Genomic DNA, 72,089 nt, shown 5'->3' with positions numbered 1-72,089 from the left:
ACTATTGAATGTCACCAGCCATTTTAGCACTCTATCGCTCCATACTGTGCAAACTTGAGTCAAGCATAAGACTAGTGGCCAGAAGTTGCTCTGAAAAATGCCAATTATTTGCAAACCTTTTGCAAAAGTTGTTGTCTCACCATGCAGCCCTTTCTTCTAAGTCTTATATAGAAGGGTCAACGTGAATTCCTGAGAGATCTTATTGAAAATGTCCTTTCATTGTGAAACTTCACTGTTTATTCCTGGCATTTATTTCGCAACCTTTAGCTGGTTGTTAATCAACCTTACTCTCCCATGACAACTTAGTTTCTTTAAGAGACTTTCACAGGAGACCTTATAAAAAGCTTTCTGTAAATCTATGCTGTATGAGCTGACTCACCTTACATACATGCTTCCTTCAGAATAAACTAGTACACTGGTGAAGTATGATCCCTCTTAAAAAAGCCATGCTCTTTCTTCCTGAATATAATGTTTATCTCTGTTATCTGCAGATTCTCTTCTTTATAACTGTAGTTACAAATTTACCTCACCCTGCAATTAGACTTACTGGTATTTAGGTTTCTGATCCACTCCTGGAGTGCCATTTGAGAATCTGGTGTCATGCTTGCCATCTGGTAGTCCTTCTGTGCCAGCGCTTATTTGACCAGAAGTTGCACACTGCTGCTGCTATCTCAGATATTTCACATCTTGGTCCTTTCAGACTCTTGGGTGAATACCAGCTGGACCTGACAGTTTGTTGCTGTTCAGTTTCTCATTCTCGTTCTGAGAAAACTGAAATTTTATTTTGAGCCAACTCTTTAGACTTTACCTCTGCCAAAAATGGCTCTGGTGTATGAATCTCATTAGAAGACAACAGTATAGTTAACCGCTATGGGTTTTTTTACTAGAGATTTCCTCTACATCTTTTTTTTGTCTGTTAACTCAACAGCTTCCTTGGCATGCTTTCAGTTTCCAGAATAAATTTTTTTTTTTTAATGTCTTTAGGTAATTTTTCCATTCTTTGTCTGCCTTATAGTGGTTTTGTTTCTAATTTCTCAAGAGTTCACTGGTGACTCTCCCTTGTATTTGGGCTTGATTCCTGTGTTAAAAACTACCTTGTCCTACAACTGATAACCATCCTTTGGCTGTTGAACCCAGCTGCTTTTGTGTGTGTGCGTGCATGTGTTGTCTTTACAGTTGTTCTTGGTCTGCCATACACATTTACTTGGTTTAGTAAATAACATATATCCATGATGATTGCAAGTGTTTTATATTTTGACCTGTTATTTCTGATTTCCCTCTAACAAGTTTCATTATTTTTATGTTGATCAATGCACCCACACCCTGATTAATTCTTTGAATGATATTTATGACTCATGCTGTAATCAAAACAATACAATTCAACGTCTCATCAAATTAACAAAAAGTACAGCTAAAGAAAATACCAATCAGCATCTGGGTGCAGCACAGATCACCATGGCACCAGCATCCTGGGCCCCTGGAGAATGTAATGACAATGGATCATTTCTCTCTCGCTAAGTCAACTCTCAGACCAATTTTTAAAAGTGTTTCAAATTAATTTGAATTCAGTTCCTGTTGTGCTAAATGTCATGCTCTCAAACAGGAGCATTACAAGGTTCTAAGTATGTAAATGTTAAGAGGCAAAAATCCTGATACTTTACGCCAAGGAACTGAATAATGTTTTGTAATGGCATGACATCTCCATCCAAGGAGTTCAGACTTCTATATTTTTGACAACTGAAACTCATATCAAGTCTCTGAAGAGCCTAGGCAGGGCCACCAAACACCTAGATCTTCTCCAGCACATCCTCTCCTCTGGTCTGGTCTGTCTCAGTATCAGCTCTGGGAGTGCTCTAGAGCCAGTACTCTGAAGAGATCAGAGAGAACTGGTGCTTCTGTCATGACACTGGGAAACAAGTGCATTGTGAGAAGCAAAGAAGAGCAAAATACTCTTGGGCTCAATTTTTGGACTCAGATAATTGCTTTTTTCAGCTGTTTGTACAACCTTCCATAAATTTTGTAGGTTTATGAAATTTTTCATGTGTCCTGCTAAACAATTTATGATATTCTTCTATGAATAATAGAAAAATACCTCCAAATTTTACAAGGAAGAAAGCAATAAATACACTAACTTTGTTTGGCAGCAGAACAGAGCACATGAGATACCAAGAACAGTATAACAGTGTAACTGTACCTCAAAGTCTTCTGCCCCCAGGGTATGGTATCTCCTTTTTAAAATGCAGACTAGTCAATAGACATTTTCAGACAAAAAAAAGTGCTATCACTCCCTCAAACCTAGAACCCATAGGAAATATCTTGGTGGTACACTTCTGTAGCATCCCTTGCTGACAAATATTTCTCATTGTCATTCTATCAAATAGAATCGTAGATTCATAGAATCGTTTAGGTTGGAAAAGACCTTTAAGATCATCAAGTCCAACCATTAACCTAACACTACCAAGACCACCACTAAACCGATTCAGGGTAGAGTAGTAATTTCATGTTTCCTGGCTTGGTGGCTGGATTATTTATAATGAAAGTAAAAACTAGGAATCATTAAGATTGGAAAGGACCTCTAAGATCATCAGTCCAGTCATCAACCCAACACCACCATGCCTACTAAACTATGTCCCAAAGTGCCACATCTACCCATTTTTTGAACACTTCCAGGGGTGGTGAATCCACCACCTCTCTAGGCAGCCAGTTTCAATGTTTGACTACCCTTTCCGTGAAGAAATTTTTCCTAATATCCAATCTAAACCTGCCCTGGCACAGCTTGTGCCCATTTCCTCTCGTCCTATCGTTAACTACTTGGGAGAAAACACAGTTGTTACAGCATGACCTGGTCTGATAAGAAAAAAGAGAAAGGGTTTTACAGACTCCTAAACATTGCTCTGAGGTCCTCATAGCACAAGAAATGTAGACCTCTCCAGGATTTAGGCTTTAATAATAAAATATATGAAGCTAAATTGTCTACCTTTAATCAGTTATGTGTGAAGATTGCCAGATGCAAACCCCATGTTTTTTCTCATAGAATCAATGTTTGGGTTGGAAGGGACCATTAAAGGTCATCTAGCCCAACCCCCCTGCAGTGAGCAGGGACAGCTTTAACTAGATCAGGTTGCTCAGAGCCCCATCCAGCCTGACCTGGAATGTTTCCAGGGATGGGGCATCAACCACCAAGATAGCAGATTTCTCTTTCAGTAATGAAGGAGCTAACAGTGTTGTACCCCACATGTCCTTAGTTCAAAAGTTTTAGGTTTTGTTGAATCATTTTTCACAGCGAATGAAGGCAAATTCAGAATTTGAATCTTCTTCCATACCGAAAGGCTGGAAAACAGCTCCACATGGGTTTCACCAGGCTGTCACAGTAGTTAGGCCCTTTCAAAAAATCATACATGCTTTTTCAGCCTAGTGGTCAGAAGCCGCATGGTTTTGGTGAGATGAACCATTGTGCTGCTTTGTCAGCATCGTATTTGGAGATTGTCTTTGTATGTGTCCTTGTAAATGTGTACATACATAGACAAAGACACGCACACATGCACACTTACATCGTATACAGACAGAGCGCTCTCGGAGCATTACAAGGCTCTTGTCTTAATAACTACATTATTGTTATTGGCTGTGCTGTGCATATTTCACATATATACTCAAGGAGAAGGAAGACTGTGAGAGAGTGAGGTTTTATGACAGTAGGAACAGCTAATATAGCTTCTGTTAGGACATAAAGATGGCATGAATTTAGACTCAAGGCCTATAATCTAATACACTGCAGCACTAAGAGAAAAAAATTCCGATGTTGAAGGTAGAGAGAATCTGAGGTACCGAGGAGACTGATTTTTGAGAGCTGCATGTTTCCTGGAGGGTGAAGTTACTTGAAGGTGCAGGATCTCCCTTTTCCAGCAAAGGAAAAAACCTCCCTAACTGACTTGTTCTGTCCCTCTGCCTTTTGGTGTGAAAGGACAGAGACAAGAAGAGATCGACTTTATTCCACAAGTGCAAGAGAGACCAGAGAGGCCTGACAGGTTTGTATTATCTGTTGTGAAAGAAGGGTGAAATGCCACTCTGCTCCCCATCTCCATTTCCCCCTCAGGAGGCCTGGCAAAGTATAGAGGGAGGAAGGACCTGTAAAGCTGTTTTCCCACCATTGCTGCAGGTAGGGTTAGAGGGATGAGGACCTCACAGGCAGGCTTGGGAAGTGGGAGAGGAGAAAACCTGGGGTGGTCATCAGGAAAGCAACAGGCTGAGCAAGAGGAGGCAGAAGTGATGTATGCCTGGGGAAGGCTGCCATGGCATAGTAAGATGACCTCCTTGCTGGGCTTTGAATTTTGAGTTTGGGAACAAGCTGGAATTTCCTCAGCAGCAGGCTACCTGTAACTCTGTGCAATTTGTTCTGAGCCATGGTTTCCAGCATGGGCTCCTGACTCATGGCCATCATCCTGGTCTTGCAGTTTGGAAGCTCTGCTTAACGCTGAGTTGTCACAAGTGATGCATACACATTGTGAGTGCATAGGATGGACCCAGGAATCATGAAAGATTCAGTCTTTCTATTAGGTGTCACAGGTTTTGGTGATTAGTAATACAGGGCACAACTATGAAAAAGTAAGTATTTGCCTTGAATCAAAGAGAAAAATTCCAAGCCAAGAAAAATTCCAGGTCAAAGAAATACAGTAGGAGTGCCAGCATATTCTGAGTTTGATTCAGGAGAAACCATAGGCACATATTTTGCTCAAAATTTGTCTGAACATAAGAAAATATTTTAATATGTTGGGAAAACCTTTGCCATTTGTTCCACTGATGAGTCAGTATTTCACTGTAAACTCTAATTATGAAAACATAGCTGTGTGATGTATATTCCTTTCTCCTAGATTGTGAGTCAGTCAGAGGGAGAGGTAGACAGACCACACAGTCACATCAGCAGAGAAGAATTCAACAAACACAACAACCAAACACATCTGTGCCTCTCTGAAACAAAAATGCCGGCAAATGTCATCAATTTGCACTGAACTCCCACCAGAAAACCCCCAGACATATGGAGGGCTAAAGGCTGCCGTCTTCACATTGCAGAGGACTGCTGCACTTCACAGTGGCACTGTGTTTTGCTGTGGTCAAGCAGGAAACCTGGCAAAGCTGGAGGGTTTTTTGCAGGATGGTGCTTGGGCTGTGGTGCCCTCACACCTCTCCAGAGCAAAGCCCAAAATGTTGTGTTAGGACAACTTTGGTTTCATTTTTCACCTCTTGTTAAGGGTTCCTGGGGGTGCTTTTTAAATAGTGGTGCAGTTTTCTGGACTTTAATTTTTTTTTCTTTAAAGTTGGATTTTTAAATAATAAATTCTTGTCAAATGCCTGCAGCTATTGAGTCATTTCAAAAGGCATCAAACTATTTGTCCAACACAACCCACCTTGAGAGTCTCTCCTTTTCAAGGTTTTAGAAGAACTATTCCTCTTAAGGAAGGCAGTGAGAAGAAACATGGTTTTGGCATTCTTTTCTCAATGCTGTATAGGTAACCTCTCCATGATTTCATGCACAATATTGTCCTGTAACATCAGCCTTGTATCTACAGTGACATTTTCTGGCTTTCTCATCATAAGCAAAGATTTAATTTATTTGATTTGTGACCTGGTACCCCAGGACACTTAAGCTTTCTTTGTCACATGACAAAACTATTCTTTCCCCACAGAACTTCTCCTTTCTTGATTGTGTGTTCTTAGAATATTAACATACAAAGAAGATTTGATAACTTTTTTCTCTCTTGAATGAACTGTTATAACAAACTCTGTCTATCATTACCCCTGAAGTCTCTCTGAGAAGCAGTTACATAAGTCTGTAAAGAAATTCATTACACATGTTGCATAAGAGATGAGGCTTAGAAGACTAAATGTGTGAACCTGTTGGGGGCAGCTGTAGTATTCTGGGACAGATGAAGAAAACTTTGTCCAATTAAATTTGTCAACATGAAAATAAAGCATAAGCATGTTAATATTTGCATAAACAGTTCTGTAATGGAAAATAACTTAGTTGATATAAAGTTGATAGTCATCAGGTAAATGCTAAGACTTTAAGGTATTGTTCATGTGATAACAGTTCCACTAAAAAGTATTAATGACTATTAGGGACAATAACACATATCTAAAAACATGTGAACACAAGCAATGAAACATAGGGTTTTGCAGACCTTTCTAGACCATCAGATTACAAACATAGGGTTTTGCAGACCTTTCTAGACCATCAGATTACACTCATAATTAGACTATGTGTTATACAGTTGCATAGGGCACTGAACACGGCCTAACCATGCCAAGATGTCAGTCTTCTGTGGACCAGTTTCCATGAATAAGCAGCAGTTCATGCAGGATTTCTGGTAGACTGGCTCTGATACAACAATCATAACCGATTCAGGTATCTTCATATGGCGCCGTGCCACATGGGTCAGACTGAAGGTTGCTTCTTAACAGTGTTGGTAAGAAAGAGTTTACAAACTTTAGACACAGTGCAGGTGCGAGGCCCTACAAAGAGGGCGCAGGCAGAGAGAACCACATAGCCATAGTCTCAAGTATCAGATACGACACTGATGATGTCTACAGCTGTGAGAAAGAAGGCATTGAGGAGAGCTTCAGTAGACAGACTGAGTAGGCTTTTTAGCCATGTTAGTTTAAGGTGATAGCTGGTTATTCACAGGAAGCCAGCAGAGAAACAGGACAAGAATTTAGCTGGGACCAAAAGGCATTGGGAGCAGAAAGTGGATCTGTGAGCTGTTGGTGCACAGGGGAGATGAGTTTGTGCTCATCTCAGGCTTGAGTTTAGTGAGATACAGTTTGGAGCAAGAAAACAAGAGAACATCAGATGAACCTCTGCAGGGAGGAAAGCTATCATCTTTCAAGGAAAACTGCATGTCACTACAGGCAATTTAATATTCCTTGTTTGATAATAAAGTAAGGTGTCTTTGTGCATCATTGCTTTTTCTGTGGAGACACTGCCTGGAAATGAGAACAGGAGTCAAAACAAACAAGTATTTGCTTCATTTACTGCAAAAAGGGTCCTTGCAATTTCCTACATGTGTTATTTCTGCATAGCAGATTTTGAATACCCTGACTCATATTTGGCTGGTATATGTATCTCAAGTGTTCAGGAAACTTGCCTCTTTTCTGTGATGGTGATTCTTAAGGGAATATTTTTCTCAATAATCTAGTTAATCTGATTTGATGATATTTTCTTGCAGACTAAGTACCTTGGATGCAGTTCTTGAGTGTTCTATCCTGTCAGAATGATGAATGTTAAGAAATGCTATTTTTTTTCTTGGATTGCTTGATCTTGAATTCTGGCCAGCTTAACTATTGTTCATGTATTTTACATGTTCACAGGGAGTCAGAGTCTTCTCAGTAGTGCCCACTGACAGGTCGAGAGGCAATGGGCAAAAATTAAAACATATGATATTCCATCTGAACATATAAACCCCACTTTTTTACTGTCAGGGTGGTCAGACACTAGCACAGGCTGCCCAGAGATTGTGGAGTCTCCATTTCACAGAGATACTCAAAACTGTACTGGATGTGGTCATGGGCAACCTGCTGTAGGTGACCCTGCTTGAGCAGGGGGGTTGGACTATATAATCTCAAGAAGTCCATTCCAGCTTAAGCCATCCTGTGAATCTGTGAGATTTCATCTGAAACCTTGCTACCATGCTGTAACATACGGACTTTTATGCTTATCCCCACATCTTTAGTGTCTCAGGAATAATGAGCAGCTTCTAGAGACATATGGTAATAGAACGTTGGGAAAACCGTGTCTGTATGGCTTACTTTTTGGGCTATTTCCTTTGGGCTGCTTTTGTCCACATCTTGGAGATTTGGAAGAGATACTGTCAGATAGTTTAAGTCCCACTGGTATCTAAGTTGCTTGGCCATCTCTCTATATATGGTAATTTTCCCTCCTAGGGGCTAGATCTCTTGTGATATCAGCAACTGGCCATGTAGGGTACTGAACCAGTTGTCATTTCACTGGTTTTGTTCAATTTTACGTCTAGTCCTATTCTTTCTTCTAGAAGATAGCAGAAGGTTCAGGTTATTTTCTGCCAGAGGTTTTGCTTTTGGAGCAACTCAAACGTTGATTTCACTTGGGCATATTTGCCTCTTTAGAACAAGGTACAAACTTTACCCCTTACTTTTAGTTAATATCTCATAAGTTTTTATTACTATTTAATTATCAACTCTAACAGCTTTTGTATTTGTTTTCAGTGAAAGGCATGTTCTGTTGCTACTTAGGAATGTGAAACTGGATATGTTTCCTTGCCTCGTCTTTCTTTCTTCTTTAAAATTTTTAGCTCCTGCATTTACCACCCTGCAGGAGCTGACTCATTGCTGGGCTTCTTTTGGTGCATGAGAGTTCACAGAGAGTGCATATTGCAGGCTTTCTTCCTACTCTCAAATTTCCTTACTCTCAAGCACTTTTTGAAAGTCAAGTTCTTGCCATTCCTATGTGTTACTCTAGACATAACCATTTGGTTCTGTATCCTCGGCTTGGAAGTCATATATTGGTTAGGTAGCCCTGTCTGAAGGACCATGGCCACCTCACAAAATTTAGAGCAGAGAAAAGACTGGGAACAATGGAGACCCTCACACAAAGTACTGACCTGCACAATTAAGTCTGACCAATGTCTGCATGTGCAGGGATTAGGACATTGCTTTCCCATGCTGTGAGTTTTAAGGGAGAAAGATGACAAGGAGAACATAGACAGAACTTCTTAGACAGAGGAGGTGCTGCCATGGCAGACCAAGGATTGCTGGGTAAGCAAAATGTCCACTCTGCCTTCCTACCACCTTCTGGGAAAGTTTGGCTTGTGTATATTATCTATAAAAAATGCAAGGCCATGCAGAGAAGACCATTGCTTACATCACTGATTTTCTCTTCTAGTGCAAATCACCCTGCAAGGTCCCCAGAACTAGGCTAAACTTTTTAGGGTTACACTTTGGCTCTGCAAAAATTTTTGTAGCTTGTAGTATCTAGTATTTTATTAAATACTACCATACTGCTATATCAGCCTTCCTAAATAATGTCTTAGATCTTTTGAATAAGTCTCCAGACTGAGAGCATAAGAGATAAATTAACATATTACCATGTCACCGTCCTCACTTTAAATCTACCAAGGACAGATTCAGCTGTCTTGAGACACTAGGCTGAGGTGCTTGAGCACAGTGCCCTGTCCCCACAAAATCCCTCCAGATAAGAGAGAAAAACATTCCTGGGGTGACTGGTACCTTCAGTGACACTCTAAGATGTTCTATGACTTGACCAGTAACAAGGTAAAAGTGTGAGCTGATTGCCAGATGTTGTTATATCTATTTTATACAGTACAGTTTCATACCTTTTTAAAAAAAAATTTTCAGTGAAACTTGAATTGGAAATTTCTCTGATTTACCTTGGACTTTTTAGCCCTTTGGAAATTGACTGCTACTCATCTGGAAAGTCCTGAATGCAGAATTAGGATTACAGCATGCAGGAACATGTTAAGAGAGGACAAGTGGAGCTATTCACATATATGAGAGTGCTTGACATCTGCTGTGCCTCTTTCTTCAGAAGACAAAGAATAAACAGGAGACATGGGTAAAGGGAACAAAAAGCCCTGATCTTGCAGGACTCTCAGTGGTTGCTATCACAGACATTACTATTCATGGGCACAGGCACAATTTACTACCCCACCCTGGCTGGCCACATGGACTGAGAGTCTTCATGAAGTTGGACTACATTGCCAACACAAATCATCCAATTCTGAAATCATGGCTCCAGTCTAAATATAATATATTGAAATGCTTCTAGAAATGTCATGAAATGATCCTGCTGCACAGTGCCTATGAGAATTGAGGACAAACCTCTGTTGATGCCTTCTACTCCTGTGCCTCCATGTTTTCTAAATATTATGCATGTGTTTGCTTTATTTTCTGTGCATAGGTTTTGTTGTGGGCATTTTGTGTGTTTTTTTGGGGTGGTTATTTTGTGGAGAAGTTGTGTGGCTGGTTTTTTTGGTTTTGGGTTTTTTTTTTTTAAATTAAGTAATGAAAAATGGATAATATAATTTGTTATTATTTCCATTTACTGTTCTGTTTACCCTAAGACACAACTTTTTTGCTTTACCTCATGAGTATAATGCACGCTTTTCAGCATGAGACTGCCTGAACACCGGGGCAGGTGGCCCAGACACTGCAAAACTTCTATCCTTGTGAATTTTCAAAACTCACCTGGGCTAAGTCTTGAGCAACCTGGTCTAACTTGCAAGCTAGTTGGACTGCATGGCCTCTAGAGGTCCCTTTTACCTTAGTCTTTCTCTGAGTCTGTGCTCTGAAGCTGTTCTCTGTAGTCATGAGCACTGCTCCAACACTGAAAGTCAAGTCTTACAATTCCAGGATCTGGTTCTTTAATTAAAAAAAATACCGCAAATACTGTGCGAATTAAAAAAAAAATAAAAAAATAAATTCCAGGTATTTTCTATAGTGTTTGTTCTTTGTAAATAGGAACTACAATTCTACATGTAAACTTGTTTTATCAGATAACATCAAGACAATAAATACCATCCTTAAATACCTGTATTTTCCAGTGTTTGATTTGCTCAGCAAATACCAGAATATTTAATGAAACTGTTATTAGTTATGACTCACTAGTTCATTCCAGTAGAAAAGTAATCCTAATATACAAAGCTGTATATGAATCGCTCCTTGTTTAGCTTCACATTTTGACTGGTCGTCTTCATGTCAGTTTCAGAAGTTTCCTGGAGGCTGTCCTTGGCTCGGGTTTTCATGTTTTGATCTCCTTAAATGAGCATTAACAGTTATAAATACTAAGCTTGCAAAAAATTTGTCTTACAGTAAGAAACAAACACAAACTGTGTGGAGGACATGTAATTATAATGCTTAGGATTAGCTTGTAAGGTTCGCAAACTTTAAACAGTATTTGCATGTTGATAATTCTAGTACAAATATTTTAACAAACCTTTGTGTAAAGGTGTTTCTGGAAATTTGGAATGTTTAAAGGCATGGCTAAAGATAGAACTCAATTTCTCAACATTGCAGGGTAAGACTGGACTGCACTGAAACACAAACTGTGATCTAGCACAACCTGAGACATAAAATGGGACACAGGAAGAATTTGAAAGCCTAAAGTCAAGACTGTGAAATGGAAAACACCTGCCACCTTACCCTTGAGGTACTTCAGCTCTGTTAGACCCTCATTTCTACTGAAGGCCATGCGCAAGCACTGGGACTGGTGCCTCTGTGCAGACCTCTCCTTTGTCCAGACTTAGCTGCACTTGGCAGCTGCAGACTGAACTCATGCTTAACCCTCATCTTGATCCAGAGACAAGATGTTCAGCCTGGCTGAACAGGGAGCTTTTGCTGGGACTCAGGGAAAAAAGGAGAGTTTACGACCTTCGGAAAAAGGGGCAAGCAACTGAAGAAGAGTACAGGGACCTTGTTAGATCATGCAGGGAGGAAATTAGAAAGGGAAAAGCCCAGCTAGAACTCAATCTGGCCATTGTTGTAAGAGACAATAAAAGATGTTTTTACAATACATTAATAACAAAAAGAGAGCCAAGGACAATCTCCATCCTTTATTTGATGCAGGGGGGAACATTGACACCAAGGATAAGGAAAAGGCTGAGTTACTTAATGCCTTCTTTGCCTCAGTCTTTAATAGCCAGACCAGTTATCCCCAGGGTGTTCAGCCCCCTGAGCTGGAAGACAGGGATGGGGAGAATAATGAAGCCCCCATAATCCAGCAGGAAGCAGTTAATGACCTGCTATGCCACCTGGACACTCACAAGTCTATTGGGCCGGATGGGATCCACCCAAGAGTATTGAGGGAGCTGGCAGAGGATCTCACCAAGCCACTCTCCATCATCTGTCAGCAGTCCTGGTTAACAGGGGAGGTTCCTGATTACTGGAAGCTTGCCAATGTGACACCCATCTACAAGAAGGGCCACAAAGAGGATTGGGGAAGCTACAGGCCTGTCAGACTGACCTTGGTGCCAGGGAAGATTATGGAGCGGTTCATATTGAGTGAGCTCAACAGGCATGTGCAGGTCAACCAGGGGATCAGGCCCAGCCAGCACGGGCTCATGAAAGGCAGGTCCTGCTTGACCAACCTGATCTCCTTCTATCACCTGGTGACCTGCCTGGTACATGAAGGAAAGGCTGTGGATGTCATCTAACTGGACTTTAGTAAAGCCTTTAACACCATCTCCTACATCATTCTCCTAGGGAAGCTGGCGGCTCATGGCTTGGATGGGCGTACTCTTCACTGGGTAATAACTGGATGGGTGGCCAAGCCCGGAGAGTTGGGGTGAATGGAGTTAAATCCAGCTGGCAGCCAGTCACAAGCAGTGTTCCTCAGGGCTCAGTTTTGAGGCCAGACTTGTTTAATATCTTTATCAATGACCTGGATGAGGGGATTGAGTGCACCCTCAGTAAGTTTGCAGATGACACCAAACTGGGTGGGAGTGTCTATCTGCTTGAGGGTAGGATGGCCCTGCAGAGGGACCTGGACAAGCTGGATCGATGGGCCGAGGCCAACTGTATGAGGTTTAACAAGGCCAAGTGCTGGGTTCTGTCACAACTTCTGTCACACTTCTGTCACAACAGGGCCATGCAATGCTACAGGCTTGGGGAAAAGTGGCTGGGAAGCTGCCTTCTGGAAAAGGACCTGGGGATGTTGGTCGACAGCCGGCTGAACATGAGCCAGCAGTGTGCCCAGGTGGCCAAGAAGGCCAACAGCATCCTGGCTTGTATCAGGAATAGTGTGGCCAGCAGGAGCAGGGAGGTGATTGTTCCCCTGTACTGGGCACTGGTGAGGCTGCACCTGGAATACTGTGTCCAGTTTTGGGCCCCTCAATACAAGAAAGACATTGAGGTGCTGGAGTGTGTCCAGAGAAGGGCAACGGAGCTGGTGAAGGGTCTGGAGAATAAGTCCTGTGAGGAGTGGGTGAGGAAACTGGGATTGTTTACCCTGGAGAAGAGGAGGCTGAGAGGAGACCTTATTGCTCTCTACAACTACCTGAAAGGAGGCTGTAGTGAGGTGGGTGTTGGTCTCTTCTCCCAAGTAGTTAGGGATAGGATGAGAGGAAATGGCCTCAAGTAGTGTCAGGGGAGATTTAGATTGTATATTAGGAAATATTTCTTCATGGAAAGAGTAGTCAAGCATTGGAAGAAGCTGCCCAGAGAGGTGGTAGAGTCCCCATCCCTGGAGGTGTTAAAAAATGTGTAGCTGTAGCACTTTGGGACATGGTTTAGTAGGCATGATGGTGTTGGTTTGATGGTTGGCTTGATGATCTTAGAGGTCGTTTCCAACCTTAATGATTCCTAGTTTTACTTTCATTAAAAAATAATCCAGCCACCAAGCCAGGAAACATGAAATGACTACTCTACCCTGAATTGGTTTAGTGGTGAACTTGGTAATGTTAGGTTAATGGTTGGACTTGATGATCTTAAAGGTCTTTTCCAACCTAAATGATTTTATGATTCTATTCTATGATACTGTGTTCTTTTAGCCAAATCCCCCAAGATATGTAGACAGCTCCTCACAGATTATAGGTGGGATGGCAACTTTTAAAGCTGAAAGAATGATTGTGGGAAATTTTGTCTTCCAACTGTTTTTCATGTAAGATGTCTACTGTCACTAAGTAAGCTGGGTCTGGGGAACAAGTACACCCCACTCATTCTCTACCCAATGAAACTGATGTAAATTAGAGCCATGGTCCTTTGTCGCTGTCTTTCAGGAGTCCAATAAATCTGTCCTTCTTTACACAGATATATGGCTTCACCAGGAGGCACAGGAAGGAACCTCTATTGAGTTCTCAAATGGTCAAATGAATATTTTTCTGGGGAAAGAGGAATTTTGCCTTCCCTTGGAAAAGGGGAAAGTAACCCCACATTTATGACTCCCCCAGCTCCAAAAACTGAACTGCTGTTTTAAACAGCATGACAAGGAGAGGGAGAGTGGTGTCAAGAGGTGCACTTGCTGTGTTTTTAAGAAGTGCCTCCTGCTCTGCTCAGAGTTAGATTGCAGTTAGTGAGGTGAGGTGTTCCCCTTCAGCTCTGTTTCAGCAGTCTTGGGAATGGGATTTATAACTATTTCATTCTCAGCATTTCCTTAATTGCTAGCTCTGAGCAGGCACTTGCTGACTTTCTTTTCTGCTGGCTGCTGGTGTAGGGTCACACCCTGTTGTGCCCAGCACTGTGGGGTGTCCAGTCCATGGCACACAGAAAAAACAGGACAGGAAAGAGTTGTGGCAATGTCTCTTGCCATTTCTGTTCAGTTTTATTGAAGCATAGGAGGATGGAGCACCTGGCAATCATGCCTGTGAAGGGCACTGCTTTTGCTTCTGGCACTCTGTAACAGAGAGACATTTTACTGGAATTCTGGGAAGGGTACACGCTCTCTGAGGGATGCAGTCATGTTGTTGATTGATGATAACATCAATGCACACCCAAAGCATTTGTTCACCTCCCAACTTAAAATCAGTTTCTGGTAGATAAACAAGATTCATAAGCAAATAACAAAATGCTTGAAAACGCACTTTTAAAACCAATCATTGTTCCTTAACCTACACCAAGTGGCAACATGTACTAGAATGAAAACTAACAAACAACACTTGCAGTACTTTGAGAGTTCTTTCTAGAAGAATTACAAAGACAATACACAGACCTCGCTCAGTGTACATCGGCAAGACATGTACAAGAGCACAACATTTCACTGAAGCACCAGTGATACAGTAGTTTCCTTTTTTTCCATGGGCAGTTTTGAAAACACGGATGGGACACAGCTGCTCAGAAACTCATGTATATACTTTGTTTAATATCCATGCATCAATTCTAATCTACACTTACTGCTTAATAGCAGCCTTCACTGGGCAACATCCCCCAGATGTCACAGATATCTATCTGCCCCAGTATCCCTTTAGTTGCTTAATTGTTAAGTTCTGAAAATTAGACCAACATATCTATCTGACTGAGAGTGGGTGAAAAGCCTTTCTCACAGCATAATATGTAGCAGCCCTTATTTCTTTTCCCCACTTCTTCCCTCAAAGCAAAAAAAAGCCCTGTGTTTTATCTGTAAAAGTTATCTGTTGCTACCAATGTATTTGAGAAGCAAGGACATAACAGATACAGACTAAGGAAACAGCCCATGTTAGACTGTAGCTAAAGTACTGACTGCCTTAATTTTCTGCCTGACCCATGAAACAAATTATAAGTATACAACAGGGATATGTTTGAAATAAAGAAGGGGAACAGAAAAATTGCTTCAAGGCACATACTGCATTCATCCTACATAAGTTAACTCTTCACGGCACTGATTAAAAAGTGGAGACACTAATTATCCCATTTGCATTCTCAGGTGGAATTTAGATAGGAAGCTTGTAATAACCTATGGGGGAGTTTGCCAGGGTTAATATTTTGTCAGTGAAAAGCTCTGAATTGTTGATGACTGCAATAAATAATTACATATAGATTCTTACATCTTAGCCATAATATTTTCTAAATGCTTCTAACAGTCTCCTGGGTAGTATGCAATTCAAAGATATGTTCCAAGCATCAGGGGTTGTAAGAGTGAGGATCAAGCCACCTTCATGAGATCAATGTTATCAAGAGAGTAGCTTACAAATGAAGATAAAAGGTTTTCAGAGCAAATGTTCTCTGTCATTACGGAACACCAAAATCTGCAAGTTAAGAAAAGTATAATTTAGAGTGAATTTTATCTGAGCAATAGAGATGACCACAGCAAGTAATAACAGCATGTGAACAAAAATAAGTTGGAGGAAGGATTGTGACTAATTTTGCAGCTGATGAGATGCAAATTAGTTAGTATGTAAAAATGACATAGAATGATGAAAAATAAACAAATTGAGTGCAGAGAAATTCAGACCACTAGAGTTAGGACAAAATAATCTTACCAGGCAAAGTGAAGTGTGCCTGTGATCACCCAGTTATTCACACCAATAACTATGAAATTTATGCCAACAGCCTCCAAGGTTTGCCATTCAGGAAGAAAATAATGCAGACACCTCGCTAGGAAGCTAATGCCTGCTTTATGCTGTCCTCCCTGTCCTGAAAGCCCACTGTCACCATAAACTCTCCTGTGTTTGATGCCTCTTCAACAGTTCAGCATCTCTTGCAACATGAGCATTGCGTGTGCTGCAGACCCACGTTGCTTTACTGTTTCCCCCCGTGTCTCTGAATTAGTTTCTTGATTTTTTTCTGTCTGTCTTTTTTCCTTACATTACAGCTGTAAACTCTTGGGGAAGAAAAGCTTTTTAGTCTATGTTTGTAGAGCAGCCAGTCCAGAAGAGCCTTCTGCTTGACCATGGCCATAGAGTACTCCCATAATACAAATTAACAGTGACAACAACCTGAAAGTTCACTGACCTGAAGCAGACACTGTTTAACACACAGCTGGAAGCAGCTCTCTTTTGAATATGCCAAAATCAGATGGGAGATTTTTTTTTTCTTTCACCGGCTTCCTCTTTACGATTTCACAAATAATTTTGCAGCTCTTGTGAACTCTTTTCCATGTCCTGAAAATGCTTGATTGGCTGCTGCATTTTTCTTTGCTATTGCCAATATGGGATTAGGAATTTAGATACTATGAAGCTATGATTATTGAGGATAGGTTGGAATACAGAATGTCAATAAGAACAATTTACAAGCAAATACTCTGAGACTTTGTAATGTCACCATTAATTTCCTGGTAAAATGGAAAATGCACTAGGACAAATCTGAGTCATCTTACTCCCTTCATGTGCTCTTTACTTGGCTCATATAAACATAAAGGGCCTATTTAGTACTGTATACAATTTGTATTAGGTTATGATTATGCTTCCAGACCTTCTATCAACATCAGTGCCCTATTAAGCTAAGCAATAAAGAAATAAGCTGTGATAAAAGAAAGTCCACAACTTGAAGAGCTCAGACTTGAATTGGTGCATCTGAAGACAAAAATGAATTCTGGTGCTCTGAACCACTTCCCTGTTGTTCATGTCATATATTTCCACTTAAGTTGTTTGTTTAGCAAATGGCCTATTTTTATGAAATTTTATATGACAGTTTGTAGGAACAAGACTTGGGCTGTCTGGTTATACAATAAATAGTGTAATGATTTGGTACCTACTCAGTCAACAAGACAGCTGTCTCTGTGAGATGCGAGATGTGGGATTTCTACAGTGCATTTTACAAACCAATGCATTTTCTAGAAAGCTTAGTGCAACCACATATAATATACATTTATATAACAGCAGCTGAAGATCAACCTAGTCTTTTGATATGAAGATTGTTGAATATATTAAAAGTTTTTACTCTGGTCATCAAAAATTTGATCTACAGACCTATTGTCTAAAGACCCAGCTGAAAACAACAGAAAGGCAGCAGCTTGCAAAAACCACTACCACTCTCTGACATCATCTGACCCCATTGCTAATTAACTTGGAAAAGTAATGAATCTGATATTATTAATATTGGTCCTTCATCTGCAGTTGTTACACAAAATGGTGCCTCGTTGTTGTGATAGCATGATATCTAAGCTTGGGAAAGAGGTTTACTTTGCGGAGAGGGAGATGATAGAAAATACACCTATAGTAGCTGATGTGTGTCTTCACTTGGTTTTGGTTAATTCTATAACCTGATAAAGAGTTAAAGGTTTCCACTGAACAGAGGATAGAAATGAATGGGAGAAATAGACTGTAATTTGAATATAGTAGTGTTTATTTTCAGTGATAAGTACCTTAGGTGCTGAAACTGAACAGTTTAATATATTGCTTAAAACTTAATTTGTGAAAGAGTCAATTTATGCAATGGAAACTTTCATTCATCAGGATAGGTGTTGGTTAACTTCTGAAGCTTATCCTCACACAAAAAATGTGTAGGGTAAATCCTATACCCTAAGGACAATAAGCAAACACACCCTTTTCAACACAGCTAATAGTATTCACATGTACAAATGAGCTTATAATTAGCTAAGCCTGGCCATGGATATTGAAATCTAAGATGTTATCATCAAAGAACTGGAAATATTTATTTCTCTGTTCTCAGATGATTGCAATCTGAAGGATATTTTTTCTCCACTTTCATTAGAAGTACAGTTGGGAATTAAACCGCTACTACTTGGAAAGAACTAATAGGATTTTTTTTTTTAACTTTAATTACTAAGATAGTGGTTCTGCAGCAGTTCATCTCACTTGAAATTTGCTTATGTGATATATACAAAATAACCTGATCTGACTATAGGAATGTGTAACATAGGCATATAAGACTAGCTGGACTGGGTCAGACCAAAGATTAATTTATCTTGATACACAGTCTCTGCTGGCTGTAAATGGAAGCATAAAAACTTGTCAAGCAGATAAGAACCTCATTGCCACTATTTCCTGAATCAGAAAGCGTTTCTGTGATTGAGCAGTCCCCAATGGCTTTTCTTTCATGTACTTGTTCAGTCGGTCCTTAAAGTCACAAGAATTTTTATTATTCACAGTTTCCTTTGACAAAGAATGATATCACAGGTGGCAGCATCCGTTGCATGAAGAACGACCTCCTTCTATTTGCTTTAAAACTAACAGCTTCCTTTGATAACTCCTAGTTCCTGCATTGGACAAAACCAGTCAGCAAGGTGATCTTTGTTCACTTTCTCCCTGCAAAGCATGATTCTACAGATCTCTGTCCTCTTAAATTATAATTTTCAGGACTGAACTGTCAAAGTCTCTTCCATTACTCTGACAAAAACCTTTCCATAGCTTTAATCATCTTGTCACCTTTTATCAGTAACTATGTTTACCAGAATTGCAACCACAGGTCCTGGATGGTGCTGTCTGCATATTTGAGTTATATATAGGTTAAACACTTATGTCAGATTACAAATGAAAACTTTCAAAAAAGATGGTAAGTAGGGACAAGATGTATTACATCAGTGATTAAGTATAGAGAATCATTGCACGCTGATGGAACAGTCTGAGGAATGGAGAAATTAATGTGAGTATGGAAACAAAGATGGAGGAAAACTGTACCAAAGAAGCTTTGTGTTCATTCTTTGTCCCTATTAAGGTACATGAGAAGATGAAAACGGTCAAGCCTTAACAAAATTTATCATATTCCTGTCAAAGTCAATATCACTCTTGGTGTTACAATCACTGGACAATACAACTTTTTCCTAATAATTACAGAATCACATAGTGGCTGAGGCTGTCAGGGACCTCTGGAGATCATCTTGCCCAACTTGCCTGCTCAAAGTTGGTGCAGATACAGCAGGTTGCCTAGGGCTGTACAGCTAATTTTTTAATACCTCCAGGAACTGAGATGCCACAATCTCTCTGGGCAACCTCTTCCAGTGTTTGATCATCCCTGCAGTAAAAAAATTTCCTTTTAGGATCTTATGCATTTCTGAGCATTCACATTAAAGGAAGATATTCAACACGTGAAATAGTCTTTTCTGATGCTAATTGTTTTATTTTGAATATGGGAAAAAAAGCCTTGCCCAGATGTATTATCAAATGTTTAGATAATTTGTTTATCTTAATTTAAAGAGATACTTACATTTTTGGAATAGAACATGCATTTTGATTCCTCTTACCTGATTATTTTTTTTCCTCCTCACACTTTAAGTACAAGTTGGTTTTACTGATGGTTATGGGGCAGTTGTCAATGCCCAGTTTCCTAGCAAGGAAGAAGGACTAGAGTATTTTGAGAGGTTGCTTTTAAAACTAGATATATCAAAATGGAAAACATTTTATATTGTGTCTTTCATACATGATACACTTATGTGATACTCTTTATTATGTTATACTTTTTGTAGAAAACTCGGAGGTATGCTGGCTAGTTTTAGCACTGACTAACAAACTTTATCTAAGATCTTAAGTCTGGAAGAAAACCAACACATTTTAACATAATTTTCTTTAAACTTGCATTTTTCATAACATCTGCAGTAAAACAAGCCTAAGCCTCATTAAACTCCCTGTGAACCTGAAGTCTACACAGATTAAAATAAATAACACTGGTCACCATGTCCAAGCCATTCCTTAACTATTTTTTTTTTTTAATAATCTGGATTGTAAATGTCAATGCCTGTAAACCAATGTTTGGGTATAAAATCTTCCTGATAAGGGTATTTATGCAAGCAGAACTGAGTTCATTCTACCTCTTCTGGATAAAGCTATCCATTTCTTCCCAGCTATATGACACAAAAATAGAAACACTATAATAACATCTATTTCTTAACTATAGTGAGTCAGCCTTGCATAAAACAACTTAATAGTGCCACGTTATTAGAAGCTCCTAGGTGACTTTTCTGTATGAGAGTAACTGAAAATAACCCATAGCTTAAGGTCAAATACATTTGCGTTTTCACACTCACCTCATGTTTCACAGAGTACACCGTTTCCTACAGTTCTTCAGCTTTTTTAATATTCGTAATGAAGGCCAGAATCAGAAGAGTGCAACCAATTACAAGGATAGCATTAGCGCATGCTTTTGGCATACATTACCAGAAGGAATTTCTGATTTCAGTGGGAGAAAATTTGCTGTTACTTAGATTTGAATTAACAAGTATGAACTAAACAAACAAAAAAACCCAAACCCAAACAAAAACCAAACATTCAAAGTTTATACAAGCTTCAGTTAGAGAGATTATCTCTGTCGGAACAATATTTTGATCTTGGTTTTAAAGTATAAACAGTTACACCCACAATTTCAGGATGCTGGAATCCTAAAAGGAATTTCTCATACAATACTTGCATTTTGTCACTGGAGTTTTTATTAAATGCTGGAACCATGTTAAAGTGGACCTATGTGCTTCATGGGCAATGAAGAAATGTATAATTTTTCCCTGGTTTGAAAGTAAATAGAGGATTATGAGTAATTAGCCAAACAGACATACCCTTAATGCCTGCAGTACAATGAAGAGAATGATTAACCAAGTACATTGCAGGGACTTTGAAATCCCATTTGTAGCATGATTTGCTGAGGAGAAAAAACAGGCTACTGAAAGCTTTTCATTTCTGTGAAAGCTGTGCTACTACAAGCTGCTATGTGCAATACTTAACCTCTCCCTTTCCTCCCAGGTGTTTTTGACTTCCGATACTCTCCACATTGTCCGTCACCAGAGCATTGGCTAATTGCATGGTACCTGCTCCTTTTTTTCTTATTTTTAATCGATAAACTGCATTAAAAGTCAGCAGAACCAACAAAAGACCTTGCACAGTTTTCCCATCCTCCGTAAACACTCACTGTAATAGCATGTGACTCTGGGTGAGGTAAGTTGGGCCCATCAGGCTCTTAGGTGGTTTGGCTTATATCTGGCCTTTGGAAAGCATAGGACACTCAATGATTTTGATTATATCAAACTAATCTAGTTTAACTATCCACACTCTATTTCATAAAAACCAAACCAAGATTAAATCAACAGAGCATATTAACCTGTTCCAAAATATATGGCCTATAAGATATAAGCCAACCCTCCTACCTAGCCACAATGCAGTCTGAACACAGGAGCCAGGAAGAGAGGGAGCTCCCCATCTAATTGCCTGGTGGTTTACTGAGCTAGTTCTTAACCTGCAAATTCCAGGTTTTTTTGTGCCCTGCCTGCCTCCAACTCTTTTTTTGCAAGTTGTCTATAGACACAGTTAAACAAACACTTCTTTTTAACAAACAGTTATTTTCAAATAAGCTGTCTGAGGAAGAAATAATATTCAAATTGTAAGAAGAAGTCTAAGCAGGTGGATATCAGCATTGGGGTATGTATTTCAAGGGAAATCTTTTCTCCCAATTGATTTAATGCAGACTTTTTATTCAAACAGCTTACCTCCAGATCCAAAATGGACTTCAGACACCTAAGTAACGCATTGCTGTTCAGAAACCCTACATTTAGCTGCCGACTAACCTGGAGGCACATGAGCTTCACAGGCACTCTGAATTTTGCTGTAAATGCATATAAGATCAGATTTCTATGTTGGCCCAGGTACAACTTGGCCTCAGTCAACAGAAAAGTACCTAACCCTCATTTGTATCTGCAAAGAAAGCAATCCTCCATCTGTCTCCACACAGGAATTGGTCCTACAGTTGCTACCACAGCAAACATTAAATCAACCTCCCTGCAAGGTGCACAAAGCAAATATAGTCTGTGAAACAGAGGAGAAAGCACAGGAGCTAAAGCATTCAGCTCTCGTCAGCTGCAGTTTAAACCCACCTTCTTCATCTTTTCAGCAAGTACTGCAGCCAGCAGGTGATCAGCAAACCTGGCTGACCCATTTGCTAACACCTCTGCTATAGTCATTCCTCTTAGGCAAAAAGGAGAGAGGGATCTTTGCTTTGAGAGGCTCTGGGAGTGTGAAAGCGGCTCTTAGGTTGTCCAGCTTAATAAGATCCAAGCTGGCCTTGCAACACAGGATCCCATAAGCAGAGGAAATGAAAAATTGACTGGCATCTAGAAAGCTAGTATCGCTCAGCTATGGAAGTAAAAGCCAGAAAGAAAGGAAGAGGAAAACAAATCGTTTAACAAACCACCAGAGGAAAGGGAATGTCTTGACACACAACAGGGAGCTCCCTGGCACTTGGTTCTTAGAGTCTGCGATTTTTGATGCATGTTATTTTACCTTCCTGGGACAAGTCAGGCATGTGACCTACCTTGAAGTCATGCAATTTCTGTCTCACCAAAGGGTCATTCTTCAGAAGCATAAACTTGAGGAAAAAATCACCATGCTTTCCCTGACAACTAAACAAACAAACAAAAAAATTACACAATGACTGTATAAGATATCCAGACACCTAAATAAGGAGTCTGTCCTGATGCTGTGGGGACAGGTTTGAAGACGCATGCAGGCAAGCCCGGTGGCGGGCCACTGCAGCGGATTGGAGCCTGAGCCCGGCGAGGAGCAGGCAAGGGAGCAGGACTGGCACAGCCCAGTGAGGAGAAGCCCTGGCAGTAGCTCACACTGCTGTCCCACATCCACAGGGACATTGCAGAGGTGTTGGAGGCAGAAACTACTCAGAGGAAAGCAGTGAAAGCATGGGAGGCAGCAGTGGTAAACTGTGATAAGGAGAAGAAATCCCTGTGGGATGATATAAGGATAGACGGGTCAGGAGCAACCTGCCCCTCAAAGGCCCAGGGTGCAGGTGTGAAAACTCACCTGCAAAACCTCCTCTTTTGGTCAGTTGCACTCCAAGGCATCACTAATTAAAAATTTCCCTAGCTTGAGTTCTAGCAAAATCAAGCTTGGCGGCATCAGAGCGCTTGATCTCTTTAAGAGCTAAATGTTGACAGATCTACCTTGAAACCCCAGCCAAATAACTTCTCATCACAACAACACTATTAATTATTATCAGATGTATGATAAACATTTTCTAAACTTTCTCTTTTCCTAATGTAAACCAAATGTTATTCTCCTTACCAGTGGGATAAATAGCGTGCTATTTTTCTTTTGGAACAGGACTGTCAGCTGTACACTTTATGAAATTCATGTCTTACTGAAGAAAAACTTTTTAAAAAAGACTTTGCTTTCATGAAATCCACTACAAATATAACTGCAGAAATTGCACAAAAAGGCATACAACACAAATGTTTCTTCTCAAGAATAGCTCAGAGATGCACTGTGGCGGAATAAACAGGAAAACAAGTTATTTAGCGCAACCTCTCACATAATTTTTCCAAGCCAAAAATACTTAGGAAGCCTGTTTTCAAACACAGGTCTTGTAGCAGCCTAAAAAATAGTCAACATTTCTTATGTGTTGATATGTCTAATTTCTCCTTTTCTCTCCAGACGTTGCCCAGCTCTCTAAATAGAGTGCCCTTCCCCTTTTCTGCTACCGCCCCAATATGTTTGGCCTGTCCGGTTGTTCTTTTGTAAAAAATCACCAGTTCCAGGTGTTAAGTCTAAGGTTTTGTAAGAGAGGTTTTAAAAAGCATTGGGAGGGAAGGGACAATTATTCACAGCCTCAGTAGAATATTAATTTCTTTGTCTATGTTTGTTTCTTTCACAGTTCTGAGGCTATGGGCACTCTGTTTATGATTCAGCAAAGTCCTAAAGCTGAGGATTTATTTTTAAGGTATTGCCCACAACTAATTATGTGCTTACCAAAGATTTTTCTGTCTTTTAAATGGTCTTGGTGCCACAGTAACTTTCCAGCCATCCCTCAGAGAATGCTACTGAGATGGCTTCCAAAACTTCCAGCTTCCTTCTGCTCTTTGAAATGCTTGAGGTCTGTTGCTTGCAGCTTTGTGGGTATGCATGGTAAAGGCTGCTTAGCTGAGGGCACTACCCAAACTGACTGTGGGGGAAGACCGCCAAATTGCAACCCAAAGGTGAACAGATGTATGCAAGCCAAGATGTGCTGCCTCATATTTGAATATTCCATGGTGGAAAACCGAAATCATCACTTTAAAGTTTCAAGGAAAATTGTGTTGTCCTTTTGGGCCCCCCCAGAACTAGGAAAAATTCACATTCCCATCTTTCAGTGTTTGTCCCATTGCAGAAGATGACAGTCTTGGCTGGTAGTTTATGCCAACCTCTCTCCTCTCTCAGCCTGCATGCACAGGATAACTTGCCAGCACTTAGAAATCATGTCACCTGGTTGCCTGAAGAACACTGCCTTGGGAGCTACCTGAGCACTCCTTTTCCTTATCAAATACTGAGGCATAGATGTGTGCGTATTTATGTGATAGCATAGGCGTATGATTTTATATTAACAAAGAGTTAATAAACCTCTTCACATGCAACACATAAGCAGTCCTCTGGTAAAAGCATTGAGCAACAGTCTCTTTTTCCACATGGGAAACCTTACAGCCAGAAAAAATGTGCACATGTAGAAAACCCAGGATACCTGGAAGCACAAAAAGTGGAAACTGCAGAGGCCTCAATGCTGCTTTCAGAGCTGAGGTGGTGTGAGCTACACTCTAAAATCTTCTGTCAGCTCTGCTGACTTTCTGTTAGTCTGACATTTAAGGGATGTTTAAAACTCAACAGCAGCTGAATTTCTGATTTTCTTGGATTAAAATATGTCAGCATTGACTGTTTCTTTAGTTGCCTACTTTCTCTGTGCAATTTAATTATCTGGCAATTCTATATCAATATGAATCCAGCCATGTATTGACTCGGTTCTAATCATCGCGAGAATTTGAAAAATGTGGTCTGTCATTCCTGTTTTAGTAGAAGGTCACAGCAGCTGCTTCTAGCACTAAGTCTGACTAAGTCCAGACTTGTTTGTTTTTTCAATTTGCAATGAAATGTGAAATTACAACAGCATGTCTTTTTCTCTCAGCTTCTTATCTTAGATTAATTCCAAGATTTCAGAAGTGAAAGTCTTTCAGCAAATATTTATACACACATGCACAACATGTTCTCTATCCCTAATTTCAGTTTTTTACCATAGATACTTTGTTTATACTACCCAATTTGTCTTGTTGTCTTAATATTTATAAAAAGTGCAATGAACTATTGAATAGGAAAAAAGATTTTATGATGTTAAGAGAATTGTATAATGAGGTGATTTCCTCTGAATGGACCTATGACACGTTCATATTTATTTTCAGTGAATCATTTTGTAGAGCAAAAATCATTGTCCACAGAACTGGGTAGGAGTTCTCTAGTATACACGTGAATAAGAAGAAAAGGTCAATATGCTGGTGCTATGATAACACAGCCAAGTGATGACCTTTGTGGGAGAAGTCCAGGCAGACAGCTTGCTGGAACAGCAGCTGGCCAGCTGAGCACACGTCTGGACACTGTAAGCCACCAGTTAACATGAAACAGTTTTCAGCAGATAAGAAAGGGGTACTGAAGGGGTTAAGAAGATGCTTGAATATTGGATATGAGCAGGTCAGGATCTGAGACAGGGGCTTTTGTTCACATGCTTATGTTCACAATAATCTACTGTGGAAACTGTAGGTGAAAAATCAATCAACCAATCACAACATACTCAAATTAACTCATACAATGAATGAAGGAAAGGAAATGCACACTTGCCTTGGAGAGACTATTTCTCAGTACCAAAGCACGACATCTCTGATCTCTCAGTCCTCATTCTGAAGGGAAACCTACAAAATACATTCAGATGAGGAGCCTGCAAGCTTGTACTGGGTTTATATGGCAAGGTTTTGGTAGTGGAGGGGCTGCACAGGTGGCGTCTGTGAGAAGACACCAGAAGCTTCCCCCATGTCTGACAGAGTAAGTCCCAGTCAGCTCCAGGACAGATCTGCTGCTTGCCAAAGCTGAGCACATCAGCGATGGTGGTAGTGCCTCTGTGAAAAAGTATTTAAGAAAGGCTAAAAAAAAAATCTGTGCAACGGTAGCTGTGGGAGAGAAGTGAGAATATGTGAGAGAAACAGCCCTGCAGACACCAAGGTCAGTGCAGAAGGAGGGGAGGAGGTGCTCCAGGAACCTGAGCAGAGATTCCCCTGCAGCCCCTGGTGAAGACCATGGTGAGGCAGGCTGTCCCCCTGCAGCCCATGGAGGACCACAGTGCAGCAGATATTCATGCTGCAGCTCATTCCTTGAAGGAAGGTGTGATCCCATGGAGAACACACTGGAGCAAGCTCGTGGCAGGAGCTTCAGCCTGTGGAGAGGAGCACACTCTGGAGCAGGCTTTCTGGCAGCACCTGTGACCCCATGGGGGACCCATGCTGGAGCAGTCTGGTCCTGAAGAACTACAACCCATGGAGAGGACCTATACTGGAGAAGGTTGTGACGGACTGTCTCCCATGGGTGGGAGCCCATGCTCGAGCAGGGGAGGAGTGTGAGGAGGAAGGAGCAGCAGAGACAACACCTGATGAACTGACCGCAACCCCCATTCCCCGTCCCCCTGTGCCGCTCAGGGGGAGGAGGTAAAGGAGGCAGGAGTGAAGCCAAGCCTGAAACGAAGGGAGGGGTGGGGAGAAGGTGTTTGTTAGTTTTGTTCTTATTTTTCATTATCCTGCTCTGTTTAATTAGCAATAAATTAATTTTTCTAAGTTGAGTCTCTTTTGCCCTTGATGGTAACTAGTAAGACATGTCTTTGTCCTTATCTTGACCCATGACATTTCTGTCATATTTTTCTCCCTTTGATCCTGTTGAAGAGTGGGAGTGAGAGAACGGCTTGGTGAGCACCTGGTGGCCAGCTAAGGTCAAACCACCACAAAGCTAAAATCTGTAACTCTACCAGATGGTAAAAAAAATTGACTAAGAAGCTTTTTTTTTTTTGGCCACACTGCAACTTTTTTTAAAATTTGTTGGTGTATATATCCAACGTGCAGGTGTCCACTTACCCTAATCCTTGTTTTATTCCCATTTGCTGGATCCCACCCACAGATTTGTGTTAGTGTTGAATAATTCCAAGTCCTAATATATTTAGTCAGAGTGGCTGGCTGCCAGTCCCTCAAGAACTACATCTTGATCATACATTGAAGTCCTATCTGACTGGTCTACAGTGTTATTAGCTTTATTTTAAGGTTTGTTATGAAAGGTTTCACGAGAATTACCATAACTGTACTAAGACTTCTTCTAGCTCCAGCAAAGTGCTCCTTCTGTATCATCTGCCAAAACAGATCATGAGAACAGCAGATCTCACAGTTCCTGCAGCAGCAGCCACAAAATGCTTAGTGCCAGCCATGTACCTATCTTGTTGGTCCCACTTTTTGTGTGTGTGCAATTGCAATGATTTCCAGAAAGTGACAGGTTGGATGCCAAGTACAAAGCTGGTCTCCTTGTGATGTGTTTTTATGCAGAGTCCTTAGGAGTGAGCTCTAATAGGTACATTCCTGTGGCTTTTCTTCTTCCTATTTGGCACAGTACGGGCAGGGAAAGCCTCACTCTTACAAATTTCAAAATGTTTAGACTTGTGGGCAAAGTTAGATGACAAAATACTAACATTTGAACAGACAAAGGAGTTTCTCTGTGCTAAAATTCCTGCTAAAATTTCTCAAACACTCAAAAATTGAAGTTCTGTTCTTTGTTCTTTCCCTTGAAGAATGTGTCAGCCTACACTCACCAGCTACTAAACCCTGGCAGTCTCTAAATAGAAATGTATACATTTATCTATTAATTATTAATTAATTTTATTTTAAAATATTTTATTTATTTATTTAACATGTACTTTTCTGGTAAATAGGTTTTTTGTTAGAAAAATTTCCAAGCTGATACTGTAATAAAACCAGGAAAAATTCAAAAATTACTTTTAGTGAAAAAAAGACATTTTAATCTAAAGAAACATACCCAAAGTACAATTTTTATCAGCTTTTGTAGCAATTATTTTTAAAGAGTCTCAAAAGTAGCTCTGCTAATTCATTAGCAAAATAGACTTTAGTAAACCAGTCAGATCCCTTGTATAGAAAAAAAATTATTTCTGTCTTAAACTTCTATTTCCATCTGGTGACAATTTATAGAGCTAAACATACGTAGACCATTTGAGTTTAGCATGGGCTATAAAATGAGACCCAGATGATGAGAACTTCATCTGTACATAGAAGAGTCTTTTAAAAGTAATTTTGATTAAATACTTTATTTCATATCAAATTAACATCAGCATTTTTTCATAATTAAAATTCTGAGTAATCACCAAAACCAGAGTGGAATTCCGATTGCTTCCTGAACAATTACATGAATTGCCTGAAATAATCTTTTCTTAAAGAGATCAGGAGTTGGAGAGGTGCATGACTCTGCTAATTTTTGCTCTGTTTCAGGACAGTTTGTGTCTTTGTTTCATTTGGAATATTCCTGGTTTCAAAGTTGCCTTTGCAGAACTCCAGCAGACACTTTGCAAATTTGCTTCCAGCATTTCTTACCCTTGAACAGAGATCTTCTCTGCAGCAGTTATTAGAATGACTTCTTTTGTCAGATTCATTTTGTCAGAACCTTTAACTGAACAAAGATAAATCTATTTCTGTTTTAATATTACTAAAAATATAAACTAACAAATAAAATTCTCCATAGATCTCACCATCTCAAGTGTTTCTCTTTTTTTTTTGAGTGGCTTAATTCAGATTTTAACCCTAATGGGTCTTAATTATAAATGGGTTCTTTGAAGACCTGCTATGTTGCCAGTGGTTTCAGTCTAAAAAAGAAAGAAGTCTTTAGGGAATAATTAAGATGCAAAATTTTCTTAGTTCTTAAATCTTTTTAGATTGAGAGTTTTTCCAGAAGGACTATTGATGCACTTGAAAAGGCATACAGGAACATATTTTATGTAATAAATGATTTCTCATAGCTACACAGTTTGGGGTGGGGTTTTTTTGTGCTTTTTTTTTTCCTTTCAGCGCTTCCAAATCACAGAAAGTAATGTGAGCAAGTAGAGCAAACTAGGAATGGTCGAAATGTTAGCGTAAATTAAAAAAGGATTTCTGAAGCTCTGGCTCAATATCCATGATGTTGCAATTCAAAACAACTGCAAAAGCTTTCCCAAAATAACCAAACAGCTATGTTATGAATGCCAAAACAAAACTTCATATTGCCTGTGTGACACACCATGAGATTGGGAAGTATGCTTGTTGTCAGCTCCTCAACAATAAATCTAAAGATTATTTATGGGAAAAAGCTGATGATTAACATTAGCAGATGGCAAGGCTGTCAGCCAAAAGAGTAGAATTTTAAATTTTTTTCTTACCAAGTGTGCCTTATTTATTCTGTATAAACTCACATTATGCTTTTTTAAATTGCATAACATATGCCACTTGGAATTACACTTAAAATTGTTCCAAATTCTTAAGAAAAAAATCTAGGAGCCAACCAGAGAGGAATAATAAAACTTATCAGATGTCTAGTAAACAGAACTCTGTGTGGACTGGTCAAAGGAATCAAAAAAAAACCACTCACAAGGAAAGTTTGTCCCACCTTGCAAAGAGGAAGGCGAGACATGAGAACTACCTTTGGGGAAAGGCAGCAGAAATACGACAAGCTGTGCCTGCACATCGTCTGTGTGCAGCCGGGGAAGCGCTGCGCTGCAGTCCCAGGAGGGAGCTCACGGTCAGGCTTCAGGAACCCCTTGCAGAAGCTGCCAGGCATGGCAGGTCAGAGGAGGCTGCCTGGGGAGGACAGCAGCACCTCTGCCACTGCCGAGGTCATAAGAAACACGTCTTGAATGATAGCTCTCTGTGGTCCTGTCCTGGGGCAAAGGGAACAGCCTGGGGACCTTGTGACCATGCTGCTTCAGTATCTCAGTGCTGTACTGACGTTTAGCAGCAGTCTGAGAAGAGAATCACATGCTGTAAGATTTGTCTTAAAAATGTTGCAGTGTCAGGCAGGGGAGTTTTGCAATTACACAGGTGCAACTCCCAGAAAAGCTGCAGCTACATTAGCACAGCCTATTCTTCACAGGCTGAGCCTCAAGTGGTTCTAACACTTCTATAGCAATATAATCACATTGTCTAATTGAGGGTGGAGGTTGTACGGCTTTAACCGTACCAGGACCTTCGAACCAAACTAACCTCTCTGAATTACACTACAGAGCCTATAGATAAGTATCCATGACTTGTTTCCCACACTGAGCCATGAACTTGATGATTGCAACTGGTCGGCATCCACATTTAAATGTCTAAGTGTCCCCGAGTTCCTAAGGCACTTTTCTTGCTTCTAAGTTTTATACTAGCCCTGACATTTTGCACTTCTAACTCATGGCTTAAGCCACTGTGCAAACGGCTCCCATGTCTTACCTGCTACCTAGTGGTTGTAGTTAATCATGCCCGGACCATGATCCAGCCATCACAGGAAGGTGGAGCCAACATTTCTGACTGTGCAGTGTGGCCCAGGGGCCTTGATAACAGCTGGATCTCTGCACTCACCAATCTTGTGCCTTGGGTAGCAAAAAGCAGGACCGAAGAGAGGCATGAAGTAGTGGAAAAGGAAGATGGGGCCTTCAGATGTAGTTAACAGGGGCAATCAGCACAGCAGATAAGCTTTGCAGCTGTGCAGCCAGTGTGGATTTAAGAGGTTAGGGCTGCTAACCCTAGGGAAGAGAAGGGGAGAGTTAGGAGGGGCATGGCTCAGTGTCTCTCTGTGTGTGTTTAAACACTACTTTTGGGAATGGAGGAGCACTGGCAAGATGGGGAATGGTCTGGGACAGGGCTTGTGTGCACATGAAAGCATTTGACCTGACAAGATCACTGTACCATGTTGTTTAGGGAAGAGAACTCAGAGGAGACTACCCATAGACCAGTCTTTCAGGCCTTGCAGGCAGAGCTTGCTTCCTACAGTTCAGATGCCTCTCAGGAGCTCAATAGTCTTGCCTGGGACAGTCTTGCTCCTGCTCATATAACTGGCATCATGATCTGCCAGCACACATTACTGTAAGCACATGACCACTAGCTTCTTTCAGAGCATGGCTGAGCCACCAACTGGCATCAGCTAGGACATTGCCTTCAGAAGCCTTCAGAAGGTTCTTGTTGCCCTATGCAAATATACCAGAATATGTCAGAATACACCAGAATATGCCCTGTGTGTGGGTTGACTGGTATTAAGTCCTGTTTTAACCCAAAAGAGGGCTAGGTAAGTGGGCTGAGGCGAGTTAATGTGCCTTCTTCAGCAAGACAACTCTTTTTGCTCAAAGGCAGGAATCTTAATGGGTGTCTGGGGAAACACACAGGCAGCAGCACCACAGCATTGTTTTGAATAAATCCTGTGGATGGAACTGGCTGACAAGAGCTACTAGACTAAGACAGATATTCCCTTTGTTGATTCACATAGTCTTTGCAAATTATCTGGGGTTTTGCTTCTCTACCCCGTGAAGTCATGCTGCTTGCTGTCTCTCTTACACTTCTTTAGCTCACCTTTTCTTTGGTACCTTGTAATACTCAAGAAGCTTCTCTCTGCTCAAAATGCAAGAATAGCTAGGTTTATACATCCATTATTGACCTGTGCATCTCCCTCTCTCTTCCACTGTATATGTAGTTTGATTCACAGTGTTTACCTTCGGTCATACTGTTACTTTTATCTGCAATATCACTCACAGTGATTTTCAGAGGTCCAGCAGATTAAAAGAAAAGAAAAAAAAACCAACCCCAAACCCCACCTCCAAGCCTCTTCAGTGAAATGAAACCCAAGTAGTACTGATCTTTGGTGGAAAGCGAAGAAACTAATTGAAAAGTAATACAATTTCAGCTATGGGTTACATCACTTTTGTGATTTTACATTGATCTCACAATTTACACAGCAAACAGATCAGGCTCAGTTAGACACCACAAGCACAAACATGTAATGCTGACAAAAAGTGACTTCTAAAGGCATATAATGACTGCATGAAAAGCTTTAATTAAGGAGAAGGTATCAAAATATCCCTGAAGAAAACCCCCAAATTGTAACTCTCCTACAGTTCAAAGAAAGCTGCAAGGTTTATTTAGAAGGTTTTCATAACAGATTGCTGAACTAGTAGGTGCAGCCATCTCAGATAAATCCTACATAATAAGACTAATTTACTAGAGGACATGTTATTTTAAAAATAACCTCTTGTAGTGTTGAAATAATGTTGTGCAAGTTACTGAAATAGAACATTAAACACTGAATTGCCTTCTGCTACTTGAACTATTTACATTTTACTGTTCTCACATGGGAGATGGATAATTTTTAGTTTTCATAATAGTGGGAGTGCAGAGAATTCACTTTTTAAAATTAATTTTTTCTTGGCTTATACTTGGTGTTTGATCCAAAAACCCATTCACACCATAAACAAACCTTGCGATCTCTTTCTTGAATAACTCATAACTTCAATAAAGTATGTTACTTCAAGGAAACAAACTTTCTCACTACAGATCTTGGAGAGAAGGGATTTATCAAACCTGAAAGCAAACATGCTTAGGAGCTACTGCAATTGCTTTAGGTAAATGCAATATGGGAGAAGAGAAAGAGGGGGGGGGGGGGGAGAGAGAGAGAGAGAGAAATAGCTACAACCTGGCTCACCTAAACCTTTGGACAAAGGCTGCAGAGGTTGAAAGAAAAAGTTAAATAGTTTCTATATCTTCTTAACCCTTTAATTCTTTCATCTTTCCCTAACGTACTCTTCCTACAGCATGATCCAAAAGTTCATTTGACATCAATAGGAAAAAAATTACAATTTGTGTAAGTTTTGGCTCAGACTCCCTGAAAGAACACATGGGAGGATGATTGATATAACTTGTGTACAAAGCTGCCAGAAGAACAGGTTTATGAACCTAGTTTTACATATTAATATTTTTATCAATGATCTGGATTTAGGAGTTGAATGCCCCATTAGCAAGCTTGCTGATGATACCAAACTGGGAGGTGCTGTTGACTCTCTCATGGGACAAGAGGCCTTGTAGAGGGATCTAGATAGAGTGGAGCACTGAGCAATCATCAATGGCATGAAATTTAACAAAAGCAAATGACGGATTCTGCACCTAATGCCAGGCACAAGTATAAATTGGGAGAGGAGTGGCTGGAGAGCAGCCGTACAGAAAGGGATCTGCGCGTGCTGGTTGACAGCAGGCTCAACCTGAGTCAGCGGTGTGCCCTGGCAGCCAAGAGGGCAAACCGCATCCTGGGGAGCATCAAACACAGCATAGCCAGACGGTCAAAAGAGGTGATCATCCCGCTGTATTCAGTGTTGGTGCGGCCTCACCTTCAGTACTGTGCAGTACTGGGCCCCACAATTTCAGAAGGATGTCAAAGTCCTTGAATGCATCCAGAGGAGGGCAACAAAGCTTGTGAAAGGGCTGGAAGACATGTCCTGTGAGGAGCGGCTGAGGACATTGGGTTTGTCTAGTTTGGAGAAAGGGAGGCTGGGGGATGACTTCATTGCTCTCTACAGCTTCCTGAGGAGGGGAAGTGAGAGGGAGGTGCTGATCTCTTCTCCCTGGGATCCAGGGATAGGACACATTGGAATGATTCTAAGCTGCACCAGGGGAGGTGTGGACCATATATTAAGAAGCATTTCTTTACCGAGAGGGTGATCAAACACAGGAACAGGCTTCATAGAGAGGCGGTTGATGCCCCAAGCCTGTCAGTGTTTAAGAGGCCTTTGGACAATGCCCTTCATAACATGCTTTTGGTCAGCCCTGAAGTGTTTAGGCAGTTGGACTAGATGATCATTGTAGGTCCCTTCCAAGTGAAAATATTCTATTCTATTCTATTCTATTCTATTCTATTCTATTCTATTCTATTCTATTCTATTCTATTCTATTCTATTCTATTCTATTCTATTCTATTCTGTTCTATTCTATTCTATTCTATTCTATTCTATTCTACTCTATTCTACTCTATTCTATTCTATTCTAATCTATTCTATTCTATTCTACTCTATTCTATTCTATTCTTTTCTATTCTTTTCTATTCTATTTGGTTCGGTTCAGTTCAGTTCGGTTCTATCCTATTCTCTCAACGTGGCCAGCAGAAGCACTCTTGATATATCATGCTTCTGGCTCTTAAATTAAATTTCAGAGACAGCATATCTTTCTGGAAAGTAACTGGCCTTCGCTTAAAGATTTCATATAGTATAAAATTCACACCATATAGTATAATATTCCATCACAGAACACTAATTGATTACCCTGATTCTTGGAAGAAAATTTGTCTAGCTGTAGCCCATAGATCCTGGGTCATGTGATGAACATTTCTGGCTGGTTAAAGAGCCATCATCTGTTAGAAAGGTCTCTTTTTTTATTTTTGAGATTTCTGGGTGGTGACTGCGACATCTTAAACTTTTAGCAGACCCATTCAACACAACAAAGTCTCGTAAGTCTTGTACAACTTGTACATACATAGTGCAGAAAATGCAGATTCCACTGAGAATAATGCAGGTACACCTTGATTACTGCTCTCTGCCACCTGTTGCTCTTAAATATGCATCTTTCCAGTGCACGGTGAGAACTAGAGCACGAGATCCCACTGTTCCTCACAGCAACCATTTCATATCTCCAGGCTTATAAGGTATTTGACTTTCATGAAAGAAAGACCCAGTCCTTTGCTTACTCCATGGAATCTTTCCTGTTCATTTGAGTCCTTGACTCCCACTGCTATCATTTTTCCAGATAATAAACATATTTGTGGGCACATAGAGAAATTCTTGTACACTTTTTCATTTGAAAGTGATGACAGTCAGATATGACTTCCTGAAATGAACAGTGGGGAAGATGTAGAACAGAACCCATTTGGGCAGGAGGCATGCACTACGGGTGCTGCCATGGGAATTCTGCTCCCCAGGTAATGTCCATCTAAACAAAGCACAGATAAGAAAATGAAGGATCAGTGTAAATTCTATTCCACCCGCATGCCAGAAGTCTAAGACATAAGGTGGGGGACCTGAAATGACTAACTTGTAATGTGGACATCATTGTAATTATCATACGGGAAACTTAAAGACAGTAGATGGGCCATTGTGAGGCCAGGGATATAAAGCGTGTGGAAAAGACTGAAAATGCAAGTGTAGTGCTCTGGGTAAAGGACAAGTGGATCAAGTGGGATTAGAAGCCTGTTATGCCAATGAGTACTGTGGAAACCCAGTGGGCTGAAGTTCTTGGCCTTAGCAGAGCACCAGGTCATATGTTACTAACCGGCCCTCCAGGATACTACACTGATGTTGATGTGCTAAGGGAGACCAGGAAAGCTACATGGCAGAAAATGGAAAAGTAACAGATTGACACAGTGATCCCCAATTTATAGGCCAATGTCACCACTGAGCAAAATGTCAAGGGATCATTTTTAAACACAGTCAATGACTGCTTGTCCCCAGAAATGAAGCACAGAAAATAATATGCTACAAAACAAGAAAAACTTGAGGAAAGGAAAAAAAAAAGACAGTGTGACCAAATGTCACAGTAAAGGTAAAGGAAATTGTTAAAAAAACACCTTTCTGAAAAACTCTAGTTCCATTCCAAAGAAGAATAGATGGCATCATAAACAGAGACAGAAGAAATGTGAAAAGCAGAGTAAGATGGTCTAGGGAGACACAGAAATATCTCACAGGGGGCATAAGAAAACAATAATCACCCACTACCCCAATACACCTGGAATAGAAAGCCTGTCAGAGCACATATAGCACCAACAGGTCATCAGGATGTAAAAGGGTTAGCAGAAAACATGGCTTAATCAGAAGACAGGTAAGTGTTCTGTGTATGTGTTCACTGTGGAAGGGCTTGCAGCAATTTCAGAAAGAATCTCTTCTCTTTGGGGGGATACATCATAGAATCATAGAATTGTTTAGGTTGAAAAAGACCGTTAAGATCTTCCAGTACAACCATTAACCTAACACAACCAAGTCCACTACTAAACCAGTTACAGGTAGAGTAATAACTAATTTCATGTTTCCTGGCTTGGTGGCTGGATTATTTTTTAATGAAAGTAAAACTAGGAATCATTAAGGTTGGAAAGGATCTCTAAGATCATCAGGCCAACTGTCAACCCAACACCACCATGCCTACTAAACCATGTCCCAGAGTGCCACATCTACACGTTTTTTGAACACCTCCAGGGATGGGGACTCTACCATATCTCTGGGCGGCCTGTTCCAATGCTTGACCACTCTTTCCATGAAGAAATTTTTCCTAATATCCAATCTAAACCTCCCCTGACACAACTTGAGGCCATTTCCTCTCGTCCTATCAGTAGTGCTATCTCAAACTGAAGGAGCAACAAAAGAGCTTACAGAACAAGTGAATCAAATAAACAGCAACAACTGCCACACTGTTAACCCCAAGAGCTTTAAAGAAACTCAGGCAATGAAATAATTGAATTAAGTGTCTTCGGTACATCACCACTCAAAAAATTCTTTGGTACCTGAAGATTACGCTCAACAGGCATGTGCAGGTCAACCAGGGTATCGGGCCCAGCCAGCATGGGTTCATGAAAGGCAAGTCCTGCTTGACCAGCCTGATCTCCTTCTATGACCTGGTGACCTCCCAAGTGGATGAGGGAAAGGATGTGGATATCATCTACCTGGACTTCAGTAAAGCCTTTAACACCATCTCCCACAGCATTCTCCTAGGGAAACTGGCAGCTCATGGCCTAGGCAGGTGTACTCTTCACTGGGTAAAAAACTGGCTGGGTGGCCGAGCCCAGAATGTTGTGGAAATGGAGTTAAATCCAGTTGGCAGCTGGTCACAAGTGGTGTTCCCCAGGGCTCAGTTTTGGGGCCAGTCTTGTTTAATATCTTTATCAACGACCTGGATGAGGGGATTGAGTGCACCCTCAGTAAGTTTGCAGATGACACCAAACTGGGTGGGAGTGCCGATCTGCTCGAGGGCAGGATGGCCCTGCAGAGGGACCTGGACAGGCTGGACTGATGGGCCGAGGCCAACTGTATGAGGTTTAACAAGGCCAAGTGCCAGGTCCTGCACTTGGGTCACAACAGTGCCATGCAATGCTACAGGCTTGGGGAAGAGTGGCTGGAAAGCTGCCTGGCTGAAAAGGACCTGGGGGGTGTTGGTCGACAGCCGGCTGAACATGAGCCAGCAGTGTGCCCAGGTGGCCAAGAAGGCCAACAGCATCCTGGCTTGTATCAGGAATAGTGTGGCCAGCAGGAGCAGGGAGGTGATTGTTCCCCTGTACTCAGTGCTGGTGAGGCCGCACCTGGAATACTGTGTCCAGTTTTGGGCCCCTCAATACAAGAAGGACATTGAGGTGCTGGAGCATGTCCAGAGAAGGGCAACGGAGCTGGTGAAGGGTCTGGAGAATAAGTCCTGTGAGGAGTGGGTGAGGAAACTGGGATTGTTTACCCTGGAGAAGAGGAGGCTGAGAGGAGACCTTATTGCTCTCTACAACTACCTGAAAGGGGGCTGTAGTGAGGTGGGTGTTGGTCTCTTCTCCCAAGTAGTTAGGGATAGGATGAGAGGAAATGGCCTCAAGTAGTGTCAGGGGAGATTTAGATTGTATATTAGGAAATATTTCTTCATGGAAAGAGTAGTCAAGCATTGGAAGAAGCTGCCCAGAGAGGTGGTAGAGTCCCCATCCCTGGAGGTGTTAAAAAATGTGTAGCTGTAGCACTTTGGGACATGGTTTAGTAGGCATGATGGTGTTGGGTTGATGATTGGACTGATGATCTTAGAGATCCTTTCCAACCTTAATGATTCCTAGTTTTTACTTTCATTAAAAAATAATCCAGCCACCAAGCCAGGAAACATGAAATTACTACTCTACCCTTAACTGGTTTAGTGGTGAACTCGGTAATGTTAGGTTAATGGTTGGACTTGATGATCTTAAAGGTCTTTTCCAACCTAAATGATTCTATGATTCTATTCTATGATTCTATGATTAGAAAGTGGCAAATGTGACTTTAGCACTTTTTCAAGAGTCCTTTAGGGGAGATCCAGAAACCTACAGATCAGTAAGGATGACGTCTATTCTGGACAAATTAATAAGAAAACATAGTAAAGTATAGAGTTATTGGTCTTGGCTTTTGCAAATTTTATGAACCACTTAAATGACAAAGCCTAATCCATCACAATCTCTGGAGGAAAGTCATGGGTTAGCATAGGTTTCTCAGAGATTGCCAGCTGATGGGTTGCAATGTCACCACGCAGAAAGCTAGAAGGCAGGTTCCCTCTGTAGCAGTGACTAAATGATGCCTTCACACAGAGAAAAGACAGTGGTTGTATAATATCAGTATAGTAGACAGCCACATTGCCTATTACTGTGCCTAGAAGACAGAAGCCCGTAGTTGTGCTAAGCACAGTGTTAGACCAATTTTTCAGGAAAAGTAGGAAGAACCCACCTGAATATAGGTATAGACTGATGTTCTTCCTTACATATTTGGGAAATTACATGCAAGGAAAAGATTAATGCTTGCACTGGGCTGGAAGGAGAGAGGGGTCAGAGTGCAGGAGTTACTAGTTTGATTTGTTTCACAGTGGCTTATCCAGACCTACAGAATAGTATTTTCCATAACAACAAGAGTGGAAAGATAAAAATTTGAACCATTAATCTGGTCTGGACACTTTGAGGAGCAGATCACAGAAGGATTTATCTTGATGGCAGAGAAGAAACTAGTTGCAAAAGTAGAGAGGCTAGATGCAAAAACAACTCTGGGTTAGTGTGCTATGGCTCTGAGATAAAAGCAAATGCCACTCCTATTCTCTTGCTTCAAGTTTCTCCTGAAACTGCACTTCCCTCACTTCCACCCCGACTATCATACTGATATTTCATGCAGGACACCCCACAACCTGCCTTTCCACCTCCACCAAAAAGAAAGAAAGAAAAAAACCATTTCAGAGCCACTTTATCCTCCTTTGAAATAGTAAATTATGGATGCTACACATTACCTACCAGGTGGTGAGTATTCCTCTTGGCACCAGACAATCACCCATTGTGGAAAAAGTTTGTGAATTGCAGATTGTTGATCAGCTGCTGCTCCTTATGGTGGTAAAGAAGGACCTGCACAAATCTTTCTTTCCTCTTTCTTATGTCAGTGTCTCCCTCCCACCCGAGTGCTGGTAGCTGTGCTCTCCAGCTAGTTATTGACTCCAACCATGTTTCCAGAACAACAAAATAGTCCTTTCCCAGGGCTGTCCTTGTTGCAGCAGTTCTCATTCATTCTACAGAAAGCCATGGCTATAAATACTTGACTGCCCATCCCTGCTTTAGTATGATTACTGTACATACCATCAGCCTGTTACCTATTTAGTGTACTGCCCACAGATTTGGGCAAGGTGCTAGGTATAAAAAAGTTGTGCTATATAAAAAAATGAAGCTTCCATCCTGTCCCCACTCATTACAAAACTTTTGAGTTGGCATCTAATTAGCTGGTATTTTGATAATGGCTATGCTTAATGGGGAAAAGACAAAGCCCCAGTGAACGTGTGTTTGAAGGTGTGTTGATAGGTCAGAAATTGTTTTATGCTGGAAAATGTATCTGTTTTGAACAGAGATGAGCACACATTGATTTTCTTGGGGTCATGGTCAAGTGACAGCTGGATGCTGGATGCCTTCTGATGCAGGGGCTCATGATGAGGAGATGTATGGCTGTAAGGAACAGTACTCACAGCTAAGTTCTGATGCTGGTGTGGTTCTGCAAAAAGTAGCACATCAATAAGAAGCAAGTATCAGGATAATCAAGCAAATGACATAAAAGGAAGTTGTCACTACATGCACCAAAGATGCCCTTCAGTCACACTCTCTCCAAACAGCTGAGAGACCATCTAACTGATCATCACAACACAACTGCTTGCAAATTCATTCTTGCTCTTCACTTTACTGTGAAAGCACCACTCTCAATTCTGCCTACTCCCTTGGGAAGTTTGGAGCCAGTCCTGACATGCAGAAGTTAAATTGTGCATAAGGGCCCAAAAAAGAGGGACATGAGATGCAATTAGAGCAGACAGGTAGATCCAGGTAATGTCCCTATAAAACAGCTGAGTACCCTGTTCATCAGCAGCCATTTTGAAGAGTGTGAATACTGAAATATATCCTTCTCAGTATATTATTGAAGGGACATGCAAAAGAATTAACCAGAAAAACCTGCAATGGACTTACTCACCTCACACCTCACAGCCTATGGTCTGAACTCACTGTTTTATCTGTTAAAGAAAGTCCAAGATAGCACCACCACCACCAACACCATCTCTAGAAATCAAACAGAGATCATAAAAGCAGACCACAGTTTCCTAACGGAATCAGGATTTTCCCAGAAAAAGTTTTTTCTTCCAAAGTCAATCTGAGTCACAGTCTAACAGCTCTCACCTCAGTTTCATGATGTCTGATAGGAAATTTGGCACCTGGTTCAAGTGGCAGCTTTTGCAGGGCTCTATGCAGGACTGTGCATGGACATATCGGTTGATTCTAAAATTGATCATTAAACATAGTTTGCATCTGCGAAGAAATTTTGGGCATAACCCAGAGTACAGGTAAGAATGAATATGAGAACACTGCCTCCTAGACATTGTGGTGAAGACCGTGGTGAAGACCATGGTGACACGTTGTCCCTCTGGAGCCCATGAAGAACCACAGTGGAGCAGATATCCACAATGCAGCCTGTGGAGGACCACACACTAGAGTGGGTGAAGATACTGTGAAGGAAGCTGTGACTCTGTGGAGAGTCTACACTGGAGCAGGCTCCTGGCAGGAGCTGCAGCCTTGTGAAGAGGATCCCATGCAGGAGCAGGTTTTCTGGCAGGACCTGTGACCCTGTGGGGGACCCATGCTGGAGCAGTCTATTCCTGAAGGACTGCACCCCACGGAATGGACCCATGCTGGAGTAGCTCTTGTAGCTTGTGGGAAGGACCCACGCTGGAGAAGTTCATGAAGGACTGTCTGCCATGGGAGGGACCCCATGCTGGAGCAGGAGAAGAGAGTGAGGAGGAAGGAGTGGCAGAGACAACATGTGATTAACTAACCGCAACCCCTGTTCCCCCTCCCCCCATGCTGCTCAGAGTGAGGAGGTAGAGAAATTGGGAGTGAAGTTGAGTCCGGGAAGAAGGGAAGGGTGGGGGGAAGGTGGTTTCAGATTTGTTCTTATTTCTCATTTTCCTGCTCTGTTTAATTAGCAATAGATTAAATTAATTTCCCCAAGTTGAGTCTGTTTTGCCTGTTATGGTAATTGGTGAACAATCTCCCTGTCCTTGGGTTGACCCATCCTGGGGAGAAAGGAGAATGATAGAGTGGCTGAGTGGGCACCTGCAGCCAGTCAAGGTCAACCCACCACAGAATGCTACACTATTGATACATCCTCATCAGTTTTGCAGGCATTTCTATTAAATCTGAAGTCTAAACAAGTCTTGCCAGATCTTGATACAGTGGTCTAGGTACTTTGTTATAAAACATAGAGGCTCACAAGATTAACAAATAATACTATTTCCAAATCTTCATGACATCTATGTACCCACTGTTCTTCAGTTGAGATTTTTTTCTTTTTCAATCTTAGAATTCTAGTTCTGGAGATCTTAATTTAGCCTTTTTTGTCTTTCAGCATGTATCACGAAGCTCAGGAAACATCAAAGGGGGGTGTGTGTGTATGTGTGTGTTTGCGCAAGTAAAAACCTATTTTAAGTCACGCATCCTCTCCAGTCTTATCTGTACGCAGAATCCCAACAAGGTCTTTGGTTTTTTTTGGAGGTGGGGGGAGGTTGTTAAAAATCTAAATAGAAACCCGACATTCTACTGTTCTGTTCATATCTCAAAGAATTAGTGGGTTTTAGGAACATCTTGAAAAGTCAGTGAAGTTTTGAACCATCTCAGCAGGTTTGATAAAAAAATTACAGCTGTGCTGTTTTCAAACTGCTGTCTTAGTTGTTTCAAAGCTCCTAACCCATATAATCCACAGAAACAGAATAAATGAAAGAGTAGAAGAGGACTTAGGAAGACACATACATATCTGGAGAAGTGAGCAAACAGTACCATGCAAGTACGGGATGCAAAGAAAATAACCTCACGTTAAGGTAACAAGGCAGAGCAGGAAATACCTGGCCAATACAACATTCTTTTTCCCACAATGCAAAATTACCCTGTTGTATAGTTGTTGCATAAATATGCCTATTTTTTTCTTGAAATGTATTCTCAATTTCAGCATTGATAATTTATGTAATCAATCACCAAGGCTACATTAGTTTTAAATACAGTTACTACCAGCCATTTCATAATTAACCATAAACAGAGTTGCCCCAAAATTATCAGTATAGCAGCATTATGGTGTTGCTCTGCTTGGCCTGGTTAGCCGACTTGATTATACTATCATAGTCCTTCTGGTAATTCCCCAGCAGTGATTTGTCTGGGACAAAGTGCTCTGTTAATGGTGAAATACTGCTTCTGGTGCTTGAAGAGTAGCCAGCTGCAAGGTGCCAAGCCAGAAGTCCAGTGGGAAAAAGAGAAATGGACAGGGAGGACACTGCCTCAGCAAAGCCTAGAACACAAGCCACCTGTAAGCACACTGCAAGCAGCAGTAAGCCAAGACACTTTGTACTAAATACAGTCATTAACAAAGACGCCCCTACAAGAAAGACACACAGACCTCAAAAAGCAGCTGGGGACCAAAAAACCACTTAGCTTTCTAGCTCCTCTCAACCACATGCTTATTTTCACAGGTGCAGTCACACAAAAAATAACTGCTCATCCTTCTGTTGATCTTAGGAGTGAAATCTAAGTGCAACATCTTCTGGCAAATGAGAACTTTTATCTTCACCACTGAGGGAACAGCAAATATTTCTACGCCACAGCCAGTTTTTTACAATCCCGGGCGTGAATCTGTTCCTGTGATGGCTATACACCAGTTCTTGGAATGCTAATTCCCTTCCTAATGAGCAGTTCTTTTGCTTCAGCATCTGAAGCGCTAAGGGAAGATTCATCACCCTGTGAATTCACCAATGCAGGGTATAAATCACAATCTCAGTGTAAAGTTCAATTTGTCTCTTCTGGTGACAAATTTTGGCAAGTACTCTATAGCATGCAATGGGCAGCATTATGCACAGTGCTGAATACCCAGAGTGACCTTCAGCTAAGGAAACACAGAAGAGAAGATAACAGGGGCTGGGGATTTCACTGGAAAGACATAAAGGACAAAGATAGAAAAGGCAGATATAAAAACTAAGGAGAAAGAAAAGACCGAGAGGAAGGTGGAACAGCTCATGAGAGGGTTGACAAGCTATTACATAAAGAAGCACAGAAATGCTGTATAAAGCCAGGCAGCACATAAAAAAGGAACCCTAGAAAAAAGAGGAGAAACTCTACTTTGTGGAAAGTGTCTCCTGTCAAGTAGAAAATACTGTCTCTAAAAGAAGAAAGACTTGAAGTCAGGAACAGTTCAATAAATCTGAGGCTTACTATACAGATATTTTACTGGGATCTTAAATATAAGGATCAAAATTTAAGCTTCAATTTTTTCCCTAAAAATTCAAGCTGTCGACAAAACACTGCACCAAGCCATGGTACACACAAGCCCCATACCAAACCATCCTGTACACTTCCATGAAGAAAGGAAACAAAGGTGACCTCTGTGGAAAAGAACAGGTATCACATGACTAATGACTGCATCTATGCCATATAGAGAACACAGGCCCAAAACACCTGGCTACAGAGAGTGTGCAGGAAGGACAAGGGAGATGTCCTCGTTTTGGCTGGGATAGAGTTAATTTTCTTCCTAGTAGCTGGCATAGTGCTGTGTTTTGGACTTAGTGTGAGAATAATGTTGATAACACACTGATGTTTCAGTTGTTACTAAGCAGTGCTTACACTAGTCAAGGACATTTCAGCTTCCCCTGCACCTGGCAGACCAGGTGCACAAGAAGCTGGGAGGGGGCACAGCCAAGATAGTTGGCCAAAGGGGTATTCCATGTCATATGACATCATGGTGAATAAACTGTGGGGAGTTGGCCAGCGGGGAGTGATAGCTGCTTGGGGACTGGCTGGGCATTGGTTGGCAGGTGGTGAGTGGTTGCTTCACTTGTTTTTTTCCTGGGTTTTGTTTCTCTCTCTCTTGTTATTTTCTTTTTCATTGCAATTTATTCTTCTTATTCTTCTTATTATTTAATTTTATTTTATTTCAATTATTAAACTGTTCTTATCTCAACCCATGAGTTTTCTTACTTTTGCTCTTGTGATTCTCTCCCCCATCCCACCGCTGGGGCGAAGGGTGAGCTAGTGGCCGTGTGGTGCTTGGTTGCCGACTGGGGCTATACCACGACAGGAGAAAACATAGGGTTTGTACAAATTTTAGAAAAGGTATATTCTCATTCCTTTGGTAGTTCTGCCTCACTGGAAGAGTAGTGTTAGCTCATCCCACCTCATCCTCCACATCACACAGGTCTGCAACATTATCAGGAAATTGCCCCCACACCTCCAACGTCATTCTCCTGACAATTATTAAACGTAGAATAATCCTGACCTGATAACTCTCTGCACAATGTGCACAGTTTGAAGATTTGAGAAATAGCTATTGACATTTTATTTGATAGAGGGGGGCGGAAAAACTTCATACATGACTGAAAACTTGCAGCTACAGAGAAGACAGAGGAAGGCATGTGTCAGAGCATAACTTTCATGCCTTGTATTCCCTTTTGCCTCCAGGTACGAGGACTGCAATGCTTACCACTGTCCTACTGTGGAAGCAGAAGCATTAGTTTCTCAAGCAGTGGCAGTTACAGAGCTCCCCAGTTAACTCCTAAGTATGATTCCAACTTTTTATATTGCATTCTGTGAGGTGTTCCTAATACTGTATTTATTAGTAGAACAAGCTCACACAGATTGTTTTAGAAGTTCAATAATTTTTAACTTGTTACATGTCAGCACTGTTTCTTTTGTGACCTAAAATGCCTGTTTAGCACTTCCATTGAGAAAAATCTTGAAACTGTATTTAAATACATGATTATTTTCCTTTTTATAGAGTAAATGGAACAAGTTTTCAACAGCAGTCTATTTATGAAGACTGAAGGGCATTACATTCAGGAAACTCCATTATTAGAGAGCACTTATCAGACACAAAAGTGTTAGAGGGAAAAACACACAAGTGAATTTCTACAGGATGCATTATGTTGGCAAATCAGTTAATTTAAGTGGCCAAAGAGGACATGACACATTCATTTTCTTGGTAAAAGCAGGCTTTATAAAGGTGATGAGTAGCTGCTTTTTAATCAGGCAAACAATGTAATTTAGTACATTTGAAAGCATGTCAGAATGGTTACACAACAGTTACCTGCATCACAGCAGCCTTTTTCCCATTTTATTTTTTGGTTGTAATAGAAAGAAAAAAATAAAACCTCCCCTTGAAAGAAAACACTAGGCATTTTTAAGCTCCTGAAACACATGTAGCTATGTGAGAAATTGTCTCCTTCCCTCCACTGTGCTCAAATAGCTGTTAAAGTGACATGTACCTCCTTGTCAAGATGCTCACATTGGTAAGCACGTACCTAGTTTCAAGAATTCTCTCTCCCATTGCCTTCGTTCGTTTTTTTCTTCTGCCTCATTTGCATACATAAAGGTAGGCCATGGGTAAGAGCCTCTGAAAATCCTGCCTGTGCTTGTAGTTTTCAACAGGTTTAGACTGATACCCATACTTGTAGAGACCATAAAACACATCAGTGGCCTGTATGGACATCAAAGGCATCACACCCATTTTGAATGGTACTGAATAGAGCTGATACCAGCTAGGAGTTGGGAATCAAGGCAACTGCGCACATTGGTGCTTCTTCCCACACAATGTGCTTGAAGGCTAAAATACTAGGTGCAGAAATTCAGGATTCCATTTCAAGGATCAAAAATTTCCGTGAGTTACACTCACTGTTGTAGTAAAATCTACTGCTTTGCTTTTCTGGAGGTACCCTAAAACCGAAAATCAGGAATGCCAATTTATAAGCTGGTTGCCTCTAGAAAGTCAGTCTGGGCAAAGACATGAACGGCCTATGCAGAACAGAGTCAAGTCCTGTCCAGTACGTCCTTATGTTCTGGACTTGCTTTAGTGCCAAACTTAAGGCTGTGAAATAAGAGCAAGGCAGAATTTCAGCTAACAGCTAAACTAACCCTTCTGATTTTATTACTTTGGTGGGCACAAGTAACATTCTGTCCCTACACTTTGACAAAAGTGATATGATATCTCACCCAGATCAAGCTGACACAGTGTATACTGCAGCCAACTCATAAGCAGTTTGAACAATAATAATAAAATATAACTGTATGATGGGGTTTACATCCATTGAAAGGGTGGCTTGATTTGAAGGGAAGATGTAGATGACTTTTTTTTTTTCCCCTCTATAGAAAAAGCTGAAAGAAAACTGACTTTTTAACTGAGTTAGTTTCCAAGTATCAGGGGAAAAAAGGGTATGTTGGGCTTAAAACATTTTGTGATTTTAACTTATCTTTAAAAACACCTTTTGAAAGATAGAGACAGAAATAGACTTCCAAATGAAGCCCTCCAAAAATACTAACATTTGGACATTTCTACTTTATTTTATTAATCTGTTGCAATTGAGAACATTAATTGTCAACATTTATCTGCATTTTTGGGCAATTTCTATATCCCATTTTCAATATGGCTTCTTTCCCACCCTCAAATTTTGTTGTCTATTTGCCAAACTGTCTGTGGGAAGGCTGGAGTGCTGAAGGTGAAGAGCAAATTATTTTTATTCCTTCAAAAAAAAAAAAAAAAAAACCCAAACCAACCCTGAAAATAGTGTTATCTAACTCCTTAAAATCAGATTTGCTTTTAAAACACACATGCCACCAGTTCTTGATTATATAAAGATCTTACCTTCGGCCCCTGCTGAGTATATGTATTACACTTTCTCAAACAAACCTAGACAAATCATTTATTCACATTTTGCTACAACCTCTCTTCCCATACAGGTGAGGGAATGCTCATTATATGCTGCTCTCAGATCACTTAGCAACAATCATTTAGTCAAAAAATATAGTGTGTGACCTCTTCTCCCTGGATACCATTGAAAGGGTAAAAAGTTTGAAAGTGACCACTGCTTGCCCTGAATTATACCAACAAAAATCTTAAAGCACAAGAACTTCTACATAAATGCAAAGACAGGCTTCATTTACATCATGCACATGGATTGTTTGTAGCTGAAGGCGTGTATCCAGCTGAATGACCATCTCAGGTGGAACAAGCAGCAAGAAGGATATTAGCTTACATACCTGCTTTGAACTTGCTGCTAAATGCAGAAGAGCTATGAAAAGCATGTAATTTGATAACAAGTCTTACAATTTCTACATGAATCTGTAAAACACCCTGCCCATCTCAAGGATTACAGACGGGAGCCAGAGCTAGGTCAACTCGTGTGTGCCCCAAAGTATATCTGCTAAAAGGAATGAACATAGCTGGAATCCTTGCTGCAGAATGCAGTGCTCACACCAACACTAGATCTAAAAGCTCTAACACAACCAAAAGTCTAGTCTGAGCTGTGAGGCAGTCTGTGAAACAAGACAGGCAGGTAATTGCAATGGTTTCCAGCAGGCCTCATATCTCAAAGTTTCCTGCCTGGTCTATTGTCAGTTACTGCACATCAAGGCTTGCCTTTTAAGAGGCATGGGTAAGAAGCCAAGTAATTCTTCACTGGGTGGGAACATTGCAGTGAGTCTGTTGTTCTTCAGTAACATTTATCTTCTTGAAATCGGCTCTCTTCTTTAAAAATAAAAAAAAAAAGTCAGAAAAACAATGTACAAAAAAGTAATTAAATTTGTATCAGGAAGAATAGAGTGCATAAGAATTTTTCATATTCCAGAAAATTAAAAACTTTCTACAGCAATTCAGTATTTTGTAGTTTTCAGTGATACATCCTGCTAAAGCCACCTATTGATCACTCATTTGACCTAAAAATTGAGTACCTAGATTTACGATCCAAATGAAAACCAGAAATACATTAACAGTACACTTATGATTAAAAAGGTTAAAAAAAAATTTTTTTTTGAACCCACGTTCATTTACATTTTTGCATGGGCAAAAATAGCAACTCTGAACAAAGCTGAGTATTACTTCTTTTGGAAGGTAAAGCAAGTATACATGAAGAATCAAAACATGTTCATTCTAACTGATGGGAACAGGACCAAAAAAGAATAGCCCAAAGCAAATGGCTTTTCCACCGCAGAACAGTTGCTGTAAGTTGACAGCATTCTTTCTCACCCTGCTTAAAGTCACAAATCTGAGACTGGCATGGACTAGAACTCTAAAAGTCTCAGCAACAACAGAAAGAGTGTTTGACACAAGTTAATATTCTAGCACAACACCTAGTGTTGTTCTGAGAACTCACTATCTTCCCTCTTGCAGAATATATAAAGACACGTCCTCCATTTTGTATCACAAAATGCCTTCCCGAAAATTTTATTCCTAGAAAAACATTATTGCCCAATTTCACTGATACAACTGCAAGTGTTGGTCTCTAGCACGCACTTAGTTACTGTTTCAAGGCAACTGTGACAGAATAGTTGGCTTCAGTTGAATTTGGCACCTTTGAAAAGGCCGGTTTTATGTATTAAAAGTTGGAATTAAAGGCTTGACTGGACAAGGATCTGCACAATCTGGTCTGAAGTCAATGCTGTCCTTGGTTAGAGCAGAAATTTGAACTACACAACCTGTTGAGATCCTTTCCAGTCTGGATTATTCTCTGATATGGCTCACTTCATACTCATGGAAACTTTAAAAATATAAGCGAGGAATTGAACATTTTACCCAACTTCTTGCACATAGTTTAATTCAACATGTTCTTCCACTTAGGAAAGTTGAGAAACTTGAAAAAGCCACTCTAAAGTCTATACAGTAAAATATAACACACAAATTTGGATTCTTTTACATGCCTCTTCAGTGAATTACTTCAAAATCTTTACAGTGAATTCTCATTTTATTTCATTGCTTCCATTCTATACACTAAATTTGCAATTAACAGTATTTCAAAATAAAACCAGTTCCCAAATTCACTATACTTTCCAACACTTACACATTTAAAAATACATGAAAGTTAGACTAATAACAGCAAAGTAGACCTGCAAATGATTTAAAGTCAGAACTTACGAACAGCAACACCTTTCATTATTTTTCCATGACTACTTTCCGTAAGTGATAACTACTCACAATGCCTAATGATTAAAATGCACATCAATTTACAGTATTCACAAAGATAGACTTGCCACATGAAAGTGTGAAAAAGGCAGCAGCCTCTCATATAATTTAAAAGCAACTCTCCACATGCTTGTTTTATTTGCTAAAAATCATTCCCCCTCAACTTTCATGATATTTACTGATGAAACCGAGAAGGACTTAAGTTACTTAGAATGATCAGAACTCATTTTCAGACTGAAAGTCTTGATTTACTAGGGGAAGAGGGTAAAAACAGTACATTTCAGTAGTTTGCTTGCACATAAACAGATTTAATTCTGCTCCACAAAATATCTAATCCAGCAGAGACTTTAAATGAAGAACATCAGTGCTAAATAGTAAGTAGGTAATTGTGTACATACCTCTCTCATCTAACAAAAAAGTAACTCTAGAAATAGCCAATTAATTTTTTACACTTTCTATACACTTTGAACACTGAGACTACGTACGTTTGTAAGATTATTCTACTTATATGAAGTAGCAGAGTAAAACTAAACCTTGACGTTGAGTGGAAAGTCGACTGAAAATGGCACTTACACATGCACACATCAGTTTCTAATTTGCTTTATTCACACACTTTAGTTACTGTCAGCCTTGCAAACAAACTGCAAGACAGCCAAATCTGCATTCTGTGCAACTTTGCCCAAACCCAAGTTTTTGTTACTTTGTACAAAGCAAAAGATTCCTCTTTGTTGTCTTCTGCCACACTGCAAAGTAAGAAGTCTTCTATGTACCTGTAAATTATGACACTTATGTCTACTTAAGTTACTTTTACAGTTTCTATTTTGCTCACAGCTCCATTAACAGTGAAGTTGAAAACATTTTTAAAAGACCAGTAAACTCTTCAGTCTCCCACTTGCAAGTTCTTACAACCTATGAAAATAAATTCCTTTGAACTGGCTAGCAGTCCAAATTAAATATCAGATGTGATGTTTATAAAGCAGATATTAAGAATTCATATCCATTCCTTAAGTTAGTTAACTAGTAAGAGGAAAGGTAAATCCTCACCCCAACCACGTCTGAAATCCAATTCCCTTCTGTATGACTGTACATTATATATTCAATTTGTGTCTATAAGTTTAAACAGTACTTTTTTAATTACACTTAGGAAGCTATATCCCCATTTTTAAAACAAGTTCTTTTACAGTGTAAGGAGAATCCACAGAGTGGGTTCTTCAAACTTCATTTTCTAAGTCATTTTTAAACAATAATTAGGTTAGTAAAGTCAATCATGTCCACTGTGCTAAATCCACACAGATTAAGAAACATTCTGAAGCAGTGTTGAGTAAATAATTTTGGTAAGCTGTAAAACTGCCACATGCAAGGTATACTGTACTATAACAGCTCCAAATCCTTTATAAAAACCTAGCATTCCTTCTTCCCGTTTTATAGTATTTATGCAGTCTCTCATACCCTCATATTGAGTATTGATTGGAAGCACTTCATAGCCAAGGTCTGTATTGTCAATTATTGTGCGTGTCCCTTGAATATGAAGGCGGTGTAAAACTGTCTCCAGTGGGTAAAGCATGACATCAGCACAAAGGCTAGCAGCAAAGCTAGCAATAAGTTCTGGAAAATACGCATCCAGCATGCTCTGCACAGAAGTGGAGCTCTCAGTTGGAAGGTTGTGCGAATTATCCCTTTTCAGAACAAACAAAACAAGCTTCTGGATGATGGAACTGATGACATAGTGAAGAACTCCATGTAGCGCAGTTGGAAAAGTCAAGACCATCAGAGGAAGGAGACGCTTGCTATGAGGTACTCCCATGCCGACAACTCTGCCGATTCCTTCTTTCACACAGTCCAGGATACCAGGATTATCTCGAATTATTTCGCTCTACAAGCACAAAGGAATAGTTACAACTTGTGCTGCCCATTTCATAACCATGCTGACATCCACTTTCACACTTTATCACTGCTGAACTTTGTAAGAGAGTTAACATTTGCGTGCTATTGTATCTACACAGCTATACTGATACAAATTCTTTGCTGTAACACTCTTGATAGCATTAAAGTTAACTTTCTTTTAAAAAATGAGCCCATCTTAGAGAGTCTTTATTTAACATACATTCCAGTTGTTTGTGTTACTGTCAAAGAAATTCAACTTTCAGCCTACGGCTGAAAGTATTAGTCTGCAAAACAGTCATGCACTGCAAATGCCTACTTCCGGAGCAAAATGCCACGAAGTACTTATCTAATTTAAAAGTCCTTTTCTTTAACGACTATAAGTCTAGCCTTTGAACTTGAATGTGCATAATAAAGACTTCCATAACTGAAGCTGAGTCGAAAGATCATTTTCAATTTGAATTTAATAGGTTCAGCTCTGAACGTTTCCATTCCATCATTTGCATCTAAAATAGCACTCTTTACCCATGCTGCCTCTTAGAAGAGAGGTAATTATTTTATTCATGTAGTGAAAATAAATAATTCACTTAGTAATTATTTACTCCGTTATACTCCGCCTATGACTGCAGGATGAGGCTAAAGACATTGTTTCCCCTTCTAACACTTATACAGACTCAGTGTTTTATCATCTCTGTTACATCCAAAATTCAGGATTTGGGAGTTCTCCTCAATGCCCAAGTCTCTGAGTCCATGCCGGCTGTGTCCTGACTTCGTGCCAGGATAAACTACCAGAACATTCCTCAGTACTCTGGGGAAGGACTAATAGCCTGCAAAGCCTTCACGGTTAGTCTGTGTAGAAGAGAAATTAGTTCACATACTTGAGAATGTAACGTTATTCCAGACTTTAAGTACAAGTTAAGCATCATAACCTCTACTGAATCCTCTTCTCCCCCATATCATTATAGTTACTGCGCTTCAAAACTGTGCTTGCTTTTGTCAAACGCGCCACCATGTGGTTTGAAATGTTAAAGACAAAACCAGTAATGTGACAGCTACAAACTTCTACCATTTACAGTTATTTTGATGATATATATTTGCTTGGAGAACTGTGTTAGACTAATACCGTTGAACAGTATGTTTTATCAGAATTAAGACAATCAATGTTAATATAAAACTGTTAATAACAAATCCCACAATCTTTAACTTTCGTAGTTTGTTATTGGTCATTGCCCTCTTGCAGCAAGGGAATATGATGTAAACCTGGCAAGCCAAATTGCCTCCCTGCACTGATTAATACAGCATAAATAAAATCTTCACAAATGCTATCATTACCTCTGTTGTGTTTCTAATAAGAAAGCTCATGATGATGTTTCCAGTAACTGAAGAATATGTTTCATACAGCATATACACACCTACTCAGTAAAGTACTTGCATGCAGCTGAACCTACTAAAAGCCTAAAACCCTCCGGTATCAGTGGAATTATTTTCATAAGCAATGCTTTACAGAGATGATCACCTGTCTAAGAGGCTGGGGGAGACGCTGTTGTGGCTTTTTGATTGTTTGCCTATTAAGCTGCTTTCTAGCAAAGAAACTTTATTACTTATTTTGCAAACAGAAGACAGGCTCTAAATCATGTTATCTTTTATCATTTATTGGTAAATATGTTTCCATGTCCAACAACACAGTCAACATTCTTCCAGAAAAAATACAAGCAGTAAGATACCTGAATAAAAAAAATTCCATTCTGTGGCCTGCTATGAACTCAAGAAACATGAACAGTGTTCTGCCACTGTTTCTAGTTCCAGGATTACAGCATGCTCAGGGTAAGGCCGTTCCCCAGGACATAAAGTAGTCTCTCCTAAGTTAGCTTCCCAGTATGAAAGCAATTAATTCTTCCCAAGGCTTCCACAAACTCAGAGATCCACTCAGGCTGGATTTATGGAACATTATTCTCAAAACAATTCAACAGGAGGGAGGAATAGGGTTTCTGAAATACAGAGTAACTTTAGAGAATCCAAGTTCGTTGCTGGGAGTCTATCTGCAGCCCCCCCATGCACAGACATTTAATCTCACCTGTCCTGTTAGTCCATAATGTGGCCAGTTCAGACAGAATAGCCTTCCTAGTACCTTCTGGCTCCTTTTAAGTTTGGATCCTCTGCACAGAGCAGAATCCTGACCCTTAAGAGTACCTGCCTCTGAAGTACATGCTGAAACTAAGAAACTGTGTAAGTCAGCCTTGTTTGCTTCTTCTCCACATAAAAAGCACTATTTTGCAGACATACACCAGCAGTTGGACTGTAGGTTTAAATAGCTGGATCTAAATCAGTCTTGACAGTACTTAAAACTTGTCTATGCTATGAATGAAAATTATTTTGATGACTGAATGACATGACAGTGACTATCCTGCACCACCCTCCTGAGAGCTCACTTTACAGTAAGAGTTCTATTAGCTGCACAAAGACATTATCATGTTAATTAAAAGCAAGTCATTATATAGAGATAGCTGGAAGAATTAGCCTGGATCACTTCTGCATAGCTAAACCCTGTCTCCTTCTTCAGAAGGAGATGCAAAAATTCACTGAAAGACAATCTGCAATACAGTGCTATGGGTTACTCTGCACAATTATAGAACAAGTTAAGCTGTTGTCCTGGCTTTGGCTGGGATAGAGTTAATTTTCTTCCTAGTAGCTGGCATAGTGCTGTGCTTTGGATTTAGGATGAGAATAATGTTGATAACACACTGATGTTTTTAGTTGTTGCTAAGTACTGCTTATGCTAGTCAAGGACTTTTCAGCTTCCCATGCTCTGCCAGGTACACAAGAAACTGGGAGGGGGCACAGCCAGAATAGCTGATCCAAACTGACCAAAGGGCTATTCCATACCATATGACATCATGCTCAGTATAGAAACTGGTGGGGGTTGGCCAGGGAGCAGCAATCGCTGCTCGGGAACTGTCTGGGTATCGGTCAGCGCGTGGTGAGCAATTGCACTGTGCATCACTTGCTTTGTATATTATTATTACTATTATTATTATATTGTTATTATTATTATTTTACTTTATTTTATTTCAATTATTAAACTGTTCTTATCTCAACCCAGGAGTGTTTCTCACTCTTACTCCTCCGATTCTCTCCCCCATCCCATCGGGGTAGGTGGAGTGAGCGAGCGGCTGCATGGTGCTTAGTTGCTGGCTGGGGCTAAACCACGACAGCTGTATCCTAAGTGACAGGTCCAGATATTTTATTTTCATGGCCAAGGAAGAACTAGATGAAAATTTAAAAGCAAAAAGCTGACTGAATGAAAGCAGTCCTGAAATAATAGAGTTCAGTATTTTAGCAAAACGAAGCTGAATTACTGGAAAAGCCTTATAGTTGTTATAGGGGAAGGGATCACTGCAACAACTTGCCTAGCAAGCATTTTAAAACCTTTACATGAGAAAAACTTCTTTATGGTTTATCCGCTAGAACATATAGATATAACCTGTCCTTATTTCACAGACAATATAGTCCAACTATCTATATTAAACATTTTTAATATTCCAACTATCTATATTAAATGTTTTTAATTCTAGATTTAGACTTAAGATAGTACAACTAATATACCCATCATAGTAAATACTTTCTATCTCAGTTAACAAGTCATAGAGCCTCAAGCAAAACAAATGCAACTACTGCAACATAAACCTGAATCCAAAGCCAAAGACTCACTTCTCCACACAATCTAATCTATGAAGAGAAGAAAAGTATCTTTTTAAATGTTGTAAATATATGTAAGTTACCTGTACAGTTTCAATCAGGCTTGCAGAATAAAAAGGCATTGCTATCACATGTGTTAAGCTGTAGAAATTAACAAAATCAGAATTAAGGTCATGACAATCATATAATTTTAGCCAAATGTACACCTGAAAGTTGATAAAGTTATCTACCAAGTCATACCTGAGAGAAAATTAACAAACCATAACTCAATTATTAAAAAGCACATCCACAAGTTGAGATAAACTTCAGTCTGAAGTTATGTTAAATTCTATTTCCATGTGACCAGACTGATTCAGGTCTCTCAGATATCATAATTTAATTACTAAAAGAATCTAATCTTTTAAATGAGTCAGGTTCCATAGAGACACAGGGACCTAATAAGAGAAAATAATCTGTGGAAGTGGTGTATGCAATCAAGATTGTTAAAAAAAAATTAAAATTACTATTAGCACCCTGTCAAGTAACCATAACTGCAGATTAAACTAATGTACATGTAGTAGTTTTTATTAATGTTTAGACAATAAGACATAAGGTAACAACACATGCTATACTTACCCTTTGAGTAGAAGGTGTCCACCTATTTGCTTGAGGTTCCATTTATGTGAAAGCTCCCTAAAAAGAAAGTATTTACCTTAATATGGATAAGAACACCTTATTCTCAAGCATTTCTTCCATGGGTGTCAACATCCGGTTTTCATATTGGTGTTCTACTATTGGTTTACATTGCAGGATTGCCCATAGTGGAAAGACATCAGCTACACATTTAATAAATCTAATTTAATAAACTTTTAGAAGTTATTCCAGCCTGTTAGATATTCTACCAAAAAAGCTTTCAATTATGAATAAAGTGTCTGCAGCTCTCACAGCTAAGGGCTTTGATGTTTTGCATTTATTTTGCACCCTTATGTACTAACTCTTAAAGCCGTTTTCAGGGAATACTGGATCATTTTAAAAGCTCAATAGTTTCCTTTATCAACATACTTTTTTTATTATGCTTTGGTTTGGTCATGCTTTTTCTGTTCTTTGAGGTTATGTTTACCCAGCTGTTGTTTCTCTCCTGAAAACCTAAGTCACATTCTGCCACAGTTAGACAAGACCTACTCAAGTACAATACCTCAGACTAGAAGCTGCACAGTAATTCTGTACAGACTTAACTCAAGTCTTTTGGCTTATGACCAGTCTTTAGCATATTCTGGTAAAACAAAAGAAAACCCATGTGTTTAACACAAAGGTGACTTTAAAAAAATCCCCTTCAAGTAGTATTTTCTAGTTACATACTTCAAAATATGAACAGTAAACTAACTACACTCCACTTGACAGAAAATGTAATCCCACCTAGCTCAGGATAACATCCAAATACTAAATGTATTTACCATACATTTGGTAAATACTCTAGCTATGAGGTAAAGGTATTTGTCTGAAATGTTGGGCACACAAGACTGCATTTTTAATAACAAGCTATAAAATGTTAATCTTCCAATTCTTGTCCAGGAATCACACTCACCCACTGCCTGTAGTTACAACAACTTTAATCTGAGAAAGGAAACTCTTTACTCTTTCTGAAGAATTGTGTGTTACTAGTAACTATCACTTTCCTAAATACCTAGGTCAGTCACTAAAGAGGAAGGGGAAGATCATTTACCATTATGTATTTTGGACACTTGGATCATATCCACTGAGCCATACATAATACTTAAAAGATGTGGAAAATGACACCAGCCAAACTAATGTTTGAAAGCCTAACCTGCCAATCCACTAGGTATAACTATTCCTGCAGTGGGTATAACTATTCCTGCAGTGGAAGAACAATTATGGAACGAGTTTGCCTAGTACAGAACCACATTCAATTTGCCACAAAAGTGTTAACACCCATTTCTGGGCCCCTCTCCTAAAACAGGGGGATTCTTTTATGGTATTATGATATAGAACTGGAATTGATATCTCACTTCCTTGTGTCCTTTGGAGTTTGATAATGTAGTGAAATAACCTTTTAAATCCAATTTGCTGGCACTGCTGCTATAAGCAATAACCTTCACTTCCCTGTGACAGCCCAAACATGCATGCTACCATTAAAAAGGAAGGGAGAGCATCCAGTAGAAAACTGCATGGGGTGGTGCACATACAAGACAACCATTTTAGCCAGATCACTTCCCCAGTCCAGTTCATTTTGTGACTGTTCACATACTGTGCTGGCACAAAGGTAGGGGCAGCACTGTGGAAGGAATGAGATGGTACTAGCAGAAAAGATTCCTTCTTTTGGCAGCAGCACCAGCTTACTTTTCAAACTACTGAACAACTGGCCCACAAGATGATCCTTGCTTACACTGGACAGAAATGAGAACTATGAAAATATGAACACTACATCATCTCTCATGAACTTAAGCATCCCCTACAGCAGTATTTAAAAACCAGAACAACTCACACTCAGAGGAAAGTGTATGCCTGGGAATTTCAGTTATGAAACAGAGCTGACCAAAAAGCTTAAATACACACTCCACACAATTTAAGTATGAAATGCTTTTCCTAATGCTTTTGATGAATGCCAGAACCTGCAAAGACTTAACTTTTATTAGTATGCATGCATGCATCAGCCTGCCTACATTTCTTATCTTTAAAACCAGGTCAGTCTCCATGCCCCCTAAGTACCTGGTCTCTGTCCACACATTAAAAACAGACACTTTTCTGTTCTGAAAGCTAACATGATTCTCAAGCCCACTGGTCCATTCAAACTTAACCAGCCTTAAACCCAGCTACTTGCCTGCCTCCCTAATATATTTTCCAAGACAGGTCTTTATCATTTTAATGGTTTCAGTGTGTGCTCTGCAACTGTTAAGTATCTTTTCCTAACTTTTGATTACCTGACAGTCTCATTTCACGAAAACTTTTAGTTATTTTATATAATAAACTCTCTCACACAACCTGCTTACTCTTAAAATATCTGTAACAAAACTGACAATATATATTATTACAGTTGTCAGCCCTTACTGTTAGCTCTGGACCATTATAAAACAAAACATTGATAAAAAGTCTTCTGACAATTCTTTATCAGGCTTGTATCTCAAAGCAGAAAGACATCACAATGTTTTACCATAATCCTGGAGTTATACTTCAGCATAAAAAGTAGGCAGAGTCACAAATCAAAATAAAAAATTATTACTAAACTACTACAGCTGAAGATGGACACAGTGATACTGAATAGAGTCAATATCTCATTAAAGTCACACATTTTTAGTTGTAACCTCTTTATTATGAAAATACTGAACAATGTACATGTAGTTGTTGGTAAAAGAGGACAGAAGACAAAGCTGACAGCCATATAGACTCTTATTTATCATGTCTTCTCATTCATTAATGCAGGCCGTTCTGTCCTCTCATCTACCAACGACAGTGAAAAAGTTCAGCAAGATGTCAATGCTGGCTCAGCAGCCATGTAAATTTTCTGTATTTAGATTAATGAAACTAGGACTTTTTACTTTAGACATGGTATTTGCTAGCACTACACAATACAAACCAAAATACAAAAAGAAACTTATGAATTTTTATTACAGTGGGAATAAACTGAAGACTGATTTGCTACATTATTGCTGTACTCAGACCAGTAGGCAGACACACCAAACATACAAAGCTCCTGGAAAGAGTCTCTCACTATTTATTAATTACAAGGTTGTCTTTGCCAAGACAACCACACTGTGCTGAAAACACCTATTCAATGTCTGACTGTTCTAATAAAGTAAAATTTTTCAAACAGCCTTACATTTCTAACAATTTGAATGTAAGTCAACAACTGATGAACAATTTGTTAGAAGCAGTAAAAACCCCATGCAATACCTCGGCAATGGCGTAAATTCACTGATGATGCCTTCTGTTCCCAGGGTTATGCCCTGAACAATGAAAGTGCTGCCCATTCCTTTCCAGAGAGCTCTTGGACCCTGTGTTTTGAAATATGCAATGTATTTTGATTCATGCAACATAAAACTCAAAAATCTTTCTATCTTACTAATTTTTATGATATTTCAGCAAATTCAGACCACACAGGGCTACAATTCTACCGTTAAACTTCACTATCACTGAATTCAGGGGACAACTAACTTTTCAACTCTGAAGAAGCTTTTGTTCTTCAATAATTTCAAATAGTTGTCAACAATTTTAGAGGCAAATCTCTTACTGTTAATACTCTGTATTATAAACTTAACACCATTTTCTATGGACACAATGAGCTCGAGATGTTAAAGCACATCCATAAGAAATCCACAGAGTCTTTTCTTACTGTTTTCTGATCTGAGTTTCAAGATTGCCATTCCCATGCAGAATTGGAAATTCACGCAATCCTATCTTTGGAAGTAGTCATTTGGATAATCTCTTTATCCACAGAAAGATAGTTTTTTAGAATCCTAATGAAAAAATTAGTTTCAGAGACCTTTTGTTTTCTAACAGCTGCAAATCTTCCCCACTAAATACTACACTACTTAAAAAAAAATTACCATGAAACATTTCTGCATCCATGAAAACAACAGACCCTTACAATGGCCATGTTTTTAACAATCAGTTACATAGTGACAGATGTCAATGTACATATGTGCTATAGTAACCTTCACTGCTCAGATACGGCCTGACACCAAATACTGACCTGTGTCTTATTGATGCTGTACATGATATTGACAATAGTAAAGGGAGTGAGATGATAATTCCGAGCATGATAGTTAACCTGTTAAAAATAGAAATAATGTCAGTTTTATAAACATACTTGCAGATGTTACAACTCTAAAGGAAAAAGCACTTCCAAAATAAGGATTTTATCTCTGTAAAGATCAGCTAAAGTGACCAAAATATGAATAAATTCTCCCTGAAATTTAGGCAGAACTTTTAAGTATTTGTATGCTGAAAATGTAAGCAATAAAGCAAGCATACACGAGAAAATATTGGAAACAAAGCATCCTGCTTGTAAATGGGGATCTGGAAGTTGCTCCACAGACTCCGAAATACTTACTTGCTGTAATGCATTTTCCACTGCCCAAACAAAAATGAGTAAGAATGTTCAAGATAAGTTAAATTTCAGAATGGAAAACATGTATGTTACAAATAAAAACATCTTAATGTAGCAGTGTCTCCCTAAGAATTGTAAAGCTTCCTTATACTCTACAGACTATGAAAACACAGAAATATCACAGTACACAGGAGCTCCGACTAGAAGAGGTAATATAAAAGACATACCTGACACTGACGGCGTAGAACAATGCAAGGATGTGCCAACACATTTTCTGTAAATAGGCTTTAAAAGAAAAGCGTATTTAAAGCATGGGAAGCATGCAAATTTATTAGAAAACGCTTGCTATTTTTCTCTAACAACTTTTGATCAGTATTTGGAAAACCTATACATTATCTAGTGAATTAATGAGGCCTTTTGGATGGCTAACTGATAGCCTGCCAATACTGCAAAGGAACAAGTATCAAAAAACCTGACACATACCTTCACTATGCAAAACCTCACAAATATAGGTATATAGTACATACGTATTTTTATAGGCAAAACAAAATACCAAATTTTTTAAAACTTTCCCTCCACAAAATATGGGGGAATAAAACAGGCCAGAGCCAGAATTATGGAAGGATTAGTTTCCAGCTTATGTTAATTCCACATACCACATTATTATTCAAGACTCTCCTTAGCAGGGTCAGAGGATTGGTACTAACAGCTGACATTTTTTTAATCAGAAAATGCTACTGCTCCAAACCAACTCTCCCTTTGCCACCAGAAATGGTATTTCAATCAAACCTTCATAGGAAGGTTCTCTCAGTTCTGAAGTAGGGTTCCTGGTCACAGTCACGCAGAGAAACTTTCCATTTCATCTCAAAAGTGCCTGAGTGAGCAGAGTACTTACCTGTAAGTGGTTCAAACCTGGGATATGGATTAGAAAAGCAAAACCTCCAGTCTTTCTCTAAGCATCCCAACTAACAGCTCTGACCACCAACCTACAGGATCATCTGGGGTAGGTCTCTTATGAGGGTTTTACTCTGGATAAACAATACTAATTGGCACAGAAAAGTACTGAGCCTGCAGTTTCATAACTATTAGCTACTAATTAGTAGCTTACTACTACCAAAAGAGGTGAAACTTTCCCCGTACTCTAGCTGCTATTACTAAGCCCTCCTGGTACCCAACTCAACTAACCTCACAAAACTAACCTTATCTTTTGTGTGTTTTCTACAAGATTGCTGACTTGAACCATGTGTATGTGACAAGTGATCTGGTACAAATGCAAAAGCAGAAACAGAGAGAATTGCTCTCAGCAATGCTACAATGTTTATCAGTTCTCTTTCCCAAAACCACATGCTCATTTTAGTCCTAGTGGCCATGGTGCTCTGGATGTGGAAAACTTTGTCACGCTTGATTAAATCAAAGCACCTGGTTCAGAAGGACAACTGAGCACACAAACATCTCTCTGCTCTTGAAGAAGATCAACGTGTTCCTGCGCTATGGCTCCACTCCTTTGCTGGTACTCTCCCAAGCTCATTGAGCTTGATAAGGCTGGAAAGAAATCAAACTCTTTATGCATTTGGTGGGGCTAGTTCTTCCCCCTCTTCCCCATCAACTCTATTTTAACAAACTGAACAGGCTCATCAAGGTGTCTAAATGACCAAGCTGAGCCACTGCAAGGGAAGCAGTGGCACAAGAGGGGACAGGCAGTTTCATGAGACAGGATTATCTAATTTAAGCAACTCGTTACTTGCCAAAAATGGTCATTCCTAGTCCTTCTTCTTTATCCCTTCCCTCTCTGGTCCAGTTAGCTGGTGTCTGCTGGTTTTCATGCTAGTCAACTCCCAGGTAAATCAACCTAACTGAAACAGCAAAAAATAATCCAGCTCTTCCACTGACGTTGTCTTCTGTTTTGGCGAGTCAAACTGGTTAAAAGATGTTCTGATGAGCATCAAGGGTGCTAACAATGGGGTAAGGAGCAGGACAGGCTGGTGGTCAAGTAAAAGGTCCTCCTCTTTAAGTGAAAGTACACTATAAGAACCCCCACTGACATAGCTTCCCATGTTGGTCTAACTGGGTAAGTGACACGAGTACTCTCATGTTCTGAAGGGAGAAGCACTTTCCTCTGAGAAGTCTCACATTCAGGTCAACAAGGAGTAAAACTTTTTTTAGTCTTAACGTTTTCAAGACAAAAAAAATCCACTTCCCACCCTGTCACAAGTTGCATCAGTACACTGACCAAGAAAAACCTGATCAGGTGACTGTGATTGAGCAGGCATCCTACAAAAAAATCCTAAGCTTATGATCCTTACACTTGACAATATAAGCTCTGAAAACGTTATTAAGCATGTCAAAGTCCACCACTTTCTCAAAAATACTATCAATAATGAGTGTCACCATAATAAAGAATAAAATGGTTATTGGACCAGTTGGCTAGATCAACATTACTATTCCAGGGTACTTTGATAATATACTCAAAGACATTCCCACCTTCTTAGGAAACATTTGCATTACCTAAAAATATTAATAGAAGTGGCAAATGTGAAAACAGTTTTCTGGTATTATTTTCAGATTGCTTTGATAGGGTACACATATCCTGGGCATACCATATGAAAAACTGTTTCTTACATTCACTGCTGATTAAGTAATTTTGAGAAACACTTCAGTTAAAGAGAACAGATACCTACATGGATTTCAGTAGTAGGTTTCTAAAGGCATTTCAACTGCATAACGCCACTGGCATACAAAAACATAAGACAAAAGTGTACATAGGGATAAGACAACTATAGCTTTACTACTTCTTTATCACTGAACATTATTACACAACTCTTACCTTGCAAGGCCAATACCAAAGCCTGCAAATCTGTTCAACTGTTCTGAAAAAAATGAAAACAGATTATACAGCAGTGATAATCACAAAGTGGAAGAAAATGCCATGCAGATGATCTGAAAAACTAATTTTATACTGCACTTGTTTCAGAAAATTACAAGCATTAAACCACAACATTTCTAGCATCTCAGCAAGAGAGGGTATAAAAAATTATTCCCCCAGGAATATTTGCTTTGGACTGCATTTGAGTTTGTACATACTTCTATAAATAAAATTATTCTTGTGTTAAAGCAGCTATAGGAGAAAAAAGAGACAAAGTGAGCAGTAAAACAGAGACTATTATAATATCTAAAAAAAAAAAAATCTCAAACCAACCACTGAGAAAGTTATCATGCATGACAGTTTACAGTAATTCTGAAACATAAGTTTAGCTATACGAGGTAAAATTAGTTTTAAAAACAAAAACAGTAAAAAGAGAAACTTGGGAAAAGTAACACAAAATGCCATTGATGACATAACAAACATCAACATTACATGCATTTTGAAGTCAGTTGTTCATCTCCCCTCCTTTGCAAAAATCTAGTTACTAGAGAACTGTTAAAATTGCAACAAGAGTAATGGGTTCAGTTCTGTGTTGTCAGCTACCAGACAGACATTTACACATTGGGAATTATCAGAACAGATTTTAAAAAAAAGTATCAGAACTGTAAAGGAAACTGAAAATTAATGTTCAGGCCCTGTACAGTCTACAGGGTGCAAGCAGGCTGTACGCATGGATAATGCCAATAACTTCAGTGGAGCTCCACACAGACATGGCAGCCCTCCTAAGAGGAATGATAAGACTCTCTCCACTTGCAGAAGCTGGACTCTGTGATACAGCAACTCCCTATCAGTCCTCCAAAATGCAGAATCAACATATCTTCCATGAGCAGACAGGACAAAAAAAAAAGTAGAGTCCAAGTATCTAAGAGTATTTAGGTAGTGCTTTAAGCATCATGTTCATGGATCAAAGTCCAGCTAAGGGTTGCACTTAAGACCTGAACAAAACCACTGCACTACAGGTTAAAAAAAAAAAAAAGACGCACCCATTAATACAATTCAATTTTAAATAAATTAGTCTTTCATAAAACTTTGATACTCAAGTGTATGTAAACTGCTCCAGAACATCCTTTTAATCAAAAGAGACAATGTTCAGTAGCCTAGATTTAGCAAGTTTCTCTTAATTCACTTCAATTTCACAAAGACATAAAATTATTGTGTAATTCTGAGGGTTTCTGGTCAGTTTCTCAACAATTACTGGAAAAGACTTGAATGCAGTTGCTCCCTCACATTCTACTAGTTCCACAGTTCCTTTACTATCATGCATGGAGGGGAGTTCTACTTCAGCAGCTCATGCCCTTGTACTTTTGTCCTCCTCACGCTTTTTCAACATAACAATAAAGCAGCCAGAAGACACAGAGTCTTAAACAGCAACACTGACTAAACTATCAAAATACACCGTAAGACCCAAAGGTACTTCCTGCCCTTACAGAAGACGGAGTATTTCTGCAGGATATCGTTTACATGGGCAATGGGGAGCTGACCACACGCTGCTTAAGCAGAAGCTGCAGGGTGCGTTCTGGCACTCTCAACCATATTTGTGCGTAACTACGTGGTGCTACACAGAGAAACGGGTGCTGGAGTGCAACTGGCGGTCGAGCAGGCTCTCTCCCTTCTAAAGGACTTCTTTTTCCTGGTGCTTCACCATCACCAGCCCGCAGCTGCAACGCGTCTCCGGGCCCGGCGCGGTGCAGGTCAGCACCAGCACACCCGGGCGGCGCTCGAAGGGGCGCGGCCAGGCCACGGCACAGCCCATGGCCACCGCCTGCTCGCCCTTGCCCGCCTCGGCGGGTCACCCGCTAACGGGCGGCCGCCATGCCGCCCGGGGAGGGCGGGGGCCGCAGATAAGCGAGGGACAGGCGGAACGGCGAGAAGCCGGCCGCCCCGCCGGGCCGGGCCCTCCCTTACCGGCGCCGGGGCCGCCCGCCCCGAGGTTGGGCTCCTCGTTGAGGCCGGCGCCCCCCAGGGGGGTCCCCGCCCCGTACGGCGGCGTCTTCTCCCCCCAGTGCAGGTTGCGGCTGCCAGGGATGTCGGGCGGGCTGGTCACCCAGTGGCCCAGCTCCGAGGCGCTGCCGAAGGGCCTGGCGCCGGGGCCCGGCTCCTCCCGGCCGCCCCCGCGGTAGCCCAGGCCGTCGAAGCCCTCGGGGCGCCGCGGGTGCATGGCGGGGGCGGGCGGGGGAGAGCAGGGAGGAGGGAGCGGCGGGGCCGCGCGGAGGCCGGCGGCGGCAGCAGCGGAGCCCGCACCCAGCCGCCCCGAACGCCACTTCCGGCCGCGAAGCGGAAGGCCGCGCCCTGCTGAAGCCGAACTCGAGGCCACGTGATCGGGAAGAAGGCGGGGCCGGCGGCCGGGTGGGCCAATAGCATCCCTCCTCCTGCCCGGCGCGGGGCGGAGGGAGGTGGGCGGTGGGTTCAGCGGGGGAGGACGCGGGTCTGGGCCGGCGGCGGAGGGCGGGCGAGGGCGCCCCCTGTCGCTCCGGCGGGCCGGGCCCGGGGAGCGGGCGGGGCGGGGCGGCGCGGCGCGGAGAGGGGAGGAGAAGCTCAGCGTGGCTCTGGTCCGGGCTTGCGCTTTGGGGGGGCGGGGGGTAAAGAGAGCCCCGGTACCCTCCTGGCGTGCAGAGAAGCCCTCTGCCCGCACAGCGCCTAGCCCTTTTCTCTGGTGAGCCCTCACCCCGGCTGAAATCAGTGAGACCCAAGCGCAGGGGCCACCCGGCTCCCTGCGTGCAAACCGGGTGGCGAACTGGGATCTGGGTCTGTCAGTTGTGCTAGCGATGCTCGCAGGCCCGAGCAAACCCCACAGGGCAGACAGGGCGGGGGGTCAGAGAGCGGTGTCTGCCTGCGGTAACCCCACCACTCCCATTTTCCGTGCTTCCCCTCTCGTTTAATCTCCTTCCCTCTAAAATGCCGTTTGCTGTGCAGCCTCCTGCCTCAGGAGAAGTGGGCACGATCACCAGTGGGGCTGCGGATGTTTTCCCTCCACCAGCCAGAGAGGTTTCCGACGTGAGGCAACCCGGGTCTGACACCGGTTGAGCACCTTCCCTGTGCGCTTGGTGCTCTCTCAGCTTCTCCTGCCCTGAGAAGCCCATCGAGGTCTCCCACAACTAGGTCTCAGTCTGACAGAGAGCTTTTCCTTTTTTTACACACAAGGTTAAGCCAGCATTAGTCAGTTGAAGTCTAAGTATAGCACAGGCGGCAGGAGTCATCCACTGCTTCATGCTTTCCCGCTGCTACAGCCCCGTCCGGCTCCGCACGGTGTGCTTGGGGATGGTTTCTTCTTCTTCTGCCCTTAAATGCTAGTTTCATTTCACCAGCAGAGCTTCAGGTATTTTCCAGTAATCAGGTAAAGAGCTGGCATCTGTGTTTGACATGGGAAGAGCAGAGTCCCAGAAAGCAACAGCAGTTTTGTCCCGCAGTAAGAAAAAGCCCACACGGAGCCTCCCTCTCTCTACCACCATTTTTATTGGGCCACGACATTTTCCTTGTTAACTGAAAGTCTTCTGGGAACGTTGTGCTTTAATGTTGTAATCTCAAAAATACGAGAAGAACTGACTGCCTCTGAAGGCAGGGGCCAAAACACTGCAGCTCTTTTTTTGGGTAAAGGTAATTATCTGTATGAAAACCAACCAGGTTACTTTTGTTTCTAAAACAGGTTCAGCCTAGATCGGGTCAATAAATATTGGAATATCCATGTCTTATCAAGGATATGTGGTGATCTGATCATGCAGCCTTACACATGAAGGAAATGGCTCTGGATCTTATGGGAATGATGGATTTGAGAGAAAATGCTGCCCATTAAAGAGCAGAGCACTCTATTATCGGTAACACAGCCTGCAGTAGGAAGGTGACAACATGAACAATGAAAATGTCGTACACACGGAAATAAAGGTACAACATAACTGTATACTTGTTAGTTACACACTTTTAGTCCCCTCTAAAGCTGTGGAAATCACAGAATCATAGAATGCTTTGGGTTGGAAGGGACCTTTAGAGGTCATCTAGCCCAACCCCCCCTGCAGTGAGCAGGGACAGCTTTAACCAGATCAGGTTGCTCAGAGCCCCATCCAACCTGACCTGGAATGTTTCTAGGGATGGGGCCTCCACTACCTCCCTGGGCAACCTGGTCTAGTGCTTCACCACCTTCATTGTCAAAAATTTCTTCCTTATATCCAGTCTAAATCTATTCTTCTTTAGTGTAAATCCATTACTCCTTGTCCTCTCACAACAGACCTTGCTGAAAAGATTGCCTCCATCCTTCCTATAGGCCCCCTTTAAGTACTGAAAGGCCACACTAAGGTCTCCTCGCAGCCTTCTCTTCTCCAGGCTGAACAACCCCAACTCTCTCAGCCTGTCCTCGTAGGAGAGGTGCTCCAGCCCTCGGATCATTTTTGTGGCCCTCCTCTGGACCCGCTCCAACACGTCCATGTCCTTCTTGTGCTGAGGGCCCCAGAGCTGGATGCGGTGCTCCAGGTGAGGTCTCACCAGAGCAGAGCAGAGGGGCAGAATCACCTCCCTCGACCTGCTGGCCACGCTTCTTTTGATGCAGCCCAGGATTCGGTTGGCTTTCTGGGCTGCAAGCGCAGATTGTTGGCTCATGTCCAGCTTTTCATCCACCAGTACCCCCAAGTCCTTCTCTGCAGGGCTGCTCTCAATCCCTTCATCCCCCAGCCTGTATTGATATTGGGGGTTGCCCCATCCCATGTGCAGGACCTTGTGCTTGGCCTTGTTGAACCTCATGAGGTTCACATGGACCCAGTTCTTGAGCTTGTCCAGGTCCCTTTAGATGACATCTTGTCCTTCTGGCGTGTCAACTGCACCACTCAGCTTGGTGTCATCTGCAAACTTGCTCAGGGTGCACTCGATCCCAGTCATTGATGAAGATATTAAACAGTACTGTTGAAGATATTAAGCAGTATTATTAAACAGAAATGCAGGTGTTTGCCTCCCAAACACCATCCCCAGAGCAGCCCCTGGTGTTTGTCTGACCATGATCCCATGGCACAGAACTTATTTTCAAATGATTCAGCAGAAGTTTGGGCTGATTTGTTTGAAAGAAAACACAAAGACGATCCGTTCGGAGGTTTGCTTTTGCAGTGAGAACGAATTGGCAGCAGGCTAAGTGCCTTGAGCAGTAATTACAGTAAGACACAGAGCTTCTGTGCTAAATCCCTTAAATTCAATTCCCATGTGACCTAGTATGTGCAGTTTCTGTGCTTGGTTGCTGCCCTCTCTTGGCAGCATGACCAGAAGGTTGTCAAGAAGAGAAAGCAGCAAGCCACAGTCCCTCAGAGAATATGGGAGGAAAAGTGTTGTTCTAAAGACAAATGCAATCGTTTTCCACATTGGAAAAATAAGCTGGATCTTCTGCCTTTTTTAAAACAATGCTCATTGACTCAGTATGTGTGGGAGAGAGAGAACTGATCTGGGTGAGGAAACTGTATGTCACAGATAAACATCACCCATTCCTATACATTATATACACCTACCAACTACCGTACCCCTCCTTGCCCATAAAAGCAATTTTCTGAAAAAGAGTGATTTTTTTGTTTTTCAGTCCCTACAAGAATAGTCAAGCAGACTTCCAAGGCATTGTCTCACTTTCCTTCTATGAAGAATTCTATCTGTAGTGTTAGAAAGGCTGAAAGAGAACTGGATCCTCTGAGCAGTGGTAATTCTTTGTGGGAAATATGAGCTCTGCTCTTCAGGACAAGTCTGCTTCCAGCTTTAACTTCAAGAAGGGGAGCCTGTGTCATTCAGGATCCTGTATGCAAGGTAAAGAAATGCATCCCACATTGCAGCTTAATATTAACCCTGTGCATACTCACATAGCTTACTATAAGCCTGTGTGTTCACAGGCCATGGACACAGGGCATCTATTCTCTAGGAAGCTGCAAACAAGCAGTCATCTAATTACTCAGTGGGGAATGCTTTTTTACATGCAAGCCTTCAGTGTCTGTCTTATTCAATATCTCACCTGCACATAAGAAAACACAAATTACCTTTTCTGTCTACAAATACCTAACACCTGGCTTATGCTTCTTGCTCATACCAGCATGTATATTTGCTCTGGTACACAGAGCTCCTCTTTTGCGTACTTCCTGCCTTTCTTTTTCCTTGAATCCTCCCTGCCTCTGTGCACAAAAATGCTCTCACACATGGTGACAGGCAAGAGCAAGTTACGCCAGTGGAGAGCTGCCTTAGTGCCGTATGCTCAATCAGCAGAGCGGGTGTTCTGAGCAGATTTTGCTTAGCTTTCACTGATAAGTCTTGCAGAGTTAAAATCTACATTTCCCTTGAAAAACCAGGTTGTTAGCTATTGCTGTGTTATCCAGTTACCAAAGGACTAGACTGAAAAGCTGCTGACTCAGATTTGATTTATACCACATGTTTGAGATCTGCACAGTCAATAGCTGCACTCTGGTTCATATAATGGAAGAGAGTGTCTGTGCTCCGAGGAAGCCTGAGTTTTCCAGCAGTACAGCTTTAAAGATATTTGAGTTGGGTCTATATATTGGGTTTATGTTACTGCAGGAGTAGCTTCTGTAAGAAGATACCAGGAGCTGCCCATATGTTGGACACAGCCAGTTCCTTCCCAGACCCACTGCTGGCCAAAGCTGAGCCCATCAGCAATGGTGGTAGCACCTCTGTGAGAATATACTTAAGAAAGGGTAAAAAATGCTGCACAATAGTTGGGAGAGAGGAGTGAGAATATGTGAGAGAAACAGCCCTGCAGACACCAAGGTCAGTACAGAAGGAGGGGAGGAGGTGAGATTCCCCTGCAGCCCCTGGTGAAGACCATGGTGAGGCAGGCTGTCCCCCTGCAGCCCATGGAGGTCCATGGTGGAGCAGATATCCACCTGCAGCCTGTGGAGGACCCCACACTGGAGCAGGTGGAGACACCCTGAAGAAAGCTGCAGCCCATGGAGAGCCCACGCCAGAGCAGGTTTTCTGTTAGGAACTGCAGACCGTGGGGGTCCTGCACTGGATCAGATTTATCCTGAAGAAGTGTAGCCCATTGAAAGGATGCATGCTTGAGCACTTCTTGAAGAACTGCAGCCTGTGGGAAAGACCCATGTTGGAGGGCTTCATGAAGGACTGTCTCCCATGGGAGGGACCCTGTGCTGGAGCAGGGAAACAGTGTGCAGAGGAAGGAGCAGCACAGGTGGTGTTATGAACTGACCCCAGCCCCCATTCCCCATCCCCCTGCACCACTTGGGCAGAGGAAGTAGAAGAGTCAGGAGTGAAACCGAGTCTGGAAAGAAAAGGGAGGGGATGAGAGAAAGGTGTTTTAAGTTCTGGGTTTTTTTCCTCACTATCCTACTCTATTTGTAAGTGGCAATAAATTAACGTTCCCCAGGTCAATTCTGTTCTGCCCATGATGGTAACTGGTAAGGGATCTCCCCATCCTTATCTCAACCCACAAGCTCTTTCATCTTATTTTCCCCTCCTGCCTTATTGAGGAGGGTGAGTGAGAGCCAAAGCTAAACCACCGCAGTCCTTTCTGGTACCCAAAGTAGGGCTGTCAAGGAACTCAAGATAAGGACAGTAACTGGGAGAGATAATGGACAAAACTCTGACTGGACATTGCCAGAAAGTGGAATAATTGTAGGGCATTTTTGTTGTTGTAATGTGGTGAAGGGACAAGGGGTGGTATGTGTAAATTGTCCAACTTTGTTGGTGTTGTGATGATGTTATTTTGACTTCTGTGATGTAGGTGAAGTCTGTGAAGATTGTGTGATGAAGGGATGTTTTAATGATAACTCTTCAGTATGTATTTCACAGAGGTGAGTGGTGGAATGTACTGAGTTTATGTTAATGGGCCAGGAGGGCGCATGGGATTAAAACCCTGTTGGGGCGAAGCATGACATGCTCATGTCGTGACTTAACAACTGTCAAAGGTCTGGTAACCAAAGCGGAGGTCATGTCCACTGCAGCTCTGTCTGTCCCTGGTGGCACTTGTGAACAGCTGGATAGCCCACAGCTGCTGCTGACTCTTTACTCCCTTGCAAGTGCACCTTCTTTGCACAAGATGCCCTAGACATAGTGGTGGCAACAGAGGTCCATATGCTTCAAAGCATTTTGCAAGTGGATTAATTTTATTGGACAAGTTCTTAACGTGATAAAGCCCACCTCAAAAAAGAAACTCTCCTTGTCACAACTAATACAGGACTTGTGTGATCTCATGGAATTCTCAACACAGAAGTCTTCCTCCTGTCTGATCTTTTTAGCCTACAAGTTTGGAGAAGGTCAGCAAAACCTCATTCAATTTTGTTGGTAAGTACAGGGCTTGGATCTGGAACGTTGTGCCTCAGCTACTTTAGAAACTGAGATACATTATAACCGAGGAAACTAATTTTGTAATTTTTTTTGAGGGCACATGAAGCCAAATTTGAAAGGTATCACATGCCAAAAAAACTCAGCCAGCTCTCCGTAAAGCCTATAGCATTTTCCTCAAGGACATGAACTTGTGTAACCAAAATGGAGTCCTTCACTATTTAAAATGCCCAAGAAACAGGGCAAGCAGCCTGAACTCGACCTCGGCCTCAGCCCTGTAACAATATGTAAAATGTTTGATGCCCGATTTTAGTTTTGAATGGAGATGAACTTCACATGACCTTTAGTGAAATATCCATGGAGAACCATGGAGATCCTCCCATGGAGGATCCATTCCTCTTCATCTTGCTGGACAGTGGAGGCTTCAATCTTAACAACCTCTTCCAGAAGTCCTACTTTGTGTCAACAGGAACACGTAGATGCTTGTCACTTTTGAATGGGGGGTATTGATTTCAGTGCCTAAGTGTAGATCTCTAGAAGCTTAATTTCAATCACTGTTTTTTTAATCTCACCATTTAGATCCTGCTGTCATCATGCAGATTCATGTGAAGGTATAGGTGGGGTCAATGGGTTGCTACCCAGTTGCTTCACCTCAACTGTCCTCTGTTGGCAGAGAAACAGGATGACAGAGGTGGAAGCGTACTTTTCCATCTCAGGCTCTGAGAAATGCTGGGTGGAAAAGAGCCTGCTAGGCTGCCTGGAAGAGAACAGCTCTTCACCATGTGTGTGTGGACTCTGCTTTAGACAGGTCCTGCTTCGCATTACTCCCTTCCTTCAGGCAGACTACTCCACAAACTTACCTGACATGTAAAGTGA

General features: G+C 41.0%; 1 protein-coding gene across 3 annotated transcripts; it reads right to left on the bottom strand.

Annotated features, from left to right (window-relative positions):
- Positions 1-48,205: 48,205 nt before the first annotated feature.
- On the bottom strand, positions 48,206-65,106 carry SLC25A46 (solute carrier family 25 member 46). Of its 3 annotated transcripts, none has more exons than XM_075726050.1 (8): positions 64,854-65,106; positions 62,850-62,892; positions 60,253-60,310; positions 59,669-59,746; positions 58,870-58,970; positions 55,597-55,653; positions 55,065-55,122; positions 48,206-51,277 (listed from the first exon to the last, which is right to left on the bottom strand). In XM_075726050.1, exons 1-8 carry the CDS (start codon positions 65,104-65,106, stop codon positions 50,699-50,701), a joined length of 1,227 nt encoding a protein of 408 aa, XP_075582165.1. In that variant the 3' UTR covers positions 48,206-50,698. The 3 variants fall into 3 exon arrangements, with proteins under 3 accessions (XP_075582165.1, XP_075582166.1, XP_075582167.1); XM_075726051.1 differs by having other exon boundaries at positions 64,860-65,106; XM_075726052.1 differs by having other exon boundaries at positions 64,866-65,106.
- Positions 65,107-72,089: the final 6,983 nt, after the last annotated feature.

This window comes from Pelecanus crispus, chromosome Z, assembly GCF_030463565.1.
Source record: "Pelecanus crispus isolate bPelCri1 chromosome Z, bPelCri1.pri, whole genome shotgun sequence".
Classification (NCBI taxonomy): domain Eukaryota; kingdom Metazoa; phylum Chordata; class Aves; order Pelecaniformes; family Pelecanidae; genus Pelecanus; species Pelecanus crispus.
Note: the sequence above shows the minus strand (reverse complement) of the source record. Positions and strands in the feature narration are given on the sequence as shown.

What these genes read in the sequence shown, in the direction of transcription:
- SLC25A46 (XM_075726050.1), bottom strand. Translation starts at nt 65,106, where the DNA reads ATGCACCCGCGGCGCCCCGAGGGCTTCGACGGCCTGGGCTACCGCGGG. An exon ending in ACAGCATCAATAAGACACAG is followed by an intron (nt 58,971 to 59,668) that starts GTCAGTATTTGG and finishes TTCAAAACACAG; the next exon opens with GGTCCAAGAGCTCTCTGGAA. An exon ending in GCCTGATTGAAACTGTACAG is followed by an intron (nt 51,278 to 55,064) that starts GTAACTTACATA and finishes TTGTGCTTGTAG; the next exon opens with AGCGAAATAATTCGAGATAA.